We start from the raw sequence: 71687 nt of genomic DNA on the forward strand, positions 1-71687 counted from the left end.
CTGCAAGTCTAACCGTGGTCACAGCGGTAAACCATAATCTCTTCGTGGGAAAATTGTAACATAAAGTTCCCGGATCCGTTCGTCTGTACCGTATGTAATGACCGAAAAGAAACACTCTTCTGAAAACGTCTATTCGAGAATTGTATTTCTGTAAAAATTAGCCCACTGGCTGTCGAAATTGGGGTGCAACGCGTTACACCACTAAACTTGTCATTACAATGCAAATTACTTGGATAAAGACGGAAATTTTGTCCAGCTGGCAAGCACTAAGCAAAACAGTTAAATATGCGACCAACTCTCAAGTAACAATTTTAAGAATGACGAGAATACATTGCAATATTTTAAACGCACGTAGGCAGCTACTGTGACGTAATAATGATAAGCAATGATAAGTTATTCAAGCACCTGTTCAAGTTTGGCTTACACCTGTTCAAGTTTGGCTTACACCTGTTCAAGTAATTAAAGATTTAACGATGATGTAATGTTATGCTGCAGCTGCAATGTTTTACAGGTCTTGCAATCGATAGTGCAATCTGCTCAGTTTTTAGAAATATTCCATTACTTAATACGCTAAGATTCAGTAGACCTCAACGGTTTTACATGACGTTTGATTTGGTGAACAATTGTCTGGAACAAACCGATATAGTGGAAAATCATCGGGGGAATAGAAGTATGAAGAACCTTTTGAGACATGCAGCACCGTTTAATCATCGAATGGCAGTGAACATGAGCACGTCTGCATATAGTCATCATCAACAGGCTCGGATTTAGGGGGGCAGAGGGTGCAGATGCCCCCTGATGTGGAAAAAATGTGTTTTTGTGTTATTATTGTTATTATTTTTTTTAGCCTTTGAAGTGTCTGCAAAATGCTGTGCAGTGCTGGATTAATGCTATTGTAGACGTAGAGGTGACTTTTCGCACGGGGTCTCCCGATCTAAAAGTGCCCCGGGCCCCCATCAGCTAAATCCAGCCCTGATCATCAATATACCCTAAGAGTTGCTTCAACTTGTAATGGTTAAGCATATTAGCAAAAATCCAATTTACTGTTGCTACGATTTTAATCACATTATACATCTTCAGTGACTTCGCAACTATATTTTCTTAATGTAACATACAGTGGTGCCACATCACAGAGTATAAGATTATCCTCTTCACCCCATCTATCAAGGAGTCCATGAATACCTTGATTCTTCTCTAACACGGAAGGAAATTCATCTGATGCAAAGGAACACGCCTTTGACAGGTCCAAATATGCTTCTGGAAGACTTGCATGAAATTCTCGAAATACATAGCTTATCTATCTCTTTTGTTGTGCCGTGAATGGAATGCAAAGTGAAAATTGCATGCAAATGTTAAAGTCTGGCGTAACTCCCATGATAAACACAGCTACTGTATGTCTGCAATGTCATTTGTGCCGTCAAGTGCAGTAGAGCAGTAGGCTACACACAATCTCTCGACATCAAGAAGCTGGTCATGCAAGTCACTAGACTTGCATTCTACTCGTCGATTAACTATTTTCTTTATTTCAAATAACGTTTTTTTGCTGTAGCCTATTGATTAGGGTGCAGAAAGAATGGTTGAGGGCCGCACGCGGCCAAATCACTGATTTAAAATGTCATATTGAAGTTACTTAAGAACGGTAAACCCAGCTAATAATGCTGTGGGCAGGGAATATACATTGTAGGCTACGTAGCCTACGTACGTACTGCGTAAGGCAGAGTTAGCATACTGGTACCGTCTTTATTTCTAAGATTTGTCCTTATTTCTAAGAAATGTCCTTGTTTTGGCTTGAGTCCTTAGTTTGTCTTTATTTTTCAACAATTACAAAACTTCTATCTTTTTTGGAACATATCAATAAGTATATCAATATCAATCAATTTGAGAAGCATCCAACGCACATCAACTTGACCCTGCTAAGAAATCAAAAATTGAGTACGAGGAAGTTAAAGGGTTGGCGAAGCAAATTAATCTGCCAATGGCAATGAAGGATGAGTTGTTAGATGAGGTCTCGGTTGTTAATGCTCTGCTCTGAAGATTCCAGATAATGTGTTCCGCAAGGATGAACGTGAGGACAAGTAGATAAAGATCTTTACTGGAGACGAATCTTTTCTGTTGCTCTACAAGCTGGTTAGCATCATCTTCTCTCTTCCGGTCAGTAATGCGTTTGTGGAGCAAGTGTTCTCTTTTGTTTGAGCTCAGTGGATCAACGAAATGAAAAGACTTAGTGAAATAACAGTCAAATCCCTACTACAAGTAAAGGTAAATTTAGGCTTGAGCTGCCTTGAGATGCAAAAAATATTTTCTACAAATAAACAGTTGGTACAGATTGTTTCTGGCATGTGATATGTCATGGCTCTTTTAAATTCAAAAAATTGTTCAAAAACGTTTGTTTCGTTTCGTATAAAAAATTAATTTTCGGTTGTTCTTATTTTGGGGTCCATTTCGATGGGTAACCCTGCGTATAAGTTAATAGCGGATCTAGGGAGGAGGCGATTGAGGCGACCGTTTCCCTACAACAAAGAAGAGTAACTGTATTCATCGTGTATGTGCAAAGTTGGAATAATGTAGACCTACACATCATTGTGTTTTGTTGAAATCACCCCCTAACCTAAAGCTACTTGCTGGATCCGCCTTGGTATATGGTATCGTATCTGTTAGCAATGAATTATGTTATTTCAATACATTTTTGGGATATTTTTTATCACAGAACTAATATATTGTTTTCAAAGGAAAACAAACAACTTTTCGCGGTAGGTTAAAACAAAACCAGAGTATGGATGAAATAAGACGAGATGAACTTTATGAGGGCAAAAATTTGAGCAAGTCACTGTTCAAGTGTTAATAAAACTATTAAGAAAAATATCTTAGATTACGGTGAGACATATTCGTTCAACAATGAATCATCTAACAAGATATAGTCGATAGTTTGTGAAGTAGGCAAGAGGGAATATTTATCCTAGGACTGAGATAGCCTCTTTGAAAGCGTAATCTTAAAAGTTTTGAATATTTGCAGATGCTTTGAACTACTGATGCATGCCCAGTCACCAAGATTGACAGTGAAGTTTCCACTTTATTACACCATTGGCGCCTGCGATTTATTAATCCACTAAGAGCTAATGAATAAAGACTTGAAAAAATATCCTTAAAACGAGCTGGCAACGACGCACGCGAAGAGTTCAACCATCGTTGATTGCTTGATCTTGCCATTTTTTTGTTTGCAAAGTTTGAGTGTTTTTCCACTGAGCTATCCCAGCAGACAATATACGTTAGGCCTAATTATTATTGACGCAACTACCACATCAGATTAGTGCTATTTCAACTCCAAAGTGTTCTTTAGGCCTACGCCTTTTGCAAGATTTATTAATTCAATTACACTTTTTAACTTTAATCTTTTTAACTTTATTCTCTTTTTTTTTGTTTTTGTCTTGTTAGTCCTTTGTGGAGTACAAAGTGTTGCGCCCGATAAAACTCGAATTTCTATAACATCTTTCGACTCTCAAGTCCATCACCATAAAAACCTTACTGCAAGTTCTTCAAGATTAAATAACGATGCATCCTATTTAGCTGGGTTTATTGACCATAGAATCAAGTAAGCTTCTTCTTTTGAATGGTTGTTTGATTTTGAATGAAAAAACTTTCAAGTCTGTAAAAATGTGATTTCTAGAAAGATGTAGGGGAAGGCGGGGTAAAACAGACCCTTGATGCAAAATGGACCCCATTTTTCTCAAAGACAAAAATGTTAGCACAATTTTTTTTTACTAAGTTGTGACGAACGTCAAAAACATGTTTCTGTGAAAACATGAGGCGGATTTCATTTTGAACAAAGCAATGAGGAAAGATAATGTGTTTTAGAGGATGATGTAAGAAAAGCCTAGTGAAAGTCGTTGTTAGCTGCAAAAGTTGAAGTGAAGATGAAGTTACTTGTTTGCTAATCAAGTGTAGGAAAATACTTCATTACCTCTTCATTAATCACAAGCAGCTGGAGTATTTAGTTAAGCATTTTTTTTCAAAACTGTTTTATGCGAAGCATGGTTTTAGGGCAAAACGTACCCCTCAAGGACCAGACGAAAACAAAACTATAAAGTCGATTGATTTGGTAAACGTTTCCACCTCGTCAAAAGGGTCCAACGAGGATTTCGATAGCAGATATATATACACTGCCTTTTGATTTCACTTCCAGGAAAAGGAAGGCTCGACATTAGAAACTTTTAACAAGCTTTTCAGCAAAAGTCTGTTCTTGAGAGACTAACAAACGGGTCAAAACTCAAGAAATTTGAGAAGAAGGGAAATTTTCCAAGCAGTCTAAAGCAGCTGATGTTGGTAGTTCTCCTACTAAGGGGTGTTGCTTGCTTCGTAGAGATCTCTACCAAAATCACAATAAAAGGTTGGGTTCAGTGCAGCAAACGTAAAAACTAGTTTCATTGGAAAAATGTGCTGACTGCGCTAGGCTTGGAGACTTTGCATACGACTTGTGTGTAATGAGCATGTTTGAACGATATTTTGCAGTTATGATTTATTTTCCTATGTGTTTGCCTTTAGAGCAGGGGTCGGCAAACTTTCTGTACAACTGGGCCAAATCTACAAACTTCCGGTAACGTGCGGGCCGCATAAAATTCAACCTATAAACAATCGCCACATTATCCTTAAAATCATGGCGCACCTGCAACTCCTATTCCTGTGTCTATTGCACAATGAGACGTGTTTGTTGCCGTTTCACTATCAAACACGTATTAAAACGCAATACATTGTTTTTATTTACTTATCATTTATCAATGTGAAGGATGATGTTGTTTCTGTGTAATGGCCAAGGTGTACTGACAACTTTGTTGATGATATTTGCAATACGTAATTCAAATGACGATCTGACAGGCGAGTGCGAAGTTTATTCTTTGCGTAATTCATTTTTGAAAAAAGCTGCTTACAGCAATATGTGCTTCCAAACATGCACATTACACGTTTTGCATTGTCATACAGATGAGGATAGGTAGATTTCTGGACATGTTCTTTATAAAAGTTGGCAATTGGAACTGAATCGTATTTGGCCTTCAATATGTTGGATGATTGAAGTTCAATTATTTCCATTTGCATCTCATGTGGCATAGTATTGACATCTATTGAAAATGGAAGGCAAATAAATCGAATCTGTTTTTTTTTATTTTTCAAATCGCAAAATCGAGATTCAAAGTTAGTTTGAGTGGAAACGATAAGTGATATGTACTTATCAGGGTTGGAATGTTTGCAAAGGCCAAAATTGGGAAAATGAGCAAAGTTGGAATTGTTTAATTGAGTTTCCCAAAGACGTAGCTTGTTTACGAAGGCAGTAATATGATCATTGATCATACATCTGATTAATAAATTGGTCCTTTCCTTGTAGTTGTAAGTTTAGCTTGTTCATATGAGAAGTGAAATCAGTGAGAAAGGCTAAATCTGTTAACCAATCAGGATCACTAAGTTCATCAATGCCGAAACCTGCATTCTTTTGTTTCAAGAAAGTCACTATTTCGGTTCGCAAATCATAAAACCGTTGTAACATAGCACTGCGACTTAGCCATCTAACCTCGCAAAAATACACCAGATCTTGAGGCACAGCATTCATCTCTTCAAGTAAACTTTTGAATTGGCTGTGGTTAAGGCCTCTTGCCAAAACAAAGTTGATTATTTTAAAGGGGTACTAAAGGAAAAACCTGACTTGGCGATTTTCCACGTTCTTTGTGTTTAACATGCTACCATAAAACGATTTTTAATAAAATTTTGCCCCATTGCGGTCTGACCACCATTGTGCGCGTGCTTTTGTCAGAGCTTTCAAAACGAGATTGGGCCTGAGCAACGAAGCGTGCGACTGTACAGTCTACGTAACAAAAGACTAGCAATCAACCGATCACGCAATAATTGTTACTGCGGGCGATTTGACTGTAGGCTATGTATGTATGTACATTACGTATTCTCGAGCAGTGTTTGCACGTTTTGGTCATTTTGAAAAAAATGAAAATAAATGAAACACTGGGCTTTGGGCCTTGCCAGCGCCATTGAAAACAATTTTTTTTCGGTAATTGTTTTTGAAATGTATTCTTGAATGTTCAGTTTACTCATTTTAATGCTTAATTCCGTTTTGAAATTTTCATTTAGTAGCCTATGTCTTTAACAACAGTAGACATTGTTATGATATAAAATGAATTCATGCGTACATAATGATGAAACTTTAGTTTATGCACTAAAAGTAAGATCGTTCAAGGGCCGCAAAAAGTTTGTCCGAGGGCCGCATTTGGCCCGCGGGCCGCAGTTTGCCGACCCCTGCTTTAGAGGAAAGCGAAGCGAAAAGGACCCTCGGGTCAGTTTGCTCCGCTTGTGGTCCGTTTTGCTTTTGCCGTGTACAAAAATTGGTGAAAAATTAACATTTCTTTGAAAAGGTGCTACTTTCAGCTGTACTTTTTAGTACAAGCATAATTTATCAGCAGGCCTTTTAATTGCCAACTACCTACTAATCAAAAAATGTTTTTGCAACAGTCAAGAAAAACGATTTTTTTTCTTAGGTCAGTTTTGTCTTGCCTTCCCTTAACTAATAATAATGTTATGGTTTTATTTATTGTCGCTCTACAACAGCTAAGGTCTTTTAGCGACAGGGCTCATTTTTAATTTGTATCAGGTTTACGTTGTTATCACATTATTACCCGACTTATTCTCACTGCGTTATGCAGGATAGAACACAATCGGTACCGTTTTTAAAGTCTTCGGTTTGACCCGACCTGGAATCGATCTCAGATCTACCAGCACCAGAGCCGAAGGCGAAACCACTCGGCCACTGAGCCGGTACCTTCCCTTAACTAATGTTATGGTTTTTTATTTATTGTCGCTCTACAACAGCTGAGGTCTTTTAGCGACAGGGCTTATTTTGAATTTATATCAGGTTTACGATGTTATCACATTATCACCCGACTCATTCTCACTGCGCTATGCAGGATAGAACACAATTGGTACCGTTTTTAAAGTCTTCGGTTTGACCCGACCTGGAATCGATCTCAGATCTACCAGCACCAGAGCCGAAGGCGAAACCACTCGGCCACTGAGCTGGTCCTTCCCTTAACTAATGATAATAATTGTCGTGAACTAATACATACTTTATTACGCAAGCTTATATTAGCTTTAACAAACTAAATGGAACATCTAAATAAATATAAACAAATGAATTAAGCTTAGTATACTTCAGACAATAAGATTGTCAACCTGAACCGCACCTCAACATAACAAGCAAGTAAACAGAGTGGGAGCGCCAACTGAACAGTTGCGTTGGCCAAAGGCATTATGCGTGGAACGCGGCAGGAGTTTCTACTGTAGCATACAACGTAAATTACACGACATTCACCCCTTCATAAAAATTACAGTACAATAAATACACAAACGCTCAATTGTAGTTCAGCCTTTTTGGCGGGTTTTTTATACGAACAGAACGCCAGTTTTTCTGTGTTTGCAATTCAACATTAGGTTCAATAGGTTGCGTGTTAATAACCGCACCATCGTCTGCAGAGCTCCTCTCACAGGTAATTTCACGTTCGACGTCATCAGAAACATTTCTAATTCTGGAGTTCACTTCATTCGATTTCTCCACTTCAGCAGGGTTGACGGGGTCGGCAAAGTCTCGTCCTGGCGCTGCCAAGTCTCTGGCAGATACAGTTGCTTCCCTTCCATTTGGGAACTTTACCACAGCATAGTTTGGATTTGCATTCACAAGTTGAACCTCGTCCACTAGTGGATCGTACTTGTTACGTACAAAACGTTTTACCAGTACCTTGTCTTCTTCAGTCAACCACGAAGGTACACATAACCCAAAAGTTGAACGTCGTGGAAAATTAAAAAGTCTTTCGTGAGGCGTTTCATTTGTGGATGTGCACAATAACGATCGAAGTGAATGCAATACTTCTGGAACAACTAATTCCCATTGTGAAATTTCTAAATTTTTAGTACGAAGAGCTAACTTAATTGCATTCCAAACAACACCATTATAACGTTCACACTGTGAATTGCCACGTGGATTATACACTGACGAATGTGTTGTGGATATGCCTCTCTCACTTAAGAACTGTTTTATATCTTTGGATATAAAGCATTTTGCATTATCACTATGCACTACGGCTGGCATACCAAACATGTTGAACAAAGATTTCAAACAAATAATTACAGTATGAGAAGTAGTGTTACTACAAGGAAAAACAAAGGGGAAACGCGAAAATTCATCAACAACAGTTAAAAAGAAATGATTTTTAGTATTTGACGGCAATGGTCCTTTAAAGTCAATACTCAAGCGTTCAAATGGTTGCGTTGCTTTAATCAATGTAGCTTTTGGAGGTTTGTAAAACCTTGGCTTCACTTCACAACAAACTTTGCAATTTGTGACCAATCTTTTCACATCATCTATCGAGTATGGCAAATTCATTGTTCTTACAAAATGTTGCATTCTCACAACTCCCGGATGACACAAATTTTCATGAATTTCTTTCAGTGTGTTCCCAGTTGTACTGGCACAATACGCACGAGATAAAGCATCAGATGCCACGTTAAGTTTGCCTTCGCGATACACGATATCATACGAATACTGTGCCAATTCGACTCGCCAACGCATTATCTTGTCGTTTTTTACTTTTCCTCTTCTTCTGTGGTCGAACATAAAAGCAACTGAATTTTGATCAGTGATCAAAGTAAAATGTCTGCCTAAAAGGAAATGTGACCACTTTCGAACCGCTTCTATTATGGCAGTAGCTTCTTTTTCGATACTGGAATATCGCTTTTCGTTCGAATTCAGGGTCCGAGAAAAAAACGCCACAGGCCTTCCCGCCTGATGTAATATTGCGGACAACGCAATATCCGAGGCATCAGTTTCGACTGAAAAGGGCAAGTTTTCATCTATTACCTTCAAAGTGGCTTCTGCCAAGACTTGCCGAAGTTCGTTAAAACACGAGATAGCTTGATCACTCAGGGGAAACCTATTACTATCAACAAGCGGTTTTATTTTGTCCGAATATTGCGGTATCCATCGAGCATAATATGCCATAAGACCAATAATTCGTCGTAGCTCTTTGGCTGAGGTTGGAACCGGCATTTCTAATAACGACTTCACTCTTTCGCGATCAGGGCTTAAACTGCCATTACTTATTTCATACCCCAGTAAGTTGATCTTGTCCGTGGAGTAGGTGCACTTGTCATTATTGAAAGTGAGATTGCACTTGTTTGCAACTGTTAAGAAATGCTGAAGGTTTTCATCATGTTCTTCCTTTGTCTTACCGCAGACGGTAATATTGTCCAAATAAGCAAATGTGCCTTTACAATCATTGCTCTCGATGATATTGTCAACAATTCTTTGAAACCAAGGTACAGCATTTGTTAATCCAAACGATAGTCTTTTGCTTTGATACAATCTACCATTGGCTTCAAAAGCTGTATAAGGCCGATCTTCCACAGGAATTTCAACTTGATGGTATGCACTTTTCAGATCCAATGTGCTAAAAAATGAATAGTGAGCAATCTTGTTGACCAAATTTTGCATGTTAGGCAATGGATATCCGTCTAACAACGTAAACTTATTGATAGTTTGACTGTAATCAATGCACATTCTTTTCCTGTGATTTTCTCCAGATACCACAAGGACTTGAGCTCGCCATGGTGCAGTGCTTGGCTCAATTACACCTTGCTGAAGATCTTTTTGTATAGTTTCAGTTATAAACCTTTCGTTAGCAGCAGACTGCTTTCTGGACTTAGTCACAATAGGCTTACAGTTGGGCGATAAATGTTGAAACAATCTTGGACAAATATCCGTTTTCACGCATTTTAGTGCCCCCAGATACAAAGGAGCTTCGCTACCTCCAAAGTTAATTTTTACGTGCTTATGCTGAGCCAAGAAGTCCTGCCCCAGAATAACGTCCGTTAACAAATTATCAAGCACGATAAGTTTCACTTTATCGTATTCACGTCTTTGAAAGTAAACTTTAACAGTAGAAAATCCATCGCTTTGTGAAGTTTTTTTTTCACGGCCAAACCAATTTCATTAAACTCCGGTTCGATAGGAATTGCATTCTTTAAAGCAAAATGTTTGCTCACATGACTTAGGGTAGAACCCGTGTCCACAAGTGCTCTTGCAGTAACACCGTTAATACACACAGTGTAGTTAACTTTATTTGGAGCAGAATGTAAGGAGAATAAAGAAGCACTAGACGGATTTTGTGAAATTCGTTTTCTACGAGAACGACACTCTCTTGCATAATGACCAAGATAACCACACTTATAGCACTTACTGTTCTTCGCAGGGCATCTTTCTCTTCCATGATTGTCAGGACAGCCACAGTGGGAGCATTTTTTCTTCAAGTCAGCTGCAGCACAACTTTCATTTAACGGAAGTCTTTCACGCAAAGAAATCTCTTGTTCAGCCGATTCTCTCTGAGAACACTGTATCGTGTTGGCAAATGTTGATGTGTTTCCTTGACAGTAGGTTTGCTGTTGATTTGAAACTAGAAAGGCATCAGAATTTTTCTGAGCAATATCTAATGAGCGAGCTTGATTAAAAATAGCATCGAGGGTTATGGTCTCTTCTCTAATATTTTCCAAGAGTCTTTGACGTATTGATGCAGACAATATCCCTGATATAAAAGCGTCACGAATAGCTTCATTGCGGCAAACTTCCGCGGTTACGGCTTTATAATTGCAATCTCGAGATAGCCGCTTCAAGTTTAATACATAATCATCTAATGACTGTTCTGCCTGTTGTTTGCACGTCATTAGAAAATGTCTGGCAAATATGAGATTATTTGGTTTCACGTATAATCTTTCTAAAGTTCTTATTGCAAGCTCATAAGTATTACATTCACTGATGTAATCGTAAACATCCTTATCAACGTGGGCGATCAAACATCGCAGTTTATCGTCATCACTGATCTCTGGTTCAGCTGGAAATGCTGCAAGAAAATTCGCGAATGTTCGATGCCAATGTTTCCACTCTTTACTAGCTTGACTAGAGTTGGGATCAGCGCTGAACAAACTGGGCTTTATATACTTGCTATCCATCTTCAATTAGTTTGTTAAATTGTCGTGAACTAATACATACTTTATTACGCAAGCTTATATTAGCTTTAACAAACTAAATGGAACATCTAAATAAATATAAACAAATGAATTAAGCTTAGTATACTTCAGACAATAAGATTGTCAACCTGAACCGCACCTCAACATAACAAGCAAGTAAACAGAGTGGGAGCGCCAACTGAACAGTTGCGTTGGCCAAAGGCATTATGCGTGGAACGCGGCAGGAGTTTCTACTGTAACATACAACGTAAATTACACGACAATAATAATAATAATGTTATGGTTTTATTTATTGTCGCTCTACAACAGCTAAGGTCTTTTAGCGACAGGGCTCATTTTTAATTTGTATTCAGGTTTTCGATGTTATCACATTATTACCCGACTCATTCTCACTGCGCTAAGCAGGATAGAACACAATCGGTACCGTTTTTAAAGTCTTCGGTTTGACCCGACCTGGAATCGATCTCAGATCTACCAGCACCAGAGCCGAAGGCGAAACCACTCGGCCACTGAGCTGGTGCCTTCCTTCCTTCCCTTAACTCTTAAACCTATTGACAGTTACAGTTTTTATAAGCATTGAGCAAATTTTTGAAAGCACTTTGCTCTTTAGGCCTATGTGTAATGTAAATGCATCTGAGCAGTCTCATGCCATAGGCAGCGACTTTTTTGTCTTTGAGCGAGAGTCTCACTAGTTTCAATTCAAGCTTATCTGGGCAACAATATTGCCAACTATAGCCTACCGTGGATGAGGAAATTATGTTGCTAGGTGCGTTTCTCCTTACTCTGAACACGACTGTGTTCTTCTGTGCAGAAGTAGCAGATCCGAACACATGATTTGCTTACAAGGAAAAACAAATGTTTTTAAATTTATTTTCTACAGAAGTTTTTTTCAGCTCAAGATGTTTTTATTTCGTTTTTAAAACGTAGCATTTTCCTTTTTTTCAGCTACAATTCGTTGACTCACGGGAAAACGTGTATTGCAAAAGCTTTGGATTTTGTACGCGAAACGGCTCTCAACTCTAACGGTGCAAGACGAGGAGAAACTGGAGTTATTCAGGAGGTTCTCTTGCTCACTGACGGGTGAGAATAACTAATAATAAAAGAAATAAAAATACCCTTTCTGAGCACAAGGTCACCTTTGACATTTTTCATTTGATGTCATAACACTGTCGAACAGCTACTGCCATTAAACCACATAAATTAACGTTACTACAACTTACATTCGTCATCAGTTCCTGTGGAAAGTTAATAGTTTCGTTTCTTCACACCTAGAAAGCTGTCAATCTACTTGTTTGCTATCAGATAACAATAAATCAATCTGGTTCCAGATGTCGTATTTATTAAGTTAAACTTAATGCATAGACTACTGTATTTACTAACATTTCTTTTAGAAAAACATTAAACTAAGCACCACCTTTCTCTATCCAAATGGTAAAGAGAAACGGGAGATTGCTCGAGTCCTTGTTTACGTTTTGCAAAGTTATATGAATAAAACAAAACAACAAAAAAACTAAAAAACCCTTAACTAGTAGGCTACCCAAAATACAAGAAGTGCATGGTGGCTAAAATATAAATATTTTTGGTTAATTTTGAACTGTTTATGACGTTAGTTTGTGTTGAAATGTTTTTTGTCATGCAACGTTTTTGTGTTTTAAATCTTCTTCTTCTCTCGTTTGACTTGTAGTAGCTTAGATTGGCAATGCCTCCTCGTGCAGCCAAGATACGGTAGTTGGGTCCAGTTGTCGAATACCAGTGATTCCACTTGGGGGTCGTAAGATGGAACATTCGTGGAGTATGTGTTGCATTGTTTGTTCTACCGCTCCGCAGACACATATCGGCGAATTATGCAACCCCCACATAAACAGATTAGCTCCAGTACAGCCAACGTCACATCTGATCCTGTTCAATGTGACCCATGCCTTTCTTGAGAGGTCTGCTCCAGGAGGGATGGAGAGTGCTGGCATAACTGAAAACTGGGGAGGGATATGTGGCAGCTCGTTCCATTCTTGGGCCCATGTTTCCATGCAGCTGAAGTTCTTATCCACAAGTTGTGTAGCATATCGATGGAATGGGCGCCTTGATGATAGGCGTTGAGGTCTGACTGGTCCATTTGTTTGGGAGTGACTGTGGAGAAGGTGTTGAGGATCGAGTCTCGCATGTAGAGCCAGTTTGTGAGAGGCTTCTTCCCTACGGACATGAGCAGGAGCAATGCCAGCCAAAGTTGGCAGATAAGCAGTAGGTGTGGGGCGGAGACAGCCAGTGATGATGCGCAAGGTGTCGTTAATGCATACATCCATCTTTTTTGTGTGTCTGCTGCGGTTCCACACAGCTGAGGCATATTCGGCTGAGCTGTAGACCAAGGCTAGTGCACTTGTACGCAAGGTTGATGCTCGGGCTCCCCATCCTGTTCCTGCTAGGCTTCTCAAGAGGTTATTTCGCGAGGTAACCTTGGCACGGAGTGACTCGATGTGGGGTCTGTAGGTCAACTGCCGGTCAAGTTTTACTCCAAGGTAAGTTGGGTTTGCAGTGTATGGTAAAGGATTTCCTGTTAGCGAGACAGACAGTTGACGCTGAGATTCCTGATTATTTAGATGGAAAGCAGAGATTGTTGTTTTCGACGCATTCAGTTTGAGCCTCCACTTGTCCAGATAATCAGCCACCAGTTTCAGATCAGTTTCAAGTTTTCTTTCCACCTCATGCCAGTTCCTGTGAGCATATAGAAGTGCTAGATCATCCGCATAGCCATACTGTTGCGATGTAGTGCATGGGAGGTCACTTATATAGATATTAAATAGGAGTGGCGATAGTGTTGTTTTAAATAAAAGTAGCCTATTCTTTGTTCTGTTTTACAATCGAAGCAAAGACAAAACTTGCATTACAAATTTTCCAACTAGATTAGTTAAGTGTTGAATTTTAAAAGTTTTATTCTGTAGGTTGTATTTTATCATCTCATTATTTCATTTTGAAAATGATGATTGTTCAGTCGCGTTTTTGGTGTGATATAATCTGCAATAGTTAAGAATCGCTTCTGTTGCTTAATCGTTGTAACGACTAATTTAAGCTGTGAAGCGTTTAAGTACCAAACAAAGTATGAGAAAAAAAGGTTTAACATTGATTTACAAGTTTTTTTGTTATTTAGATGTGAGAACTGCATCGCAAAAAGCAGCATCGCCGTTGCTGATGCTGCTGAGCGATTGGAGAAAGCGGACATTGACGTTTACGTCATCGGCATCAAGCTACATCGTGTTTGTCAAGAGCAACTTGATGTGAGTTGATTCGACTGAAATATACAACCTTTTCTTCTAACCCAGTGGTTCTTTATGTGAGTGACAGCTCTCCTGAAAGCATTTACGACTATAACAGGAGCGTTGCTTTCTAATTTGGGCGAATGAGGGCGCTTAGAATCAAAACCGGAATTTTACATAAGCAAAACGAAACAGCATATTTTATTACATTATTTAGTTAGTTAAACCCGTTAAAGCTTTGGTTTGTAATGCACAATACATTGAGTTTAGTTTCATTCCTTTTATCTATTTTTCAACGCAAATGAACAATGCGGGTGCATATAAACATTTAGGTACGTAGGCTAGTAGGCCTATCCAAAACAATTCCAGAATATTGTGCAAATGCATGGAAGTTAGATTCCAAGTATACTCTCCGAAATAAGTATAATTTAATAATTGCTGAGTACGTAGACGCTATTTAGATAAATTTAGTGATATTTGCAAATGTAGAACTGCTGAAAAGAAGGGAGTTTTTTAAACTTATCACCATCGTTTGATGGAAGGCTGAGGTTGACTTTTTGGCTTGACCATTTCAAGCGGTTGGCGAGTAAAAATATTTCTATTTGCAGATATTGGCTAGAGGAGGAAAATGTTTTCACTTCTTCAACATTGTTGACTGGAGGACGGATTTAGACGACTTTATTTCGGGAATAGAAAAACCTCCACCTGGATTTTGTTTGACCCAATTGTATAACGACAGAAGGTCTACCTGTGCCAATCCACCATTTGGTTAAATATAATGGAATGCAACCATTTTTGAGCTTTCTATTTCAAAACTGTATTTGCTTTTAAAAACGCAGCTTTCCATGTAAATACAATATTTGTGCTTCAGATCTCTCTATTCTTACATACACGGAAAAATATGCGTGCAAACTTGTATGTAATACTTATGCCTGAACCACATTTAGCTGTTCAATTCATCAGGCGATAGCTTTAAAAACGAAGGACCGCAGGAATATCTCTGTAGAGCAGCTTACTGTTCTTATCCATTAGACAAATCAAATGCCATATCCGAAGGGGCTCAACTCCGCAATTGACGGCATGTATTTAAGTGTCTTGCCAAAAATACTGCCACATGTTCTTAAACAATGTTAAAGCGGCTCCCTGTCGAACACGCATTCTCACCAGCAGAGGAGTACAGGCGCCAGAGTTTTGGAGTATTTAGAAGCAGGAATATCGGGTTTCGGTGGGAATCGGAGTGGAGCAGGAATCTGATATATAATATTTGGCAAAACAAGAACCGGATTGGAGCCGGAATCGGATTTTTTCCCCAGTTGATACTTTTAGCGTCCAAATGTTGTTGCTGCACTTGGCGCAGTTGTTTTTTTGTATATTTCTCTAGTTTTATTTACTGGCAGTAACTTTTTTCATTTAAAAGTATGCTTTTTCTCTTGACGACGGATCGGGAAGGTATAAGTTAAAATGTAAAAAATATGAATTGTAGTTTATGCTCGAAGTTTGAGTGGAGTTTAGAGTGAATATCCTTACAATATTTGGAACAGGGTTAAACTTAGGAGTCACAGATTTTGAAGTCACAGTGGAGAAAGAGTTCAGAAAACGACTCCATACACCTTAGCTCTCACCTCTCGGCTATGCAGCAGAGATATGTATAGTAAAGTTTTTTGGACTTTTGCCTGTAACTCCAAACCCTACTTCTGTTTTAAATATTTTAGAGATAATAATGCTTATGTATAGAGGGCAAACGAGTAGCCTACATTATTACCAGAATCTATTCCATTGCTGAGTGTCAAGCAGAAATACGATTTAGTATCACTTTTAAAAAATCTTTAGCATGTCTCAACAGGGTATCGAACCATGCCTGCCTATTCAGAGACGGACGCATTAACTACTAAGCCAATTTTCACTCAGATTCCAAGCGCAAACCATAAACAACAATTAAAGTTTTTTATACTATAACTTATTTCTTTGTGGTCACGGAAAAAAATGTCTTTTCAATAAAAAAATGACAGCCTAGAGTAGACAATAAAAACACAGAATTGCACAAAAATAACAGCTGCGCCAAGTGGAGCGTAAATATTTGTATGGTAAAAGTATCAACTAGGAAGAAAAAATCACATTCCGGTTCCAATCCCTTCTCCAGTTTTTGTTAAGAATTTCAGACTCTGGCTCCACTTCAAATCCGGAAGAAAACTAATACTCCGGATCCTAGTCCTAAGTACTCTAAAACTCCTGCTTAGGCTGCTTCTGTAGCCTACACCTCTGCTATGCAGCCACATTCAGGTGACAGGTGATAAAACATAAAAAGAAAAAATGACAACCAAACACAACTGTTTACTGAACAGTACGCAAGTTAACTCTAGTAATATTTTTTTGCTAAGTTACATCAGATACAATTATTATTATTATTAACGCTAGGTTATTTTTAAGATACTGTACAATAATTAATTGATGCTGTCAAGAAAATGAACTACCACCACTGAAATCCTTCTCTAATGATATATCCCTTGAAGGTTTGTTTTCTTTAGAAACAATAGTGTCCGACTGTGCGATACAACATGACGTCATTTATGCTTTGACCTTTGAGTGTAAGTTGATAGCCTTTGCGGTGTGCTTTTGTGTTCATGATACAACGCTGAGAATGAGATACAATGCAATATTTGACTCTCAACTGCATGAAGAATAGGGTGAATTGTGAGAAGAGCTTGTTCGCTTAGAAAACACTTTTTAATTACGCAAAGTGTTAATTAAAATTATGTGTGACGGGAGATTTTTTTTTAATTTGCTTACTAGAAATTCTGCTTGGTTGTTCAAATTTTTCATTTTGTTGTTTTAACTTAACTTCGGAACTTTTTGTGTTGGAACTGCTGCTTTCGTTGTAGAATGACGTTTCTGAGCGTCCTTGGTGCGTTCAGATCCGGTTTCAGATGTTCAGACTTCTTTTGTTGTCTTCGGATATAAATTCACTATGAAAATATTTTAGCAATTTGTAGCGCCAGAGAGCTCTGTCGTCTCTGCCGTCACACGTACACGTCACTAGAATCTTCCAGAAGACTCCGCCTTGAGCGCATAACTGCACGTCTCGGGAATTCAATTCAGCAATCGGGAATTCAACTTCTGTAATCAACGTCACTATGCCGGATTCCTACCTTGGTTCATCGTTATGTAGAATTGCAGTCGTGTTGCGTTGTGTGATCATATGTAAAACTCTTACCAGCTCAGTGGCCGAGTGGTTTCGCCTTCGGCTCTGGTGCTGGTAGATCTGAGATCGATTCCAGGTCGGGTCAAACCGAAGACTTTAAAAAAAACGGTACCGATTGTGTTCTATCCTGCATAGCGCAGTGAGAATGAGTCGGGTAATAATGTGATAACATCGTAAACCTGATACAAATTAAAATGAGCCCTGTCGCTAAAAGACCTTAGCTGTTGTAGAGCGACAATAAATAAAACCATAACATTATTATTATTATATGTAAAACTCGCAATCTCACACTAGTACCTTCTTAAAGAAGTTAAGCTCATGATTTTAAAAATCAATCAGTCGTTTGCTATGTGAAATTTAGTTTTTTGTAGAGTTCTACAACATGTGAAAATCAGAGTGTGTTAAGTTTTTGCTATGTGAAAATCATTAGTTTGTTGAGTTTTTGTTCAATATGAAAAGTCGGTTCTTTCAATATGGAAATCAGTTGAATGCAATATCAAAAGTCAGAACTTAAAACCGGTATCAAGAAATCAGTCTTGGTAATTCTAAAGCAATATATCAGTTTCGTTGTTGCTACCGTTTTCTGTTTTTGGCACTGCCAGGATGACGTTTGGATCAGTTTATTGTTGATGTAGCAGCGACGACATTTCGTATCCAGTTGTTGGTGGTGGAGCTTTAATATTCCGGTGTTTTCCCTTACTTTCTGTGTTGCTGGATCGAAGCTTAAAAACTATAAACAATTACGTTGTGAGCAAGCATTGATCTTCTGAGTTGAGTTAGTAAACAATACAGCAGCGTAATCGACCTCGTGTCCTATCATTCCTTGCCGACCTTGCCCAGGAATGTTGCCATCCCGCTGATGGCTGTGTATGGGTGGATATGCTGAAAGCAGCGTCCGCTACATATTTCGTGATGGAATCAAGTTTTGCAGTTGACAAGTTCTCATCATTCTTCAATCAAGGTGGCTAGTTGAAAAAAAAACGTTAGAAAACACCGGATGTTGAATCATACCCAGACTTGCAACCGCTGCATGCAAAGTAGATTCAAAATTGAAATAAAAAGCTTATATTCCTGAAACCGTTACATACAGTAGAAACACGAAAAAGAATGATCAAGTTAAGTGGACAATGGACAATTTGGACATACGGTATTGTTGAACGAACGTGAGCGTACTTTCTTTGTTGTGGGTAGGCTACGGCTTATGTAAACTTTAAACTTAAATCTAAGAATTTTAAAAAGAGCTGTACTTTTAGAAATCCCTCTCTGAATTTTACACAGATTCTCTAATAGTCTAATTAAATGTGGATCAGTCAACCATGCAAGACAATGGGATAGCTAGAGACTGAAAAGTAATCTTTACACAAATTTACTGTTGATAGTAGCCTATCGACTCTTTACAGAATTAAATTTTGTTATCCCATCTAAAAAAAAGTTTGACTTTTCCGGAAAAATCGGCGTTTAAAGTTTAAATAATCCGTTGGTTAACTGAACGATTGTACCCAACCAAATCAAACGACAACTAATTTTTAGTCACGGCCCAGATCAGTTAGAGAAGCATTTAATCAGCGTAAGTTATAGCTCATCAAATCAAGCTGGAACCAGAACCCCATATCAGGCTTACGATTATGAGTTTCATGTGTTACGGCCCTCAAAGTATACGAAAACATGCGAAGGAAAAACTTGAAAACTTCACAACGAAAAAAGTGTCCAATAAAACTCTTTTTGAAAATATAAAAAAAAGCTTCGAAAACCTATTCTTCATGTCCACTGTCAATCATTTCATGAAGCGCTTTGCTTGTCACATTGTCAGACAAGTCAGCTAGCACAATGTTGTACTTCGTTACTTTTGATTTGTTCAGTAGATTCCTGAACCGATCCATGAACAGATGTGACGTTACCATCATATTATATCAGAATTTCCTGGCTAAAATTTCTGATTTGCTAAATGAATTAAGTGGAAGAGTTCAGTTTCTAGTTATTTCTACAAAATATTTCGTAGAAATGCGAAAGGTACTTTTGACTTGTTTCTCAGTAGAAAGTTTCTGAGAAAAACGTATAAAATGTTCTTAGAAAACAGAAATTATCTGCTGCGATTAGAAAAGAATAAGAAGCCTTGGGCAAGCGCAATAAAGTCAAAAACGCTGACAATACGAAATTGCTTTTTTGTAGGAAGTTCAACTAAAGACTCAGATTTGAAGCAGTTTGTAGGGGTACCCGGACATTTTGCCGAAAGGACATTTTGCCGAAAGACATTTTGCCGAAAGGACATTTTGCCGAAAGACATTTTGCTGAATGGACATTTTGCCGAAACTCATTTTTGTGTTATATGTATCGATATTCTCCACAGTGTGTTTTAGTCTATCGTTCACAACCTTAGTCCTTTCGGCAATTTGTCCATCGGCAAAATGTCTTTCGGCAAAATGTCCTTTCGGCAAAATGTCTTTCGGAAAAATGTCCTTTCGGCAAAATGTCCGTGCACGGTTTGTAGGCTAAAATTTTCTTTCAAAAACGACTTAAATAATAATTGGGTAAAAAAAGCATCACAAATTGTTTATTTTATTTTTTTGCTTTTATGGCTTCTTGGGAGAAATCGAGTTTGTTTGGACAATGCCGATTTATCTCTTGGGTTAACGTGTGTAAAGACATCGGTAGCCTGCAATTTTTTGGATTTGCAAATAAAGTTGTAGGCCTACGGAAATTTAACACGACACTTCAATGTCTCCGATTGAGAGTACGCTTATAATTTTTTTTAAGTAAGTGTTCTTCATTGTTTACAATGTGAGGATTTTTTATACTATTAGGTGAAATTTCTTCAGTGTTGATGCTTCAATTGATAAATTTTGTAACTTTGACACTTGCAAACAATAATGGCTTGTCGCAATAATTAACCTTACCGGTGTAATTATTCCAAAACAACTTTTTTGTGACGCAGTTATGATGACTTGTCCATATTTTTTATCGTCACTGGACACAATTGATATGCTCTTTTTGCTATTGTTTTGTAAGTACATTTCATAACTTTGCAAGCACAATACCAGTTATAGAAATTGTAAGTCACTTTACATGTACAGTAGCTCGTTTTAGTTTGTTTTGTAGCCTACTTTGTGTACTGAAAAGTATTTTGTTCACAAAAAGTATGCTTAGCCTACACATTGAAGATTTAAGAAAAAAATGTGGGAGAGAGGCACCATAATTTCTACCATTACCACACTACAAGTTGTGTCTAATAGCTGAGCATGTCCAAATTAAGAATATAAGAGAGGGCCCGGGAAACATTTTCTTCAGAAAAGTTGAGAACGTTTGCTAATAAATTTATCATTTAAAACTTACGTTATATCAAATATAGTTATTACTATCTGAAGCCTTTACAAATTGTTTCACCTAACGGATCATCAGAAGGTCTTATTCAAATAGGATATTTCTATTTAATTAATATTTAATTTTTATTTATTAATAAAATATTTTATTTTTATTCTATTTGAATAAGACCTTCTGATGATCCGTTAGGTGAAACAATTTGTAAAGGCTTCAGATAGTAATAAGTATATTTGATTTAATTTGCTCTGCTTTGCTTTTTTGCTTGGCATTTAGCACTTTTTGTAGTAATAGTTTTCATTGTTTTAAAACTTACGTTATGTATTTGACGTGTAGTTGGAGTAAGAAAGTTTTTAATTGTTTGAAATTAAAGTTACAATAGACCTACGCATAAAATCACTTTTTTGATGACGACAGATGTTTTCAATGATTAATTTTTAAACGTAGATTTGAGTTGTTGTTGTTTAGATAGACAACCCTTTATGTTGTTTAGATAGACACAGTTCGAATGAAGGGATACGCCCGACTCGGGATATACTTTCACAGATTTGCATGCGAAATTTAGTACAAAACTTGGAATTGTTTTTGCTTGCTACTCTTCGCAATGATTCTTTCCAATTCGCTATTACCACAGCGAACAGAATCAGGCTAATACAGGATAATCTACATTGTGAAGTAAGCAACGATCATGCTGCTAAAAGCGAAACTCAATCTATTGCATTTATCCTGTAAGCTAAAGCTCAGTATTTCATGCAAAAGAAGACTTTCAAGACCAGATTGAAAATTTTACAACCGTTTTGGTGTAACACGAGAAAGGTCACGGGACCTAAGTAGCACGTTATCTGTGTAACATTCCACACTAGAAATGTAGACGAAAGTTTTTATATATCATTTTAAATGACATCTGATGGTAATTTAAATTTGAATTGAATTTATTTTTTAACAACACATCATATCGGGCAAGCACATATAAATCAATTGGCAAGATTATGGTGGATGAACTACAGAAACGTAAACGAAACAAATAAACAGCAATCTTTTGCTAATCGGCCAATTGCATTGAAACATAAAGTGTCATAGTTATATGTGGACATGCATATGACAGATTAAACTTCCTTGGCTAAAATTTTTTTTAACATTATTTAATATTACTAGGCTACGTGTTTAATAGAGCTAACATTTCTTCAAAAATAGAGCAAGTGTAATGTTTAGCCACCAATAAGGATCATTTATGAGCAGAAGCATAAAAATTTATCGGGCGTTGTGTTATTTTCCAAAATAAATCTACATTTTTTTAAATAAAATTTTTTGTAAGAAAAGGTAAAGTTGCAGTCATAGAATTATTATTAGGCTACCATGTTCTTGCAAACCACATTTATACTTGCACAGTTAGCTTCAAATCTCGAATAGTCAAAAATGAAAATGACTAAACACTCGGAACATACAAAAAATTATTCTTAATAAATCAAAAGTAACCAAAACTATATTTTCATTTTTTAGTCTAACTACAACTTGCACTGGTCTTGACACCCAGCTTTTAAGCCAAATCATTGTACAATCGTAAATAGGTGAAATCAATCTTGAGCTATATACTGTCTGTAGCCTATGCTACTGATACGGTACAATAAAAAACAAAAAAATGTGAACAACGCAACACTAATGTGATAATTGTACGACGCTCACTACTACCAAGTCAAGTAGAAAAATTACATCTTGTCAAAAAAAAAAAATCAGATCAAACAAAAACAGAAGGTTCAATTTTGTATTTTTGCTTCACTGTTTCCGCAAGCTGCTAATATAGGCCTATTATTTCGGCAACAGCTTTTTGTAATGTTCTCTGGCCACTGCAATCGAATTTAAAAAAAAACGTTTGGCTGTTGTTGATAGTTTTACATATATTTTGCAAGACATTATCTCGCTGAGTTTATCACTGTTTTTGTTCCGTAAGCATTTTTCAACATACTTCACAATAGTGATAGCCCAGCAAGAGATGTGGAGTCAGGGCCTTTAAGAGGATAATTTGGGCCCGGTACTAATGATATCTTCAGGCCTCAAATCAAACCATTTAAAAAAATTGACTATATCTAGGGAATGCGCTATAGTTTCTCTAAGTTCTCTGGCCCCTTGAAAAGGTTCTGGGCTTCTAAAATTATCCCGGCCCGTACCAAAGTACCACCTGCCCCCCCGCCCCTGTCAACGCTACTGTGTGGAGTGAAAGCATAACTGCTTTTTTTTACACATATGATTCCTTGTGGGTTACAAACATAACTAATAACGCCCCTGAAGGTGGCCACAAATCGGTTTCTTTGTCTTTCCATTTACTTACTTCATATTTTAAACCCCCAGGCACACATTAGACTACAAGCCTAAACACGAGGCAAAAAAGAAAGGATGCTTTTCATTCATTTAACACTTGTTTGGCTGTTTTCTGCAACCGATTTAAGTGCTGAGCGCAAGTTTTTAAATAACTTTTTTTTATTGCTATTGAGTGTAACTAAAACAATATCACATTAAAACCGCATGTGTAAAGAACATCTGGTCTACGCACTGGATCTACAAAGCTTAAATTTTTATAAGTTCTTTCATCAAATTAAAGCCAGCTATTAGAATAAATTGAGAAAACTTTAGTTATTAAAAAGACGGTTTGGTGGTCATTATTTTGTTGCTGAAAATAACATTCTGTTCAGGAACGTTCAAAGTGTACGGAAAATCTCCGCGGAATCTGTTATACTGCGTAGGTGGTGAAGGAATTACTCCCATAGTGTGCAGTTGTGAAGATTCTGAAGCACTATTGGCGTCCGCAACACTTAGTCTGCGATTTTTCTTCACATCAAAGTCTTTATTTTCACTTGCAGTGATGGTTTCATTCCCAGACTCAACTTCAGCTTCACATTGCAATCCATTTTTACTCCTCCTGTTGAATGATGATGCGGATGCAATGGAATTCAGCTTTGATATCTCTGCTGGATCTTTCAAACTTAAGAAATAATTCATTTCTTGTTCCTCAGCAAGAGAAGTGACAGGAACGCTTCTGACAGAGCATTTTTTCAATCTTAACTTGTGAGGAAGCTGGAACTCAGATTTTCTTTTTCTGTTCCTGTCTACTTTTTCGATAGTAGAAACGTTACTCACGCTCTGCGATCGGTTAGTCTTCAAATTAATTTGTTCCTCTGTTTCATCAGTATCTTGACCACTGTTTTTAAAAATCGTCTGGTCGACTTTTTGTTTTGACAGACCTTTCAATTCTACTGCAGATGTGTCCGAGATTTCGTTTATTTCTGGGCTGGGAGGCGGCGAAAGTGGAACAGTATTTTTAATGATCTCGGTTTCGTCATTTCCTTCAAATCCAGAGTCTGTGGATTTGTGTCGAGAGGAGAACGAATCCATATTGAATTGTTCAAATAAGTTATTCCTTTCAGCGAAGGGTTTCCCCACCTAAAAATAAAATAGGATTTTCAGTGAACTGATAGGTTAAGATCAGATACTTGCAAATGCTTCAGCAAGCTAGAATCGCTACAAATAGTACGGTAGTTTTAGTATTGTTTAGGTGGCGTATAGCCTACATTCAACCATAATATTGCTTGATCTGTATATTTTGTTTTGCAATACAGTACTAATATAGCAATAAATAACACAGCACACAAAAGAATCATACTTTACAGCGAAGCAAAAATAAAGATATACTGCATCCTAAAACTAATTGACAATGGGAAATTACGAAGCAACCGGGACGGCCTTCAAGTCAAGCAGACGTTCTTAGCCGATTGATGAAAAACAGTTGGCTTGCCTAATACAATATACCTTTATAATATTATAGTATATTATATATACAATATACCTTATAATATTATAGTATATTATACATACAGTATACCTTATAATAATATTGTATATTACTGTATATATACAGTATACCTTATACTAATACCTTATATTACCTGATATTCAAATTAACACCAAACTTACTTTTATAAATTACCAAAGAGCAATGAACATAGCCTACACACGTCTAATGTAAGTGCTCATACAGACGCATAAATTAAAGAGCAATTACTGATATTTTGGTTGTGAAGAAAAAAAATCACCTTAACTGACTGGAGACAAGAATTTAGCTACTTCATATATACCTGTTTTCTGCTTGATCTAAGTAAAGTTTTTGGTTCAGTCATTCCATTCAATGATTTGTGGTGCAACTTGGCAACTTGTGCATGGATTTGCTGAAGCATATCTTCTACTGGAAATAGAGTTTGTGGAGCAGAGACGTAATTAGGAAGCCGAGATTCTAAATTACTATGATAATCCTGAAAGAGTTCTATCATCGCTGGAGGAAAGATCGATAGCGCACCTGGCCACAAAGGAATTTTAGGATCCACATTCAAATCCTTTGTTTTTAGAAGTGGACTTAGTGCTCTTCTCTGATACGCACCGGTTGTATAATTTTCATTGATATGAGTGGATTTTGCTTCAATTGATTTATTATCAAGAGAATTATTTCCGTCTGGTTGTGAATTACATCCTGGAAAAGAATCCCGAGAACGGTTTATCCACTGGTCTAGCGAGTTGTTTCTCGTGTGAACAACTTTTGAGTCGTCATCGTCATTTGTAGCCACGGATTTTGACATGATTCTGGTCATATTTTCATCAAAGCGTAGAGAAGGAAGTCGTTCTTTGGATTGCTGTAAGTCTAAAGATAGAAATAGAGATTAAATAAAATTATTCACCTGAACATCATTGATTGCATCAGCTCATACTACATTCTGTGGTTAGGATTGGAAAGAAAAAGCATAAGCTGACTACTTTGAAAAGATAGTTGAAGCAAGCCTTTTTGTTACATACAATGCAACGTCACTCGACTGATACTGCCCAAATGAAAGACAAAACCAGTGGTCAAGGATAAGAAAGAGCGGAAAAAAGCAATGCAGCAGTTAAATTCTTTAGTTTATAGGTAATTAAAAATGACTTTGATTATTCGTTAAAATAGTGGAGCATTATACATTCGATTCATTTTAATTGTAGGAATTTTTATTCTCGGATTGATAAAGCTTCTATCAAAACTTAATTCTGGTAGTTTTGCATAACTAGTAGAGGTTTTAAGCCATTGGTTGACGAAGTGAAGGTACGCTTGTACAAGTTTTATTGTCTGTAATTTTTTTTTTGCATTATTAGCACATGTGAAAAAAAACGAAAAACAATACAAGATTACAATGTGAGTTAGGTTGTTTGCTGTTGATGATAGGAGTGGCAGAAGGACCGAACTGGCCTTCAAGTCTGCCACACCCGTGTGGTGTCATAGCTCATTTGACATGGAACGGTGTCGGAGTTGAACGCAAATATATATTATATACAACATAAAAAACAATATACAATAAAAAACAATGTAAGTTATTCCATCTACTGGGTTCCGCTGAATAGAGAGCTGTTCTTAAAAATGGGTAACTCAGGCGCACACCCCGAGAGTCGTTGCTTCATGTTGCAGTTTCTTCGTGCACGAAGCGAGGCTCTTCACCAACTGAGTTATCAGGGGGTGGAGACAAATAAATCAAATTCATTAAACTATATCAAATTACTGTCAAAGAAATTACCTGCGCTGTTTACAAGCACAGTAGCGCTAGTGTCCCCATTGGCATTTGTGATGACACGAGCCGTAAAACGTTTACTGTTGGTACTCAGACTGCCGTCAGATGCTTCACTATTATCTGCGAAAGGGAAAAGCGTTATTCATGGTTGCTTGAGTTGTGATGAAAGCAATATAAAAGTTTGTTTTATGCCATTATTGAAACAATCAAAACAGTTATAACAACAAAGTTATAAGTTGTTTCTGCATGTGTTAACGTTATTTCATTCAACATGTAGCCTACATTTGTAGCTTATTTTTTTCCAATGATGTTTATTAATGAAATGATAACGTTAAGCAGCATATATGTCTGGTAGGCCGTATAAGCTACTGTGATGGTTCTCTGTCGATAGACATGTTTTTCACCTTTACGAGTCGATAAATCTAAACTTTCCGAGGCATTGACGCCATCTTGATTGAAATTGATGGTTGGAAATAAAGATTCCGAAAGAGTTGAATAAGAATTGTTGAGGTCAGGGGCTGCCGAGAAAACAAATCATAATTTAGTCAGTTACTTTGCAATACCTTTTTTTTTTCTTTCATGCAATAACTTTTTCATTGAAAGTTAAGCGATTTTATGCAATCAGCTCCTGTATCTGTATCTGTTTCTCTACAAACACTTGGGAACGTCAAAATGAGCATTACAGTTACTGTTGTACCCTACCATGAGCGGTCTGTTTATCTTTTGGTTTGTTATAGTACCAATATCTTTCCTGAAGTTTTAAAAAAGGCGCTATTTGCCCAGATTTTGTACATATACACGACACAAAATTGCAAGCTTGGTAGATGGATGGAAAGTCATTTATTTTGTGTGAATGCAAAACAAAACGTACCGGTACATAAAAACTCCAAAAAAAAAAAAAACATAACGTACAGTGTAATTTCAAAAATGTTATTGCACCAAAATATAAACTTCATTGCAACCAACCAAATTTATGCATTTTTTACCTGTTGATGTAGGATATTTTGTCCCATCAAGTTCTCCATATTTGATCTTAATGGAAAGAAGTTGAGCTCTCAGATGCTTGTTTTCATCGGTAAGCTGCATTACTCTCCTTTCTAAAAGTAAATCGTTCATTCTCCTTTTCTCGCGAGAGCGTCGAGCGGCTTCATTATTCTTACGCCGTTTCAACCAATATTCTTTGTTCTGTGATTGCGATAAAAACTGATTAAAAACACTACTTAAAGTTTGTTAAAGAGTAACAATTGACATCTTTGTTCTAGAAGGACTCTTTAAGTGTTTTGTTGAAGGGTTGTGATCTCGCCTCGTCCAGCAGACATTTTGCAACATTGGGGTGTTTGAAACCAAAACTAAGTTTAAATTTTATTTAGTTTTGTTGGGTTTCACTGCGACATCGCTTCACTTTAATTTCACATTACGTTTAGAACACTCGGAAGCGTAAAGTTTTGGTTAATTGGTCTAGAAACAGCATAAACTTTTACCTTATTAGACTCAATCAGTGTGGACATCTTGAGCAAACAGGATATATTAGTCTTAACAACTGCAAGTATTTAATTCTGCAACAATGATACAGTAAATAGTTAAATGGTAAAAAAATATTTTTAATACACTGCATAGGTCTATGCATATAAATATAATGTGTAAGTTCTAAATTTAAAACTGTACTTTACAACTGCTGAATAAGACAAGTAAAACAACTCAGTTAAAAGGTAGTGTATTATAGAATTAAGGACTATGGGTTGAATTTAATCGGAATATTTGTTACTACGAAAATGGTACCGCTGGTGATAGAGGAGGGAATTTAAAATACCATGTGCATGTGCCTTCATTGTCGCATTTTCTTTTTTTTTTCGGTCTAAAGCTATGTTGTCTTTATATGTTGTAGTCTTCTGTTTTGTCGCTTTAATCTTTATATTTTTTTTCTTCACATAATCCTTTTCTCCTAGACACTTGATTATAAACCACCCCATCCTCACAAACGCATCTTTAACTGACCACGATTCACTTGGACTTTGATCCTCTCGCTTTTGTAATTGTCCACCCTCTGTATCCTTTCCAACTATCGCAATCTCAGTGTTTCCATCTTCGCTCCTTGCGTTTTGTCATTTTGCACGTTCGCGAATTTATTGCTTCATTTTGTATAAGCCTAACGTTGCCTTTGCCAGTCTGCGGCTTTTTGGTATCTTTCCACTACACATTTCCGTCACCTTTTCTCTAAGAATTCTTTGCAGGCAGCACCAACATTAATTGCATTTAATACTTTTTGTGAACGGTTGCAAAAACAACTAAACAAAAAAATGAAAACTTATCTTGCAAAAAAAGCTCAGTAGCCTATAGTGCTTTTATTTATGCTGCTTGTTTATTTTATCTTTTGTTTACAGCGAAGGCTACATTTTCTTTTAAAAGACACATTTCATTATACATAACGAAGACACATTTCATTACAATTGGGTTACACATCCAACTAGCTAACGATACTATTAGGTTGCTACAAAACTTGATTTCCATAAAAAAGCAATTTTCTTCTAAAATCGTAAAATAACTCAGTGTTTGCGATAAAATTTAAAAACACTCCTTAACAACTCACAGTAGGCTGCAAACTTTTCTTCTAATTTTTTTTGTTTTTGTTTCCATCTAATTATGGTAAAATAAAAAGGCACACTTTGCAATAAAATGCTGAATACTGAAAGATCAAATGTTAGCACTGTATCTTCGTTGCACGTTACCGAAGCTGTGGTAGCAATTGCTTCAACACACAGTGATAACAGTTAGTAGGCCTACTGTTAACATAAGCAATTTACAAATAAGATTTGATCTTTGAAAACAGCAAAAAAAGTTTGCAACGTTTGTCCACTATGCACAATTTACTATACCTAACACTGCAGATGGTGTTAAATTTTTGTTTGAATCAGTGCGTCACAAATCAAAGTCGTAACTTAAGCAGACACTGCTTAGAAAACGCATTTCAAAAAACTACTCCTTTTTTTTGAAAGTTCTTTGAATGAATGCTTCAATTTCTTTGTAAAAATCTCGTTTTTAAATCTTTTTTTAAGATTGAGCTAAGGCTGGCGACAAATGGCGAACTAGATGGTTGGAGCCTCTCTCATCCGTCAACAATTACACTTTCTAGGAACTAACATTTCGCCATAACAACAGTGTTTCACAGAATCTGAAGTACGAGTTTATTCTGCATCGTTTTAACGTTGCTTGACGTCCGTGAACCTTACTGAATGATGTCAATTGAGATCTAGCACGGCCAAGAAACGTCGAGCAGGCAAAATATGCGGATAGAGGAGTTTTACGATTTTCTTGGAGATTCAGTTGTTTAAGTTTCCAAGAAAAATGACGATGACATAACCTGTTCCGTGCAATTACCATGAGCTTGGCAGTGTAATTTTCTTGGTGATGGCCGCTGCTGTGAATGAATTTGCTTTCAATAATTACTCTAAAAGCATGCTGTCATGCGTCGGCTTGAAGTACGAGAAAAGAAAATATTCCAAAATTACCTTTTCTAACCAGTTGGTTAAGCAGTTACAATTTCATTCTGCTGCAGTTAAGTTCGCTCGTGCATGCATTGAAGTCATCCTTGTTTTGTTGATTGTTCTTAAAACATTTATGCTAATGTAAAGTCATTTTTTATTAAAAATTGTTAATAATTAGACAACAAAACACTACGTCTAACAAGACTGAATCGTTTTCGTCTAAAGCAGCTGATGTTTTCTTCAATTTGTTAATGTTTCAAATGAAGCCGAGTGAAGAACTAAAAAGTACTGAGCAATTGAGTGTTGCGTGGTGCCACGCGGCTTTGTTGACCCGAAATCGGAAGTTTATTCAAGCTTCTTTAAACCGACAAAATAAAAAGACAAATAATTCTAATTTAATTACACTCGTGTGCATTTCATAACTTTCAATAAAGAATTGATTTGTTAGTATTAATTTTGCAACAATGAAATTTAATTTGTCTTGCAATACATATCATCATTCTCCTTCACATAACAGCCAAAGCAGAGATTATGATATCAGCTTTTTACTTTATCATCAATTTGCATCACAAAGATAATAAAATTAATTTTTCAAAATGTTTTGTTTTTGCGTGTTTTGAATATGGGTTTATTGATCTGGTGCATATAACTAATAATAATAGTAATTACAGAGCTGGTAGGCTCTCGGCTACATCGTCAACAGTTAAACTGCCACATACTAGATCTTCACTAGACAGTACAGCAAGTTAATGAACTTTGCATGTCAATAAGCGTTTAGTTAAATTATTGAGATTATAAAATGTTTGTTTGAATGCAAACTAAAAATCTTTTGATCAATATGCCTTAAACGCAAAAATCACTGTCCACGTTGTTCATTGATCACAGTAAATTTCTCTTAATTTGTGAATTAAAACTTAAAATTTTTGTTTTAAAAACTTGATATTATGACCAGCATGACTAACATATTATCACCAACTTTTAAACAAATTGTGGAATTTCGAGAAACCTGAAATGTTTCTATGCAAGCAAAAAAAAATTAAATTCAAACAATCTTTGAGAAATAAGATATTAAAAATAACCAATACTGAAAATCAGAAAACGCCTGTAAAAAGTTAGCAAAAACGACCCATTCGGAAGCAAACTGGTGTTTTATTTCGGTTATTCGATGTTTAAAAACCTGCATAAGATGATAAATGAAAAAGTTCAAATTCAAATTATTCACGTTTAAACAGCGCCGCTTGTTCGTTTTGCGTATAGCCTAAGGGGAGACTAGGTTTCTCAGAAATGAAAGATTGTAATTTCAGAAGAAATGACATTGTCACGTACACAATCGAAGCCTGTCATGTTCTATTGTTGCAACAATATCCATTCTTGCTTCTACTATCGTCAGCACGTCCATTAACAGATGACACAATAGATGTACGCGTTAACTGTTTTTGTTTACAAAGCCTATTTGGCATCATCAAACTGTCCATACTTCTTATAACTCAATCTCGCCTGAATGACTTTTTCAATGTCACCTTACAAAAGAGATTTTTTTTTCAAAAGTAGCTATTTGTGTTTGTTAATTGAATTGTCATAAAGACTTCGAAACTTAACTTGCTTTAGCAAAAGTTTCAAAAAAAGCAATTAGGCTACTCGGGTGCATCAAAATCCTGTCCACAAAAAATGTTATGGAAATCGCTCAGAGATGTTACACCGTTTATTTAAAACTCGTTGTGTGAATATGACCAAATTTGGATAAAGTCTACCGGGTGGGTGATTTTGTAGATTGTAGGTGGATAGATACAAAATGAAGACAATTTACTTCAAAAATTTCTTTCAGGAGTAAATTTTTCTTCTGTAGTAAATAAAAGTAGCCTATCTAGTTTTACTTTCACGTCAGTTCGCGTTGCAACTATTATGTCATATCACTGCAACGTCTTGCGATATTACAACGATTTAAAAATGAAAAGTTTACCAACTTTTTCCTCCGTCATGCGCAATAGATTTGTCAGGCGCACTCGTGACGTATTTGATTACATCTTGTGCTCGTGGAAGATCAATTTTTATAGTGTAAGGCAGAGATCCACAAATACTTGTTGACGCGATTAGAAAACAAAATTTTACAGTAGATCTTGGCGACTCAAAACGTTTCGGAAGCAAATAAGTTGCGGAAAATACTTCGTAACTTAATATCAACTTCAACACTACTTTTGACAGTATATACTTGCTTGCATAAATGTATGAAACTTATTAGTAGGCTACACCAAAAAGTAAATGTTTGTTTTTTTTTCGTATGAGATTGATGAGCTCTGGGTTTTGAACACAACTAATCAATTCTAGATTTACTGCAATTTGAGAGAAAGTAATCCAAAGATTTACTCCTATTTGGTTGGTTGGTTTTTCATTCTGTATCGTCGGACTGACAAAGCCCTGATAGGTTAGCTATTCCTGGTAGTTTTGCATACTTGTAGACTGTAGATTAGAGGCCTTGGCACAGGGCCGGTTACTGAGATTGACAGAGTAAAGTTTTCCCGATTGTTGAAGTCTTGCTGCCGGGGAATTATTCCATCCATTAGATGCTGCTGAATGAAGAGCAGTCCCTAGAATGCGTTGCTTAAGCTCACACACCAAAAGTCGAACCAGCACCGACCGATCTTGAAGCTTCCTCGTTTCCGATTCACGCGCTAACCAACTGAGCTATCGGGGCGGACGAGTTGTGATTTGTAGTCTTGATCTGAATTTGAAAATCTCCTTCTTCCAGTTAGGCTACGTATTTTCCATGCACGCAAGGCATGCACTGCAGACCTTACAATTTTGAAGAAGTCAGAAATCTTTGAGGAATAGCAAATTTATGCGTAGAAATTGAAAATGTTAATAGCAAAACCTCCTCGCTCTCTTAATTTCAACATTCGAAACCACTTTTTCAAAATTTGACAACCCTGCTGAGGCTTGCAGAGAAGAACTCAGCATGTGTTGATAATAATAAAGCAAAAAGGTGAGTCCCATACTTGATCCAAGCATCGGGGGATGAAAAGATAAGGTTGTCATTATACTAAGCCTTCGGCACTAATCAGAGTAGGGTGGCCAGTACCTTTCTCTCGCCGCCTTTACTTCAGCAACTACGCCCACCCAATTTATTACTCCCTGGGTAGAGGTAAGCAATGTTTGACAACAACCAGCTTAAGCCGGGAGTCGAATCAGGATTGCATGATTGGAAAGCGAGCGCGCCATCCCACCGCTGCGGCATCCGTTGATAATACAATTTGCCCATTCGCCGCTCTTTTACCACACTGTGGCGTAAATGGGACCAAGGCATGCAGATTTAAAGTTGCATGCAAAACAAAAATGCATGTAGCCTACCGTACCCAGTGACGTAGCCTAGGGGGTTTCAACCCCTTAGGCTACGTCACTGGGTACGGTAGGCTACATGTATTTTACGACTTGCATTATTTAATTTTTTGAATTATTTAATGCATTTATTTGAATGCATTATTTGAATTATTTAATGCATTTTAGGACGACGCTTAAGTGCGTTCTCCGCGGATGCGACGGGCTAGCTGGATGTCCTTGCTGGGCATGATGGTAACCCGCTTGGCGTGGATTGCGCAGAGGTTGGTGTTTTCGAACAGGCCGACAAGGTACGCCTCGCTGGCTTCTTGCAGAGCCATGACGGCGCTGCTCTGGAAACGAAAGTCGGTCTTGAAGTCTTGGGCGATCTCGCGAACCAGTCGCTGGAAGGAAAGTTTGCAAATGAGCAGTTCAGTTGACTTCTGGTAACGTCTGATTTCACGCAAGGCGATGGTTCCCGGTCGATAACGATGAGGCTTCTTGACGTCCACGGTGGCTGGCTGAGGCGCTCTTGCGAGTGGCCTTTGTTGCCAGCTGCTTTCGGGGCGCTTTGCCACCAGTTGACTTGCAAGCGGTCTGCTTAGTTCGAGCCATTTCAAGATAACGTGATTTTTATTCTCTTAAAACTAGGTTCAATCTAGTTAAAACTAGGTTCAATAGAGTTTAGGGGTGGCTGCTTGAAGGCCTTGAATGGTCATTTTGCAGCCTCCCACTGCTGTGATGTTATTATCATTTTCTTTTTTTAATTGTAATTTTTAACAGTTTTACTGTACATTGTGTTTTGATTTATCGTAGATTACATCTTTTTCGCAGCAGCCAAAACACATCTATCTATCTTATACTACACTTTGTTGTTTGCAAAAAAAGGGTGTCCAAGATTTCTTGTTGTCTTCTAAAGTAATGGCCTGCTGGCTTTAAAATATTTTGCTTCGTTTAGAAATTAGGAAATATTTTGTTTGTTTTCGACCTAAAATTAATTGTCTTGATTTCGTTTCGGAGCAAAAATCTTTAAGAAGGATTTCGTTTCGTTTCAACTTGAAAATGTTTGTTTCGAACAGCCCTAGTTATTAATAGGGTAACTGGTAGTCAGTAAACGCAATGTAATGGAACAAAGTCTCTGATTGTTTCAAGTTTCACTTCACTCCCCAGCACATGTATTTGATCTCCATGAATTCATCTAGACCGTAGCAAGATCCTTCTCGTCCTAAGCCAGATTCTTTGATCCCTCCAAATGGTCCTTCAGTAAGGCTGAGAAAGCCATCGTTTATTCCAACCATTCCAACTTCAAGCTTCTCTGCCACCCTCCAGCATTGTTGGACATCGTTAGAAAAAATGTAGCCTGGAAATTCAAAGGCTAAAGATAACTTTCAGTTAGTCAGGTATAGAGATGGTTAAAAATGTTTTTTGTTTTGTTTTAGTTGTCGTCTTTTAATCATTTTTTTTATGGTTTTTATCTGCTTTTTCGTTTTTATTACTATTTTCAATCGTTTCATACATTTTTTAACGTAACAACTGTTTTCATTTATCATATCAAAAAACTGCAATGGGGAGTGTTGAATTATAGCTCATGAATAACTTGTTATAAATTAGTTTGCTGACCAAGTTCTTTTAAGTCAGAAATGTTTTCGCATGCTCAGCAAAAAGTGGTACCAATAAACCGCACAACTTCAAGTGCTACCAATGATGAAAAGTCATAGGTGTGGGCAGGTTGTTGCTGCAAACCACGCCCAGGGCTCTCATGGAAGCAGCGTTACGATTACTGAATGAGTTGCAATATAGGCCTACTTGCATGCACCAAAGATATACGTTTCATTGAAGGTCGGTCCGCAAAATAATATCTGCATTAAACCAGTATGTAGTCCAAAAAGGGTTGCCGACCCCTGCTGCTGTAAATTACTTGAAAATTGGACAATTGCAAAGAATAATATTGCAACGCAATACTGAAGATTCGACCGTTCATTAAATGTTAGTACAATTTGTGGATGGTGGTGTTTCCCAGGAAAACGCAAGCCAGAATATAAAATTTGTCGTTCAAAAAAAATCTTGTTTAGTCTGTCAAATTAAATTCTTACCTGCCAACCCAAATCGACAATCGTTCGCCAAACTTGTAACATCTGCTTCAGTGTTAAATCTACAACAGGTAAAATATTTCACTGTGGCTGTAACTTCTGTACCGTAAGAAACGAGTACGCCTACCAACCGAATAATTTACTGTACCTATGTGCCTTGAAATAACGACACAGCAAATATTTATGACAAAGAGTCTAAGAAAACTAGAATGAGTTGTAAGGTCACAATTGTAATACAAATGTCATATTTTTAACGCCAAATTAATAAAAGAGCGCTGCAGTTTTCACTTTTAGGTTGCCAGCAAGAAATTTGGCCCCTGACATTTTATTAGTCCCATCTACGACCGTGTGCTATTGTAGTATGTAAATTGTTCTTGCAAGAGAAGCAAGCAGTGCAGTCATTAGCGGTTTTCAGGCTTTAGCTATGTACTGTATGTAGGTTTCCTTCGTAGATCATGTATATAAGATAGAGCTTCGGTAGAGAGTTTGTCTTGTTGAACCAGTTGAAGTAGCGTTTTGAATGTTTGTTTTGTTTTGTTTTTGAATATTTGTTTTACAAGAATGAAGGGAGTGATATTATGCAATGGATTGAAACCAAAATCAATAGAGTTGTGCAAATCTAAAAATTTCTTTGCAAAATAATTGATTTTTTTTGTCATATCTTGGCTTACGCCGGGTGATTGAAGGTTTGTATTAAGTGGACGTGAAGGCAAAGAAGCCAATCTTTGTGTCCACCTTCAGGCTTGCCTTTATGTGTCTTGCCAAAAACAGAACTGCATGCTCATGAGCGGTGTCGAACCTGCATCCTCTCGAGTACCAATGCCGTACCAGTGCTCTCACCACTCGGCTATGCACTGCAGGCCACGTTTAAGATTTACAATTTTTATGCTTTAAAACAGATTAAGACTGTACACTACAGTTATCTACAGTAAAATGCAATTAACCACATTATTCAGCAACTTTTCAGCCGCGTTTTCTACCTTGTAATGGGAGCTAAAGGCCCAAACGTTTCATTTCTAAAGCAATCCATCTCGGGAGTAACGTTGGTAATAATCGTAGGTTCGAAGAAAGTTCCATTCAGTTGACTTTTTTTTCCTCCCGCTGCTACCTTTCCTCCACGCTTCACTGCGTCCGCTATCTGACCTTCGACCTTATACAATTCATCAGAAAATTGTGATACAGGTCACTTGTAGACAATCAGAGTGCTGATAGATTTGGTTCAAAGATTATAACGAAAGATTAGAACCGTAAATTTATAGCCGATCCATTTCTTGTGATTTATTGGAGAGATTTTTATTTTCGGTTTGGAGAAATCTTCTTTAGATGCTTGATTAATCCGACCAGTTTAGCACACTTGCAAAAACTTTGAACCACTGACCCAGACCCAGTCATCATTAGTGAAAGAATATAGATTCTACTTGTTGTTGAAGTTTTATTTCTTGTAAATTATTCCATCGACTGCATGCCGCTAAATGGAGAACTCACACTTCGAAAGTTGAGTCATCGTTTTTGGGTTTTTTAATCTTAATAAAAAAAAAAGCTAAAGAACATTATTTAAAATTTAAAATAATTTAAAAAATCATCACTTAATTTGCATAGAAATTTAACAATATCATACAGTTAGCCTAGCAGCCTACAAAACTCAGATTTTTACTTTTTCTACTGCATCTTTATTGATTAATGGCCCAAAGGATGTTTCTGGAATACTTGGATTTCCTAGAATAAGTTCCTTCTTCACGGCTGCGGAAAGTTTATCAACAACTTCATCATAAACCTTCGATTGCACAAAAATTCGATTCGAAGCAACACAAGCCTGGTAAAAAAAACAATAAGCAGGTTAATAAAATGCTATGAACAAGATAACAATAAAAAATCCTTCATTTCGTCTCGAAAGCTACTTTACTTTCACTCGTTATTTCGCACATACAGCCCAGATTATATAGATTTACCTATATAGATTTACCCAACTTACCTTGGAGTAAAACTTGACCGGCAGTTGACCTACAGACCCCACATCGAGTCACTCCGTGCCAAGGTTACCTCGCGAAATAACCTCTTGAGAAGCCTAGCAGGAACAGGATGGGGAGCCCGAGCATCAACCTTGCGTACAAGTGCACTAGCCTTGGTCTACAGCTCAGCCGAATATGCCTCAGCTGTATGGAACCGCAGCAGACACACAAAAAAGATGGATGTGTGCATTAACGACACCTTGCGCATCATCACTGGCTGTCTCCGCCCCACACCTACTGCTTATCTGCCAACTTTGGCTGGCATTGCTCCTGCTCATGTCCGTAGGGAAGAAGCCTCTCACAAACTGGCTCTACATGCGAGACTCGATCCTCAACACCTTCTCTACAGTCACTCCCAAACAAATGGACCAGTCAGACCTCAACGCCTATCATCAAGGCGCCCATTCCATCGATATGCTACACAACTTGTGGATAAGAACTTCAGCTGCATGGAAACATGGACCCAAGAATGGAACGAGCTGCCACATATCCCTCCCCAGTTTTCAGTTATGCCAGCACTCTCCATCCCTTCTGGAGCAGACCTCTCAAGAAAGGCATGGGTCACATTGAACAGGATCAGATGTGACGTTGGCTGTACTGGAGCTAATTTGTTTAGGTGGGGGTTGCATAATTCGCCGATATGTGTCTGCGGAGCGGTAGAACAAACAATGCAACACATACTCCACGAATGTCCCATCTTACGACCCCCAAGTGGAATCACTGGTATTCGACAACTGGACCCAACTACCGTATCTTGGCTGCACGAGGAGGCATTGCCAATCTAAGCTACTGCAAGTCAAACGAGAGAAGAAGCCCAGATTATGATGATGATGAGCCCACAAAAACCTTGCAACTTTGCATTTTGCCGACAAATAAGCATACAAGTTATAACTCAGGAATTTCTGGAAGTGCCGGATTTCAAACTAATTCCAAACATTTTAAATTTGCAATTTTTGTATTAAGTTTGTGTAGTGAGTAAATTTAAAAATATTTTGTGAGATGCCAAAGCAAAACGTAACCACTTGCTTTGTTGTTGAACATCAAGCGCAAGATCATAAAATTGCTTTGCATGATCTCTCAAGAGAATTCAAGCAGAGGAGCACAGGCTTGACAAATATTGAATGTAGCTTCAGAACTTTAAAAGGTTTGGCAACTAATACTGTATGCAAATAGATCTCACATTACCTGGCCCATGTTACGAAACTTGCTCAGCATTAGATGTTGGATGACATTATCCAAATCTGCACTGTCGAATACAATGAACGGTGCTGAGCCACCTAACTCCAGCGATACTTTCTTAACAGTATCCGCTGACTGGCGCAAAAGAATCTAAAAGTCAATTTGTTGAAATTGATGTTTGCAATACAAATAAAATAAGTAACAAGCAAAACACTGGTTTTGTCAACAGCATGATTATTAAAATAGCCTAAGGTGTTGCGACCGTGCCATATTTTAACCTAAAAATATAAAAAAAACGTCAAATTTCTAAAAGTTTGCATAAAAACCGCCAATATGGCAATCCTGTGCTCAGCCAAGATGAGGCCTAGCGTTTGGCTTTCAGTTCAAATGCTACAATAGATAGCGAAGTCTACCAATTTTGCAACAATACTTAAGTCACTGCTAAAAGCACTTTTTCCAACGCTCACTCCACTTTAGCAAAAAGGCACTTTTAAAACTACACTCTTCTTTTTGCTTTTGCAACTGAACTTTTGAACTAAATATATTAGATAGGGTACCCAGGGGCGCCGGAACGGTTTTTGACTGGGGGGGCAAGATTATGAAATAGGGCACTTTTGTTGCTGAAAAGCCAATTTTTTTTTCAGTTTTAAGATAAGATATAGCAATAATGCTCAATGCTCATCCATCAGCTCATCATCGAGTAATGATACAAGTGTCCGGTATACAAAGAACAATGGTAATGGCAGGAGGGCAGCATGCTATGTTATGATGATGTAGGCTGATTACCTACTGTGATACAGAATTTTGTGTCGTGAATATTACTTTGAGGCAGAAATGAAAGATTATAATTAGGCTAACAACTGAAATTGTTTGATCAAAGCATTATATTATATGGGATGCTTAATATCATATACCTAATTTCCACAAACTTGTGTAGTGATATTTTGCTCAAGTTTTGTGTAAATAGATTGATCAATGGTATTGGCACTAACCTTTCCTGTCGCTGTTGAACCAGTAAACGAAATAGCACCAACGTGTGGATGGGTACAAAGAACGTTTCCAACCTCAGGGGTGCGCTGTCGCGATGAAGGCAGAACATTAAATACCCCATCAGGTATCCCCGCTTCTTTTGCAAGCTAAAGACATAGATTAGATGCATTGAAAAGTTAGAGCAAAAAGAAAAGTAAAGTTCACGTTGCTTTTTTATGTTGCTTGGGCTTTTTAATACCGTAGTTGTAGAGTGCTGGAAAAGTTTGCAGAGCACAACCACCTTTAGACATGAATATCACTGCGCCTGAGAATTACATAGCCTATTAATACTGTGTTTTTGTTGCGTCCAAGTTGATATCCTGGGATTGAAGATTAAGTAAACGGCAGGGTAAGAGGTAGGGGTAAGGATAAGATGATTTTGAAGTGAATGAGAGGTGTAGGCCTAGTCGTCAGTTGTTCCAGTTGCGTTCATTTTTCTTGGAAGGTAATGAGAAAAAATTCCAATGATTAATTTGTAATCTGTATCATTCTTAGAATATGTACAAAGCGTATCGCCAAATTAAACAGATAGAAGTTCATATAAACATAAAACAATAATCTACTTATGGAGGATAGATAAAGCAGCGATGGCATCACTCGATGGTGCTAACCGGAGGTAGATCTCATTAGCTATAATTGCACTTTTTGATTGGATTTTCGTTCACTCACACTTGTTTGCGTTATAGCATTTCACGTTAATTTGTATCTAGCAACCAAAACCTTGGTGTTTCAATAACAATAATTTTAATTGTGAAGCAGTGTGCTTACCTTTGCAAGAGCGAGAGCAGAAAATGGAGTTTCCTCGGAGGGTTTCAAAACTACACTACATCCTGCAGCTATTGCAGCGCAGGCTTTTCTTGTAATCATCGCACATGGAAAGTTCCACTGAAAAGAAGCGTTTCAAAAGTTTGAAAACCTATACTTTTGGTTGAATCGGTGTGAATTATGACAAAGTGTTACCAGCTCAGTGGCCGGGTGGTTTCGTCTTCGCCTATAATGCTGGTAGATCTGAGATCGATTCTAGGTCGGGTCAAACCGAAGACTTCAAAAACGGTACCGATTGTGTTCTTTCTTGCGTAACTGCATAAGTTTGATATAAAATCAAAAATGACTCCTGTCGCTAAAAGACTTTAGCTGTTGTAGAGCGACAAAAATAAAATTATAACGTTATTATTATTATTATTATGGAATAGTGTTGTTTGTGAAAGAAAACAAAAAAAAGTCAATGAAATAAAGTTTTGTGCATGAGGACTACGATTCCTTTAGTAAAACTTAGCCAGCAGCATTCTTACAAGCTCATTTACAAAAATATCTTAGGCCTACCATTAGCCTACACGGCCTACTTTATGAACTAATCAGAGAATAGAACAACATTGTCTCGAATAGAGAAATTCGATCTTATAATAACTTTCAAAAAAAATCTGCTTAACTTACAATACATGTTTATGATACTTCGGCACAATGAAAGGTATAGGGCCTATAGGCTATTCAGAAAACAAAATTATTATTTTGCAACACTCCAACGTTTGGTGAGTTGTTGATAGTGGAAACTTTGTTTGGGGTCACAGCATACAGTAGTTCCTTCTAAAGATTTGGGTTATTTTTGTCAACCTTACAGGTGTTATCAAGCCCGCTACGCCAATTGGTTGTTTGATAGACATGAGCCGTTTCTGGGGGTGTGGCGCGGGTATGGTCATTCCATATGTTCGCTTCGCCTCTTCCGCACTCCACTCCACAAATGTAGTTGCGTATGTGATTTCCCCTAATGATTGTTTGATTGGCTTCCCCTGAAATAAATTCGTGTTAACGCTTAACGCCGAGCAAGATTTTTCTAAAAGTTTCGAATAGTTAGAGTGGAAAAAATATAACAACATTTCGACTAATGTTATCAACTAACATAAAGGCTCTCTTTTTTTGTATGAATCCTTGGACTTTTTTTGCCGTTTAATGCAAAGCTTTTTCCCTATGCTTGAGGCTGGGGTGACTATACACCGGCCAGGTATCAATACAAAAAACATGAGCAGCCAAGATCAATTTTTCCAACGACAGCATTATCTGGATCTGCTTACAAACGAAACCCTGACGAGCAACCTATCGTCCACAGACTTGGTGGCCACTAGACATTGACGTTATTTTCATAATGCTGAATGTAGGCCTATAGCGTACGGTTACAATACAGGCTACTTCAGACGATGTAGCCTAATTATTAGGTATTAGGCTATCACTGTTTTGTAAAACTCAAACTTACATTTTCTGCCGTTATAATTTCAGCCAGTGCGGTTTTGTTTTCCAAAATGAGATCCATCCATTTCATTAAAACCTTGGATCGTTCCTTCAAAATATGCATTAAATTGATAATTACCAAACACACACTCGCCGTAAATGCCATTGTTAATTTATAAAGATAAAAAAATGTTCTAGACTAGAAAATCTCTTAATTTTTCTACTCTACGTCTGTGTCCACAAATCAAAGTCGAGGCCATATGCCTAACCACAAATGTTATACAATTATCGAAGTTATCCGATATCGACTTTAACCAATAATATAAAAAATAATTATAATCAATAGTGCGCCTGTGTGATGCAGCAAAATAATCAGGATCAGGACCGTAAAGTCGGAGTGGTGGAGTCGGTGGGATTTTGGCATGTCCAGAGTCGGAGTCAAAAAAGGCTGACTCCCACCTGGCTTGATACAAAACGATGAACAATAAACTTTTTGTTTGGAATCTTTTTTATTATACATGTATTTCGGACATATAGCAAGAAGCAACTCCTTGGAAAAGTTAATGTTGACTTGGATGGCACAAGACAAACGAACAAAAGGACGACAAAAATGAAATAGTTTGACAATATCCAGCAAATTACGGAATAAAAAGTATGCCAGAAATAGGCTACTAGTAAAAACAAACAACAGAGCAAAAGGGAGGAAGTTCATGTGGGAGGCCACAGCTGATCAAACATGATTAATCTGTTGAAGAAGAAGCATACAAATCTAAAACCAAGTGAATGCAATCAGTTGATCAATGATGTTCAACAACAAAATTTTTGCAGCAGTACATCGTATAGAGAGATAATTACTTCGGATTTACTTGGCAAAACCACAGATATAGGAAAAGACATTCAATTTATCATTCCTTTGAAAGTAAGTTTCAGCAAGTTAATGCAAGCATAATTCTTGCTGCAGTAATATTACTTTCATTCTGCGTTTATCGTTCGCTGCAGCCGATCAATCCCCGGCCATGCATCAATCTCATTTCTCCATTTTCAAGCTAGTCTGTACAAAGCAGAGGTTGAGTGACTCGCTTTAGCGTTCATCACTTTCTGAAGTAGCAAAATCTGTTCCTTGTACATTAATTCAACGTCTGCAAACTTTGAATCAATGTGTTTTCAAAACGGAGTTTGCTGACAGCGCAACAATATGAGATTAAAGCTTATCTTATCGACAAAAGCTGATGCAAGCAAAATGAATGTCATTTTAAATTAAAAGGACCCACCTTGGGAACAGTTTCCCTCCATTTCAGAAAGGCAGTCTGAGCTATTTCTACAGCTCTTTTTGCATCCTCTGCTCCACAATCTGCAGCTTCCGCCACAACTGTTCCATTGTATGGGTTATAAACCGGAAAAGACCCGTTTACTTTTACCCATTTTCCATTTATAAAAGCATTTTCCGCTATAGAATTTCCTATTTTTGATAGCAATGAAGACATTCGGTTCATTCCCGGTGTAGCTTATTTGTCTAGTACTTCACAATTACTGAAATTATATTTTTTCTTTTAAAAGAAACTTTTTGCTTCTGATAACACAGCAAAGCTTGATCGCAAAAGTAAAAGTTAATGAAACTATTAATTTGCTTAGGCCCACATAGACCAGTTTTAGGCTACAAGCTAAACTTATATTTAAATAAACTAAAAATAACATCTAGCCTATTTTACACACATGACTTGACACTGTGTGCGCTAAGTAGTCTACGCTCAAACCAGAGATCAGTGCTATGAACAACTCTGTCCTTGCAGGAATTCAACCTACTGAACTGTTTCTATCCTACGCAATAGCTCATGCACCATCACTAGACACCAGCTTTACTCCAAGCACTACGAGCCTGTGAGCAATTCCCTGCAACTGAACTGTTGGGAGGGAGCATCAATGGAGCGTGAACTGGACGAAGAAACCTCAAAAGTTTAAACTCTCATTTCCAATATTAGCCTCAACCCAGCAGGAATGCATTTGCAGATGGAGGCAAGAGTAGACTACTACTAAATCACCTATGCACTGGCGTCGAGTTTCTTTGTTCAAACCTCAAACATGCACAAACGGTAAAAATACATTTTTGTGATCTGTGAGTTGCCTACAGCGTGGATGAACAGACCACATCATTGACTGTACAATGCATCATACCTTCAACTTCCTGTTGTGCTGATAACTGATAGACACTCAAATTTTATGTACTTCTTGTTTGTTTGTCGCCAACAAAACAATAAACTGAACTGGGCCTGGGGTTGGCGTGAGGAGAATGATAAAACAACACAATCGCTGCTTGACATATGCAATGAATTGTTTTCCGGGCCACGCTACTGTCTTGACTCTTGAAGATTAAAGGCAGAGTCTATTTGGACTGATGCCGTGACTGCGAACTATAATGCCAATTACGATTGTTGTTTTATTAAGAATTTTATTTTTTTAAGTTTTTGTCTTCCAATAACCAAATAATGTGGCTTTTCTGTTTTAAAGTAAGTAGACTATAATTTCAGACCTAATGGCAGTTGAATTTGAGAAGAAAAAATTAAGCCTTTTACAAGAAATAACAAAATATGATCAACCATGGCTGGATCAGGCTATACCGGTTGGTGTCTGACGTTTTTTCGTAAACAATTGTTCGTAAAACAATTGTTCGTAAAATTAATTCTTCGTAAAACAATTCTTCATAAAGCATTTCTTCGTGCATGCACAAGAAATGCTTTACGAAGAATTGTTTTAGGGATTTAATTGTACGAACAACTGCTTACGAACAATGGTTTTACGAACAACTGTTTACGAACAATTGTTTTACGAACAATTGTTTACGAACAATTTACCTATAACCATTCCGGTTAATGTGTAACGTCACACGCAAACACTTAGCAAGATAAAGTATCCCAATCAGCAAATCGGCTGTTTTTTACATTGATTCAACGTTTGCAGAAGCTGAATCAATGTAAAAACTGGCTGATTTGCTGGCTGGAATGAAGGAAGGTATTTCTAACAAAGTAACAAAACAAAAGGGAAACTGGAAAAATAACAAAACGTAATTTGCCGATTTTTGACATTTCTCATTAAGAACAGGGAAGCAGCTGACTCGATGACTGATATGGTCTTTCGCTGCTTTCGGTCTGTTGAGATTGCTGCGGTGCTATTTTATTCATATTGTGTATTACCGTGCTATTCTCGCAACAAACGAAATAAAAGTTCTCTCCTTTTATATTAATTCTTCTTCAATGCACGAATGCTGTTGCTCTGGCATTTGCACGCTTGATTAAGTAACCAACGAACCATGCCATTATTTGCTATCCATGTCGCTCTGGAACGCCAACTTGGTCAAAGCAACTGCTGGAACAGCTAAATCGACTCAACCTGAACCCGAGCTGTTGTAATCTGCGGTAGTTCCTAATTTCGAGAGCAACTTGTCTTCGCTCCCAAATAAGAAGCTTGCACTATCTTTTATCGTGTTTTACATAAAGAGTTTACTACTGTCCTCCGTAGTAAATAATGGCAAAATTCTTTTAGAAATTTAGCTAAAATTTAAAGTTTTTTCACTCGTTTGCATATTGCGTTGTATTATAGTTGTATACCAACTACTTTCCTTCGCTAACCTTTTCCTTCTTCTAACTAACCTTCAACTGAATTTACTTAAATTAAGTTTAAACAAAGCTAACGATAAATTAAAGTAGACTGCGCAAGAAAAGTCTCAACATACCGTACAAACTTTCTGGAGACACTGCAACACTCGCAAAGAAGCAAATAACATCGCCTACAAGAAAATTATTTTACTGTTGAAACATGCACGTTTCCAGTCCACACTGGTTGGAACAAGTCTTTCATTATCTATTTTGCTAAAGCGGTTCTGCTTGTGATTGGCGCAGCACTTTGTCCAAATATTGACACAACAAACACACAACTGGATTGTTTCCAGAGTCTAAAAGGAAGATAAATCAAAATCGTGGAACATCTTATCAACTTTGTAGGGTGCTAAATTGTTAGCATATTGTTGATTGAGTGAAAAGCTTTTAACTAAATGATGAAAAATTTAGTCTATTGCGTAATACAACACTGTGCGATGCAAAAGTGAAATAAATTACCTACCTCACTGAGTCACTGTAAATTCGTAGAAACAGGCCGGTCGAAAAGTCGATGTTGGCCCTGTAGCCAACCAATGACATTTTTGGAGTCCTAAAACAATAAGACGCATCAGCACTACCCCAAATTAGACAAAATACTAATCAAATCGTCAAGAAAAAAGGACAGTAGTTTCATTATGTTTCATTTTGACAAAAGCAAGTTTTCTCCAAAGCAAAATAGACTTGTATTTTTGACTGCGGGGGGGGGGGGGGGCAGGATTATGAAAAAATGGCACTTTCCTTGCTGAAAGGCCATTATTTTTAAAGTTTTAACATAAGATATAGCGATAATGCTCATCTATCATCTCATTGTCGAGGAATGATACAAGTGTCCGGTATAAAAAGAACAATGGCACGGAAGGGCATCATGCTATGATTTCTTGAGGTAAATATTATTTTGAGACAAAAATGAAAGATTATAATTAGGCTAAAAGCGAATAACAGAAATTGTTATAAATCAAATTTTGCACTAGCTTACATGACTTTAAAAGGGCACCATTGCCCTCTCTTCCCCCCTCCCCCGCTTACGGTGGCCCTAAAGGACCTAGTGGGTAATAGCCTACTGTTGGACCTGGGCACGATATGATTTTAGGGGCCAGCCAGCCTTTCCAAGGGTCCCAAAACTTAAAGAAACCGCAGCGTATTCTTTGGATAAAGAGCGGTTGTCTTAGTTTTAAATCAGGGGTCCGAAAATCTCATTGGTACCGGGCCTAAATTGTCCTCTCAACGGCCCCACCAACGATGCCCTCTTGACCTCCCCTGTCAACCTCAAAGTATTTCCTACAGATTCGCCAGTTTAACATGTTAAGTTTAAATATTACACTACTTCCAGCGACCAGGGCCTCTGAGAGAAGTTTTCATCAAGGGTACGAAGAGTCATTCCGGGCCCCCTCTCACTCCGGGCCCCCTTTGTCTTGGGCAAAGCGCGTGATGATTGCTTAGGCGTACCGCGTATTGCACACCATACAACATTTTACTGCAGAATTAGACATCTGTGCGATATAATAGTATCAGGCTGCAATAAAACTATTACTTAATTTTAATAGGCTATGCACAATAATATTGAATATGAAAGATAAATATGTCACTTACCTCATATGATATAGGCCTACCCTGCCCTGCTGCCAGATAAGAAAAAACTGAGCATCATAAAATACAAGTTTATAGGAACAGAGAATGGCATTGGCCTATTCTAAATTAAATTCTATTCCTATGCATCTGAATAATGACAGTTCAGTTTATTTTTGTTTTGTTGGCGAAAAAGAAAAGAACAAAACTATACAAAAACACAATAAACACAAATAATTCGCACAACAAGGATGGCAGCGAAAGACCAAAAGGTCACCAAAGTCAGCTGCCACCCAAACATTTAAACAAAAGACCCAAAATTAAGAATATTAACACATATAGCACAGTACCAGCACTTTACATAATACATTAACAGTGGAGTAACACAGGGCAACATAAAAATAAAAAAAAAAAACTGTGCAGAGAAATAAGCAGATGATATGTTTCAGGAGTGATCATTGTACAAATTCTTTAATAAACATTTATATTTAAATTTAAAAGCATTATAAGACTTTTCCTGTATATATTTCTTTTGGTATTTGATTCCATAGTTTTACTCCATTAAAACATAGCATCTTCTTACCAGAGTTTGACGTTGCAGAACATAAATGACCGGGCGCCACAATGCTCTGCACCTAAATATCCTGACACCGGGTCGGCTACTATTCGGTGAGTCCGATTCGGTGAGTCCGATTCGGTGAGTCTGATTCGGTGAGTTCCTAACTTCTAACCCCTAACCTTAACTCCTAACCCCTAACCCTAAAACGGCAATGATAATTAGGCTACGGTACCCGATAATTTAAAAAAAAAATTGAAAAAATCCCCCGTTAAGGGATCGGACTCACCGAATCAGACTAACCGAATCGGACTCACCGAATCGGACTCACCGAAACGGGCCATTCCGCTGACACCACAGTGTGCGCGCCTATTTGACCGGCGCCTAATTGTCTGCACCTAAAAGACGTGGACCACATACAGCCAGTAGGCTACTATTGTACAAAGAGGATAATTTGTACAGTTTAACAACTACATAACAGTATAATGTGCTATTACTGTAGAACTCTGGTGTAATGGACCAACACTCTGGTCAGTTTTTTTTCTCCAAGGCATTTGGATGTAACAGATGTCAGATTTCTGATACAGGAAAGGACAAAAAATGCTGCCCATGAATAGTCCATTATATCCAAATTCTGCTGAACATAAAAAATTCACTATTTATATATAGTTATTAAACAATCAGTCCGTCATTTAAGTTGAACATGCACAAAATTTTGCTGAGATTGAGAATGACCGTCCAAAAGCAAAAAAGCTCAAGTACTTTCAAAAGTTCACGCTTCAACAGGCTCAAGAGCATCAAATTAGTAGCTGTAGTATGGTATGATTGCAAGTTAGCCCACAATCAAAACTAAATATACTGTAATACTTGTACTACAATAACTTCATGATCGGTATTTAGTTACTAGTTAGCATAACAGCTTGTCTGGACTTTTCTTTCAAAAACTTTTATAACTTGGCCAAAATAAACTTTGTCAGGGTCTTCTTTAACTCTTAGCCAATGCTTGCATGTCAACTATATACCAAAAGCAGTATTTTGTACATCGCTGAGTTCATTTATTCAGCAAAACAGATTTTTCTTGCCTTTTTTTCTGCAAAAACTTTAACAACTTTATCAAAGTTAACTTGTCTGGCTAACTTTGATTCTATGCTGAGCCTTGCCAGATTGACTAAACGCTCTTCACCTGTTGTTGATCTTAAATAATTTTTGATCAGCTTTAGTTTACACAAACTTACCATCTTGCTTTGCGTTTTTAATTAGTGTTTTGTGTTGTGCATATCATGTGAATTGTCACTCGCCAATTTGTGTATCCTGCATTAAATTCATGTGTCAGTTGTTGATGGTGCTGTTGAAAGGTGTCGCTTGTACAGCTTTAATGTAAAATTTTCAAACTTAGTTATTTATCTTAGATGTAGCCTATAATTATTCCAAATGAGGACACTATGTGGTGTCGAAAACGTTGGATTTAGTAGTTTTTTATTGTTTTTTTTTTGTGTTTAATAAATAATGTTAAATCCGTTAACGTTATTGAGTGTCATATGTATCTCGTACAACAAGTCAAGCTCTCTACCAAGGCTCAAACACAACATCAGGTCAAAACATAATCAAATTAATCATCTGACCAATAACCTTTCTTCATTAACTTTTGCATTCACCACATGCTTAGCAGAGGTGAATGAAGCCACTTTTTTTTACTTCGGCTCCGCTCCAGCTCCGAAAGTATTGACTCTGGCTCCTGCTACAACTCTTAAATTCATTTTAAAGTAAAATAAGCGTGAAACTTCCTTTTTCAAATAGTTTTTAAAAAACACAAAAAAAACCAAAAACACCCGGGCTTTTAAAAAAAATCTGGCGGGTTAGGCAATCTCAACCTTGCTTTTGCTACGCTATGACCCCCCCGGACAGGAGAATAACTAACTTTTATAATTTAATTTAGGGTGCTTTTAACAGAACATTTTTAACGTAAAACATTAAATCACCACTTTGGGCCCTTAATTTGTGCACAATGCACTTAGTTACCTTTCCGGGCCCTCTTGCTACATTACGGGCCCCCCCCCAGGACTAAAAAATAACAACTTTTATGCTTGAATTTAGTCGTTTAGGATGGTTTTAACCAAACATTTTTGCGCGTAAACTATAAAATCACAATTCCGGGCCCCCCAACAATCACAGGTCTGGGCTCTCAAGGGTACGCCGTACCCTCCGTACCCCCCTCTCATAGGCCCTGCCAGCGACAGGTAGCCTGCACGCCCACCTGATGCTACGTAGCTGACTAATAGCCTATTCTATACTGTTTTTCAAGTTTGTTTCAACCAGAGTTGCGATCTCAGACTTCAGTAAAGTCGAATTGAAATCGATTTAATTCGAAAAAAAGTAATTTACAATTTTGGAAACAATACAAAATACTTTTGATTTACTGCAACAGAAATACCCCAATAAAAGTTAAACTTGCACGGTACGGTACCTTCCCAGACTGAAAATCAACCTTTTTTTACATTGATTCAGCGTCTGTAGACGTTGAATCCATATAGAAAACGGTTGATTTGCTGTCTGGGTTAGGCGAATGACCAAATACAAATAGGCTGCTTATGAAAGTTTAATGTAAAAAAATTGCGTGATGTTTCCACATAGGCCTATCATTTTTTGAATTACAATTATGTAGAACACAAAGTTGGAATCAATAGAAACTAACCTGATTTAAACATGTTCTGATTGGTTAAGGGTGTCATTGCATTCATTGTTGGCTGCATAGCCGAATGATGAGAGCCCTCGCTCGACTCTCGAAAGAGGGCTGGTTTGACACCGCCCAAGAGAATGTGGCTGTGTTCTTGCTTCTTGACAGGACATTTAAAGGTATGCCTGAAGGTAGATACGAAGATTGGCTTCCTTGCAGTCCACTTAATCTAAATCTTCAACGACCGGCATAAGCTTGGATACAACAGAAAACATTGCATTCATTGGGATCATATTGGGAATTGACCTATTTTAGTGGCTACCTTTTTACACCAGTGGCTCTGGCTCTAGCTTTGGAACTGTCATGTTTTTCATCAGTAGGCCTAACTCCGGCTCGCTAGCTTCGAAGCTCTTGGGTTTCATATTAGGCCTAGTGGTTTCGGCTCCAGCTCCGAACGAAAATAGACGTACTGTAGGTTATAGCCTAATTTTGGGTATAGCCTATACCCAAATTAGTAGCGTACATTTTTTAGAATTCAATATAATGGAGTTTTCTAAGACACTCCCCATCAAAATTAGGACAAATATTAGAAATTTTGGCGGGTTGGTAACTCTGCTTATAACCTAACTAATTTGTTGGACGTAGCAAATCAGCTTCCAAACTTACATAGGCTATAGCCTACTGTAGTTTCAATAAATTGCATCATGCCTTCATGCGCTATGCCTCTTTTAAAATTATCGCATAAAAACTTTGTAGATATTGGATGACTTCCAGGCGCGGATTTATGGGGGGGCCCAAGGGGCACGGGCCCCCCCGAAATTTTGTGAGAAATTGTTGAATGCTTTGATATGCTTCTAAACAGCTGATATTAGTCCCACAGCGGACTTACAACCCCCCTTTGGCACGCGTGTGACGTCACGATATTGAGAATGATGCTTTCAGTCTCCATGTCTCTAAAACAAAGCTTGCTTAATTTTAAGCGAAACTGCATTTTTGAGGACCGCTGGGACACATGTGTCCCATGCACTTAACCGATCACCCTGCAGTTAACTTTAAAAAAATTGCGACTGCTGATACCCTAACATAGTATTAGATGTTTATCCTTCAAAATAAATATAAAAATTGGAAACTCTGAATCATTTTTCTTGGTGTTATTTTAGTTTGAAAACAGTGAAAAGTTGAGGTTACAAGTGCATTATTTTAGTGACTTAATTGAGAAATTTTCATGTCATTTAAAAAAAAATTTTTGGTTGCAATGTGGTCTGTAAGACCTCTTTGTTGTTGTATGCCAGTTAGAATTAGGATAGGAGCGAATATTATGGTATGAAAGGAGATTTTGTTTGCATGGGACATATGTGTCCCATCGGTCCTCAAGGGTAATTTTTTATGTTTCTTTAGAGACTGTGTATTCGCTATATTCCAGGATAGAAACACAATTGTTAGGCTAACTGAAAGTTCTGCAGACTGTTGAAGATGATAATTTTTTGAATAAAAAACATTAACAGCTAAATTAGGCCTATTCACTATTTTAAGCTGCTAATCTGCAAATAACTAGCAAGCATTATCAATGCAAAAAAGTATCTCATACATCCACAAGTTCAATTCTCTGCACACCTTTAATCAGTGCATTTGCCCAAATAACCCACTAAAGTTTGTACAGTTACATGCTAAAAGTTCTGCCCTTGCACAGTTGCACACACTATGTTTTGTCAAGAATAGGCTATCTGTATATTCCAGGGTAGTCTTATGCAGTTTACAAAGCTGTTCTTATGCTGTTGGCCAATAATGTGCCTATCTTTCATATGATTTAGCCAATTTCAAGTATATATATTTCAGCTTCATTCAGTACCGTATCTATATTTTGCAATTTATTTCAGAAATTTATTATACATAATTGCATACACAACAGCTAACTGCTAAAATGCTATCTATTGCTCGTACAAAAATGTTTCATTTGGATGAAGAATCGATTAGTCAACTTCAGTATTGCGATGATAGCGATGATGAAGATGTTTTGGTGCTTGATGAAGAAGATATTGCCTTCTTGGAAGATGATTTTAAAAATGTTGTCAACAATGGTGGTGATTGTCCAATTGAGGTTGTTATTGAACCTCTAAAACAAGTTCAGCTGGTCACACATCTCAAGCTGAACCACATGTGGTAGACCATTCTTCAATGATGTCAATGAAAGCCAGTCACTGACAAGAGAATGTTCAAGATCCCATTTTGTTCACATGGAAGAAGTCTAGGCCTACTGGTACACCTGTAGGCCTGGACTGTCAATTGTCTAGTCTAGGCCTACTGTGCACAACTAAAAAGTTGGAAAACCGGACAAACAATAAATGTAAAGAGTGCAATATTTTCTTTTGCAATATGAATGGCAAGGACTGTTTCATAATGTACCATCAAGTGTAAGTGCATGTTACAATAGCTTTCGATGATACACTGTTAGACCCTAAATGTTCTTCATTGTGTATTACAATGTTCTGTTTTGTTGTTTTGTGAAATTACAAAAATTTGCATACTTAGTAGTACGGTACGCATCCTAAAAGTTACTTCTTTTGCAGTAAATGCTGTAGGTGGTAGGCTACTTCAGGTTGGTAGTGGTAGACATCCACTGCAATACCATATAATACAAAGCCTGCATATGAAACAGAAGAATTTGTTTTGTAAAACTTCTGTCTATTGTGTTTTTAGCCATGTTTTTTAGTCACTGTAAGAGCAAAAATTAAAAAACCAATGTTTAAGTATTGCGGATAAAAAATTACTGTTGAGGACCGATGGGACATATATGTCCCATGCGATATCTCCGGCATATGAAATATTTTTTTAATTTTTTTTTGATAGATGTTTTTTATATGACATATGAAGTGTAAACAAACAAATTCTACCTAAAAAATTTGTCGGGAAAATTAATGGTCCTCAAAGGGTTAAAAGCAGTGGCGTACGGTGACCACATTTTTGGGTGTGCACATTTTTTCAGCAGGCTTTAAACACACTATAAGTTTGCAGTTTGTTCAATAGCTGTTTAGATCATATCAAAGTGACGTGAAGTGATATGATATAAAGAGTCACTATGCAATTCAAGCATGTGTAATAGAGCTTTTTAAAAATGTGCACACCCAAAAATGTGGTCACCGTACGCCACTGGTTAAAAGAGCGAGTTTTGCCAATACCAAACCACATTGAAACATCTCAGCCAGGAAATAGCAACAAGAAAACATAGAGACTTAGCTTATTTCCGAAAAAATGCCGAAGAAAACATGATCTTATCCTTTTGCTATGCCACCGGACAGCACTATTTCACAGGAATATTTATACCTAGGCTTACCATACGTCCCGTTTTAGGCGGGACAGTCCCGCTTTTTAACGTCTTGTCCCGACCGGTAAGCTAAACGTCCCGCTTGGGCGTTCAGCCAGTCAGGATTACACGAACATTACCAATTAACATGTTCTCGTTACTGTTGTTGCTGTGTAGCGTACCGGTAGCCTACTTGCTAAAGGTGAATGCGTGATTTTGTTTCTTTCGTTGTGCCGACAACTGCAACACTAATTTTGGAGGTGTGAAAAGAAGAGGGCAAAATAAGGTTTTCCTCAAAGTGAAAGAAAGAATTGAAAGAAATCTGACAGGGATCGGATGTGCAGCTCATATTGTTCACAACTGCCTCCAACATGCTGTGGATAGCCTACTCTCCCTGTATGTGTCGAAAGTCTTGGTGTGAAAATCTATAAATTTTTTCACATTTACACCGTTCGAGTTACTGAGCTGAAAATTTTTTGCGACTTTGTAGATATTGAGTATCAGCGTATCTTGCAACATGGCAATACAAGATTTCTCTCTTTGCTACTAGCTTTGCAAAAAATACTTGAAATGTTTGAGGGATTGAAAAGTTACTTCAACTCCCAAGAAGGTTGTCCAACTCTCGTCAAAAGATGCTTCGAAGAACTAACACAAGAGCTCTATTTGAAATCTGTTCATGTGCAGTTGAAATACTTCAACGAGACTATTCTAAAGTTAGAAAAGGAAAACGCTAGTGCCGTAGATGTGGCACATGTTCTGTCAGAGCTAAAGCTAAACTTACTTGAAATGAAAGAAAACAACTTCATCCCATCTGCAGCATTGGCTCTCTTAGGCAAGCTAGAAGAAGCAGGCGAAGTAAACGTAAACTTGTTTTACAAAGAAGCAAGATATTTTTACGATAAATGCTTATCGTATCTAGATCTTTATGATGGTTCTTATAAAGATGTGCTTCCTCATCTTTAGATCGACCTAAACAAAGAAATATTCTGGGTGCGAGTGCGTGAGTCTGCGAAAAAGATCATCATGATGTTTGGGAAGCAGGTGATCAACAGCGACTTTCTTTTCGACGCACCAGTACTAGTGAAACGGCACATGTCTGAACGTTGTAAGGAAGAGAGCTGGCAAAATGCGTATTTGGAACAAAAGTGGGTGGAGATATTCAAAGAATTTGAAAAAAATGCATACGCGTTTCAAACTTTCAAAAGCTGGTAAAGTTCATAGGCTATTTTGTTTACCCGGAACATCCGCACCCGTTGAAAGAATTTTTTCCATCATGAAGAGCATGTGGTCTGAGAGCAGAAGCAGGATGCTAGAGCAGAACGTGAAAGCCGTTATCAAAAATACTGATTGGTCCTGCTCTGACTTTTACGAAAATGTAAAATTGAACAATGTCTTTTTGAAGAAGGTGTTATCTACAGAAAGTAGGCTATGATTGGGCGAATAAGCGAATTTGCAAGTGCTTGTACGCAGTGTTGGGTAAATTCAGTGCAATTGGGAGTTACTTATCGACTTGAAAACCGCAGGCTATTTTATTATTCTTTCTTCCTTTTACTTTACAGAAAAGATGTAATTCGAATTAATTTGTATCGTTAACATCAATTTCTTTTTATTTTTCGAATTGAAACCAATATTTCGACAGAGAATATGCGCAGGAACTCTCGATGACAATACGGTCAATGAAGACAGCCGGGATGGCTTTAAATGTAGGCCTATGTACTAATAATATGGAAAAATGTAGCCTAAAGTTAAAAAATTACAGCTAAGTGGTCTTGGTCTTTGGAGGCGTCCCGTTTTGAAGTCACAAAAATATGGTAAGCCTATTTATACCTATATTTTTGTTGAAAATGCTCTCAGAATGCACCAAATTCAAAGTAATTTTTCAAAATTTTCTGGGGGAGGCCCCCAGACCCCCGCCGCTGGGTGTCGCCTTTGGCGAACACGCCGTCGGGCTTCGCCCGCCGGCCGTCAAACCCCCCAAATTCCTGGCTACGCCACTGGTTGTTCATATCTGTTTTTTCTTTTTCTTACTTTTTAATTCATTTTCAAATTTTCTGCCCCCCCCCCAAAAAAAACTCCTAGGTCCGCGTCTGATGACTTCATTACTCTCCTTTCACACCGTCAGCTACTCTATAGTTCCCCACAATCAGTGTGCCGTGAGATGATGCTAGGTGTGTTGCGAGGTACCAAATAATAGAATTTGAATATTTATTTGAACTGGCGATTGGAAGCAGTGGCGTATCCAGGGAGCGATTGGGGTGATCTCACCCAAGCACATTAAAGTAACTGTAGTCTATTTGCAGTGTTTTTGCAAGGTCGGATTTACGTAGGCCTAAACAACATTGTGTCTTGTCGAAATCGCCCCCCCCCCCCCCCACCCTCTTACAACTACTTGCACACAAGAGAGCTGCCTAAAGTGTTATCAGAAGTCAGCATGAATTCTCAACCAGAAATGCCAAGCTACAAGGTTGATTATATTCTTTGTTTTTCAAATTGAAATAGACACAGCTGGTTTGAAGAGCATGTTTAAGCGGACATTCCAAACGTTTTTTATAACATTTTTTAAGATTTGTTGCGTGGTAGGCTATGGTTACTGCCGTTGACGTGAGTGATATAGGCTACTTTAGGGCGGAGTCTGGGAAAAAAATGCAAATGGAAGTGTTACATTTTTTGTGGCTCTAGCAAGTGGAGTTCAAAAAACTCATGGCTCCGCAGCCCTGGTTGAGCAACTGGTACAAATGGATGTACGGTAGTAATTTTATAAGACTGCTGGTGTGCTTATTTGAAGGAATATAGAGCATTGGAGAACGTGGTTCAGAAAATAAAATACAGAGAACCGTGGAGAACGTATAGTTTGGCTTTATAGCTCGGCCAACGAGGCAGACTGGCTTCTTTGCAACTAAGCTCAGCTAGTGGAATGCTTCGAGAATTTTATATACTAACCAACTGTACCGATCTGATTTTCAACATAGGCTAATCTATAAATTTGCACGTTAAAGAATGTGACAATAGCAGGGTATACCATAGCAATAGTATACCATAGTGACAAGATGGTGTGGTGGTAGTCCAAGTTGGTAGAGATGCTATTGTTAACGATTGGCAGCGGAAGGTGATTGAACTTGATGCTGTCTTCTGCTTTTCTCACTACCGGTACTGGGAATGATGAAAGTCGGGAACCGTCCTAGTTGACTAATTACAACGACGACATATGCTCTTATAGCGAATTTCAGATGAGTTTATTTATTGTGCATTCAACACACAAGGCGATCTACTCAGATATTAACGACGGCGGCGTTCTGCTGAGCAGACTGAAAGCATCTATGCTGAAAGCCTGTAATTGTTTTATAGCAAAACGAGAATGTGACGTCATGTCCGGATGAAAGTAATTGAACAAGGATAAATTATTATCATTTGAAATAAACGGATCTGAACTGCAAATTTTTTAATTTTTTTGCCATGGATGTGGTGTGTGATTGATGGATTTGATCTTTATCCTTGTGAAAAGTTCAAAGTGAAAAGTTTTGGAAACTTGTCGGATTATTATTATGTTTTTGCGGGTAACTTAGAGTGTAAATCGTTTTTGTTGCAAGTGTTCATTGTACAGTGATGTGTTTTTTAATATCAGTGGCTATAAACCCTTTTTTTTACAGAAATAGTTTGCCTCCCTCTGCACACCTGTGTGTATGAAAGTCTTAAATAAAGTTTGTCAAAATCACAAAATGTTACGTAAAAAGTTCCTTTTTAACATTTTGTGACAGCGTAATGTAGCGAACGTGGCGTATTGCATTATCGTCTTCGTCGTCGCGTGAGCCTCTGGGGCCAAAGGGTCTATCCTTTTACCACTCCAGATTCACGATGTTCCTGGACTACACTAGAAGGCTATTATAAGAGAACAGCTAGTCTTTATGGTTTCATCATCCATGACGCACAGACCTTCAACTTTGTTAGGTGGTACAGTCATTGATGATGTAGCCTGTGGTATGTTCCTCTGCACCACATTCACAAGAGAAGGAAGAGGCTATTTATACCCATTGGTTAAGCGGAAAAGCCCTACGCCCGTACGAAGACGGTTGAGGCGCACCGGCTATAGGCAAATTGTTCGTAAACAGTTGTTCGTAAAACAATTCTTCGTAAACAGTTGTTCGTAAAACGAAGAAATGCTTTGGGAGAAATGCTTTGGGAAGAATTGTTTTACAAAGAATTAATTTTACGAAGAATTATTCACGTAGAATTGTTTACGAAGAATTGTTTACAAAGAAAACGTCGGACACCAGGCGCACCCATGCCTGTCTTTGTAGTGTCAGGCCGATGGACGCCCGCTCATACACAGCCGTCGTTAGTACGACAACACCTCTGGGCACGATGGTGGCGAGAGGTGATCAGGACACGATAGTCTTCAGTGTTGTATTTGTTCTAAACCAAGATATGGGAACGAAGGTGTAACACAGCCAGCATAACGGAATCCAAAAAATAGAAAATTGAACAAAAAACAGCAGAACTAAAGGCTAACAGCCCCGAAACCAGAAACTAATAATAACAACGCTATGCTGCCCTACATTACTGAAATCTGAGGTCTGAAGTGACTGTAGTTAGTTAGTGACATTAGTTAGTTAGTCAAATACCATTGTTGCATCCAGTTAAAAAGGAATCCCAGTTTGGATTGGAAATGTAGGCCTATGTAGGCCAGTGGTTCCCAACCTTTTTGTTGTCACGAACCCCTTTAGACAAATTATTAATTCTGCGGACCCCTACCTAAATTTTGCCTGAAACTCAATTAACATACTATTGACTATTGTAATAATTATGCCACTCAACTACTGTTCTGTGTCATATTGCATTGCCGCTATGACTCCTGCGGCAAATATCAGGCTAAACAGTTGCTCAAATAAGAAAATGAATGAATTGTTCTAGAAATGTCAGCAGTATTTGAATATTAAGGTGACCCAAAGTGCCGTGCCGCAACTTTTTCAACGTAAGCAAATTTAATGAGAGGTCTGTTGTTGCCTTTCCTGAACTAAACGATTGAATTGTGCTTGAGTTTTTGACAATGCAACACGCATGTCATCTTCAACGTCCAGGCGATTTCGATGTTTAGTTTTAATTGTAACAAGAGCTGAGAATCCTGCCTTGCAAGGTAAGTGGTTATGAATGGTAACAAAACAATAATCTCTTGCTTTGCCAAGCAGGTTTCCAAGTGTGCGCAAATTTTTTCTCTCATAGAGATCAAAAGAGTACATTCTCTTTAAGTTTTATCCATCAAGATAAGATCTTCTAACATTGAAAAGTTAACTTAATTACCTGCTTCCAATTTGCGTTTCCAAACCGGCAACTTGGCTAAAACGCTTTCAGTTTTTCAGGTGCATCAATTATTGTCACACCTGGTCCTTGAATGCCACGATTAACATTGTTAATATGACCAAAAATATCGGCTAAGTAGGCCATGCGCATAGAAAACTTTTACTCTCAAACAATTTTGAGAGGGGACTTCGTTTTGCTTTCAAAAGAGTTGATACCTCATTTCTTAGCTGCTGCAGTCGTTTTAAAACTTCTCCTCTAGATAACCAACGTACCTCAGAATGATACAAAAGTACTTCGTAATCTGACCCTACTTCTTGACAGAGCGCTTTAAAAGTACGGTGGTTTACAGCTCTGCTTTTGATGAAATTAGCAACTTTTACGCAATTCGTCAGAATTTCTTTGAGACTTGCTGGTAAAGTTTTTCCTGCTAAGGCGTACCTGTGCAAGAAGCATTGGGTAACAACCACGCGAGGAGCTTCGTTTTTTACTAAAGCAGCAAATCCGGATTTGTTTCCGAGCATAGCTGGTGCTCTATCCGTGCATATAGAACTTTTTTTTTTCCAAAAATTCGTCAAGGTAATCACGGACCCCTAAATGCTTTCTCACGGACCCCCAAGGGTTCCGCGAACTCCAGGTTGGGTTCGCGGAACCTGATGTAGGCCTACTGCTGGGAGCAATGCAATCACTATTTACGAATACACAATGCAAAGAGACCGCGAAACTACGTAGGCTATAGCCTACTTATGTGACGCAATTGCCTGAGTGCAATAAAGGATTTTTCAAAAACCAGTGCTTTGAATACCAGAGAGAGAGAGAGAGAAACCTTTTATTTTGTCTGTGGCAAAAAATAGTATAGGCCTACAGTACAAATATAAACCGGTACAAATATAAGCTACCAGCTACCTGTATTCAACAACAGACAGTTACCATTTCTAGATGCAAGAGTGCATCTTGCATCTACGGTGTTGCACAGATTACATAAATTCCAGAATTCTAAAGCAAAACAAGAGTGGGTGATGTCAGAGAAATTTGCGGGAGCTACACTTAACTTAAAATCACTGAACTATTTAAAAATACCCCGTTTTGTTTATCAATAGTACTCTTTGATTTTCCGCATGACGGTGTTGTTTCGCAAGTTAGCAGATAGCAGTTCTGAACTTCTGGGTCTGAGGGAATGAAGAGATTTATCTACGATGGAATCGAAAAGTAAGTTTATGTGTTGCGAAATCAGATCAATTTTACAAGGGGGCAAGACTTTTTCCAAAAGACATTTTCAGTGACGTCATAAAAGAAGACGATATGGATTGCTTTGAAATTCAGGTTAAGTTAAATTTTAATTGACCATGAAAAGTAGCCAGCCCAAAATTCGGTGATTATCAAACAAGTAGCCGCAAAGGGGTTTGAAAGTTTTCCCCCAGAAATTTTTGAAAAAAATGTGTATGAGTAATTTCTGGGTTTGTAGGTTTTAAGCCGCCCATGAGTTTATGAGAAATGCAGGAAAGACGTTGCCGACTATGGGGCGCAGACGGCTTAAAACCTACAAGTGTTTTAATTTTAGCTATATCAAAAGCCTAGTTAAACTTTGTCAAATAAATGCTTTAACAGAAGGTGAAAAGTTTATTTAAGTTGCATAAAACCCATGTCGCTGTAAGAATAAATAGATCTTTGGTTCAATGGTAGGCTTCTCCACGCTCATACTCCTTCCAGTATTTAAAAATTCGTTTTTGACGGTTGACGTAAAGCATGCGCTGATTTGTCTTAATTTTATAGGATAAGGTTGCACCCGGCTTCGATAGGCCTATATAAATAACGAAGTTGCCTCTGTCGCAGAATTCCTTATTTGGCCCTTTCGCACAAGATACATTATCACAGCCTATGGTAGTATTGATTTAATATTCATATTATAAATGAGGTAGGCTATGCGTTATAGTAAAAACAAGCATTCAACATTGCAGTTGCCCATTGATAAGTAAAACATTAAGGCAGTGGCTATTTGACCAGCTCGGGTCTTTTAATCTAAAACACTATTTCGCCTTGACCATGACCGGTCATGATGAATTTTTTCTTTTATTTTCTCTTTCAGAGCAAAAGACGAGAGGAGAAAAAAATTGTTTATATATCTTCTAAATTTGACAATTTCATTCTACTGGATCGGTGGCGCGTACGATATTTCTCGCGCTGGTGTTCCCGAGGGAATGAGTTCGATACCATACTACCCGGAAGCGCTTTTTTTAACTAAATTTTGATCCGAAGTGACTCAATTGTTGGGCTGCTGTATTTTTGTGGTCAATTTTTAATTTGAGTAGCCTACAGCCCAATTGTTTATGTCTTTTCAAATATGTGTAATAAAGTTAGAGTTTTTTTAATTTGTTGTAAAAAGTTACAATACTTGATTGAATTGAAAATTGAATTAAAAAAAAATGATTTCATCAATGTCAAGTTTACTTTTAGGCAGTGTTTATTGGCAGGCAATTTAGTTTGAAAAAAAAAACGCTTCCACGCAGTATCGAACTCATTCCCTTGCGGATACCAGCCCGAGAAACATCTCACGCGCCGCTGATTCAGTTGAAGAAAACTACTGAATTTTGAACTTATGTAGGCACTTTTTTTTCTCCCATCTTTTGCTTTGAAAGAGAAAAAGAAAAAAATACGTCATGACTGGTCAAATATTGTTTTAGATTAAAAGACAGGAGCCGGTCAAATAGCCAGCTGCCAAACATTAAACAACAAAATTGCATATCACTGCATCTGATTACTGTTAGCAACAAAAGTGTCACATAACTAAATGCCACATAAATTTTATCAAAAATGTAGTTCATGTGCGTATTTGTGACCATTTTGTCAAGGATCTCTGAAAATCATATTTGTTAACTTAAAACAGTTGAAACCCTTTTTTAGTTAGAAAGATATAATTTTATACTCTTAAGCGTGTAATAATTTGGGGATGCAACTTAATTTGTGCCCTGAACAATTCGTACCGTCAGTTCGTAGCTTGAAAAAATCAAGAGAAAAAAATTTAAAAAAGCTGAAGTCGCTAATCGCAGTTTCCGAGAACTTATAAAATTTTCCACAAAAAAAAACAAAAAACTTTTAGAATCTTTACCTGAAATTTTAAAATGTTTGCCGAAGCTTCGATCAACCCTAACCCTTTTAAAATGTTTGCGGAACTGCGATCAGCAACTTCGGCAAACTCTTGGGATCATTACCGGAAATTTTAAAATGTTTGCGGAAACTGCGGAAAAAACGGAAACTGTGATCAGCGACTTCGGCTTTGTTCGAGATTTTCTCTCGATCTTTTCAGTTTGTTTGTTTGCGGAAACACCCTAACTCTTTTAAAATGATTACGGAAACTCCGATCAACCCTAACCCTTCTAAAATGTTTGCGGAAACTGCGATCAGCGACTTCGGCAAACTCTTAGGATCATTACCGGAAATTTTAAAATGTTTGCGGAAACTGCAATCAGCGACTTCGGCTTTTTTTAATTTTTTCTCTCGATCTTTTCAAGGTACGAACAGACGGTACAAATTGTTCATGGTACAAATTAGGTTGCACCAATAATTTGGTAGTATTGTTGAGTGTATTAAAATTATAATAGCACATTTTGTGATGCTTTAATTCCAAAATGCATCCAAAAATCACTGTCATTCGGGTTTAATAATTCTGTGCGATTTGTCTAATAAAACAAAATTGTCTTTGGTGTTACAATTCAAAACTGGGGGAGACACAGAACTTGTAATCAATGTTAAAGTGCAACTACACAATCGAATTAACATTGGCTAGAATCCATTGCCAAGACATCTGGTGCCGGTTGAAGAACTCACTTCCTTACAATTGAGGACCACAGCCAAGAAACCGACCTTTTTCCCACGCTTTGATAATTTGTATTGAGATAAACGTAGCCTTAAAATGTATCGGCGAGGTTGGCAATTATAGATTGAAACATGCTCTTTCAGATAAAGTGCAGTAAAAGTCAACGTGCAGTTGCACTTTAAAGGGAGGCGTTGCAAAGAAAAGGTTAAGATCCGCTGTACTACACTATGTGAGTTCTGATCAAAAAATGTTTTCCCTGATTAAAGTCTTATTAACTGCATTTTTACAGAGGAGCAATTGCCCCCCTTAGCTACGCCACTGGTTATTAAAACAAAACAATTCTTACTTCATCATGGGGCTTGAGGGAAAGTATGTACTCAGTTGCGCCTGTATACGGCTGCATTGACAGATGCAACCTATTTCGTCCCCTGAACACTTCGAACCCCCATTTCATCTCCCAAAATCGGGGGACAAAGTGTTCTGAGGACGAAATAGGTTGCATCCCCAAGCCTCAAAGCAGCCGGCGGCCATGGCCGCTAAGTAGAGCTTGAATGACTGCTGGTACTACCTCCTCAGTCGACCAAGTTTGGCCGGTCTCTTCAGATTGTAGCAGTTCCTTGTATTTTTTTTCTAGGGCTTGGTTTTCACACAATCTTCAAGCTTTAAACTTGCTACTTTGATCTGTAATGGATTGATTGAATAGTAAACTGTCTGCAGTTACTGAAGCCAGTGGTCATACTGTTCTCAACTTTTCTGTTGACCTATAGCTATTCTTTTTTATGTCAATTTAGGTCTGCAAAGGTTTCCCATCTAAGGTTGTTTTTTTTTGGTTATTTGTCAGTCTTTGCCTGAATATTGAGCAAAATGTCGTAAACAAATTCAGTCAAGATGTCAGAAAAAAATCTGGTTTTGCAATGTTCAAATAAAAGGCTACTTTTATAGAAAAAAATGCGCTCTGGTTACAGTTTTGTGGATCGATTAGTTGCTTTGAAGCTGCTGTGGCTGGTTTTTTTTTCGTTCATTTATCGTTCATTGACCGATTTAGCAAAATGTCCGAAACAAATATAGCCAATTCGGTCAAAATGTCCGAAAAAATATATATATAGTCAATTCAATCAAAATGTCCGAAAAAAAACATTTCTCAGTGAAACTTAATGTTGTAGCTAGTCACTAGTCAAGAAGTGCAAATTTTGGTTTGTATCAGCTACTTGAAAGACAATATTTTCCTCAGAAAAAATGACCAAAATAAATAAAAAATGACCGAATTTTTTCAAGTCATTTCGGACAAATGACCGAAAAGTCTCAGCGAAAAAAAAAACCAGAGCTGTGGTCAAGCAATATTACAGCATGGTGTATAAGTTTATCAAGTAGGCTACTGAGTTCTTGGTGATGCTGAATTTTCCGAATTACTCTTTGAAGTGATGTACGATTTAAGTGACAGTTTTATTTAAAATTTAGGTCGGATTCGGTTTGGGATTTCCTTTATTGTGTAATTTGATCGGTTTAAGCCTTATGTACTTAGCCAATTTCATCTGTATTTTGAAAAGGTTTAGGTTTGAATTACTATTTGAAATGTTTTGTGATGATGATGAAGACAGACAAAGTTCAGCAGATGGTCGTGCTGCGTTTGATTTAGGAGGATCCGAAGATGAATATAGGCCTGATGTACAAGATTTTGCTTGGCCAAATACTATAGAACCTGGTTTATTTACAAGGTAAACCCTGAACAGAAAAAAAAATTGTTTACTGTTTCTTCATCTTTTGTATGCTTTACATTTGCAATATTTTTATTAACCGCTTAACACTGTTTGTGACAAATTTGTCACACAGAGTTGCTTTTGAAACTTTGTCGCCATGTGCCAGCAAACTTGCTTAACCTTGCTTTGGTCTATTTTTTGTGCATCATATGATGCTCAATTCCATCATGTAGCGGCAAACGGGGAGCAAGTCTTTTAGGCGCAGACAGTTAGGCGCCGGTCAAATAGGCGCGCACACTGTGGCGTCTGGATATTTAGGTGCTATTTCTAGTAAAGTCTGCAGATTGTATCAGCTTGGCAGGTAGAGCAATGCTTTTCACACAAAATGTTATATTGAACAGAAAAATATATTGTAGGCTATTTTAATGCGCGTGTTCGGTATTTATTTGTTGTTAGTCCAGGTTTGCGTCGGCGAAAACTTTATCAATAAATTATTCAAGTTTAAGAACATGACTGAGTTCACTTTTAGTGAGTCAAATAAGAACTACACTAAACATCAGTAAAAAATATACCGTAGCCTATATTCAAGCGGGTGGTAGGCTTGAGTGAAAAGTAACTTAGTTTTCCGTCAAAACCCCGACTAGGATTAATAACGAGCAAAGTCGCGCCATTATGCTTGCAACTTCTAGCCAGGGTACATACGCCCTATAGAAGTGTATTCATATAGCAGAGCGTTGTCTCATACGTACTCGCCACACGACCCATCCATCCCCAGTAGAAGTAATTGCAAAAGATAACGGATTAAGTAAGGTTCCATCTGGCTGCAACCTGTGTTCAGGATGCATAGCAAATGTCCTGTGGAGATGTGCTAATATCAAGAGTAGTAGCGCGTTGTCTCGCACCTCATCTCCACACGCGCATTAACAAATCATGTTTTTCTGTTCAATATAACATTTTGTGTGAAAAGCATTGCTCTACCTGCCAAGCTGATACAGTCTGCAGACTTTACTAGAAATGGCACCTAAATGAACGGGCGCCACAGTGCTCCGCACCTAAATATCCAGACGCCACAGTGTGCGCGCCTATTTGACCGGCGCCTAACTGTCTGCGCCTAAAAGACGTGGACCCCGGCAAACGTGTGCTTGTCAGTCTTTTTGAAAAATGACTGTCTTTTGATATTCATGTGTTGGAGTTAGCTGTATGTTGAGTGAGAGTTTTTCTTGCTATAATCATTTAATATTTTCTAAATAAAATGTAAATGTAATCAAATATCATCTTACACATATATACAATATACAATTATACATGTCATGATTTAAGCTAGTTTCTTGTACAAGAGGCATTTTACTTGGTTGACGAATTCATTACACTCGTAATTGACGGAACACGTTTGACTTACCTGCTACCCTAGCTTTTTTATATGTTTCTATGTTCAAATCTTGAGAGTTGAATCATCATTGCTTGATTTTACAGTTTCTTTGTTCACAAAATTGCATTTTTTTCAACATAAACACAAGCTTGCCTTTCTTTCCAATAGGTTGCCCCGAAGTAAGATAAACAATTCTATGGTTGACGACTGTGACAACGAAAAATTAATTTCTACATAGGAATAGATAAAGAAAATTGTAACTGCGGTTATTTCTGTATATTATATTATATATATTGTGTATTATATTGTAGTACAAACTTAGATTTAAGCATTTTAATGCATATCAAACTTCATTGTTATCTTTATACCTAATTTCTCACTCTTGTAGAGTTGATTCTTCGGAAATCATCTTCACTTCATCAAAGCAGCCAAAGATCTATGGAAAGTATTTATTTGGTGGAATTCTAGGAGAAGGTTCTTATGGGAAAGTGAAAGAAGTCCTCGACACACAAACACTATGCAGAAGAGCAGTCAAGATTATGAAGAAACGAAAACTGAAGCGAATTCCTTTTGGTGAAGCCAATGTCAAAAAGTAACAGAATAAGATAATTGAATAATCTAATCGTGATAACCACATATATCGGTTAAACCCTTAAAAAAATTTGGTAAATTAACCATGCGATAATCTGGTTTACATATCTGGAATCATAAGTTAAACTAAGTCGTAGACCAAAAATGGATTGATGCTCTGCAGCTTGAATTAAATTGAACTCTTTGGTTGCTATCACTATTCATTTCTTATAATGAGTTTAGAAATTCTGTGTTTAGAGTCTCAAAAACGAAATTAATTGTTTTTTTATCCTTTGTGATTAGTCCTTGTCAGTCTACACGGTGGAAGTCATCAATCCCTTCCTTGCATAATATTGCACATCGGCTTGCAACAACTATTGAACCAATTCGTTTTTTTTTTTGATGATTTCCCTAATAAGCCAATTATTATCATCTAAATCCTAAAACGGCTACATGTGCAAAACTTTACAAGAAAATAATTGCTTCTCCAGGCCTCGAAAATCACGGCGGACATGTCCGCCGACACAGCATGTGATTTCCGCGGACGTACCCTCCAGATCGGTCATATTTGTCCGCCGAGAAATAACACAGGAACTAGCGATACAAATCATCATGCATAGTACGAACAATTGTTGCGAGAGTATAATTTCCCGCGCATCTAGACAATGTGAATGCTGTATCCCTTAGCTTCCATTGAAGCAGAAAAACTATCGATTTTTACGTTGCTTCAACGATTGATGACATTAAATTAGCTTAACAAAGGTGAATTATTCGCTAAGAATCGATTGGAGTACCGGTACTTCTACACTAATCACGCACAACTTAGTTCAAGTCTTATGTCATAATGTCTGGCTTTGATCTCCGAGTAATATTGATAAGGCCAGGCTGGTTACAAAATTAGATTCTACTAGATAAGGCTATTACAGCAGGATGCAGCAATATTTGTTAACTTTTGGTATTACTGTAAGAAAGAAAAGGCCCAGGGAAAATTCACTTTCACTCACATGATACGCAAAATAAACCTAATGAAAAAAGCCTAGTGAAACTTTGCATAGCAGAAAATTGTAGCGTTAGTGTAGAGGTTTTCCGAGTCGTGCCCAGAGCATTGTGATGCAAAAAACCGTTGGAAGTTAATCAGTTATGCGGTGTATTAAGCAGCTACGGGCGCTTTGACTCTTCAAGCGTACGTCGTTGGTCTGATGAAAGCCTATGAGATTGACTTCTCTGAAATTTTTAACAGCCTTTTAAACCGTAGCTATAGTTCTCAAATGCCGAAGAATTATTGATAAAGTGATTAAGCGTGACGATCGACGCTAAAACTGATGGTGTGTCTGCCGTGAGACTTAATTTGTCCGCCGAGATAGCTGCTCAGGCCTGCTTCTCTTTATGTCAGCTTCACCATAGTAACCTTTGCTACATGTTGGCGTTTCAGAATTCAGACCATAATGATATTTTATAAGTTAAATCTGCAAAAATGTTATATATATAGCGAGCAAACAACACATATTGACAGACCTTTGTCCAACGCTTCAACCATATAAATTCTAACACTGAGCCTTCAATGAGCCATAAAGTTTTGCAAACACTGGCCATGTTTTTGAGTTTCGTTATTCTGCTAACTCGATTGCGAACCATGTTATAGTACTGGTTCTCAGCACTGCTTATTCAAATAAAACTATATTTTATTATTTGTGACCAATGCAAGCGAGGGAAAGATTTAATGGTCTTGAACTCTATTGATCAACTTATTGTGATGTTTGATACACTGTTGGTCAACAACTTGCTGTTTAGAGAAATCGAGCTGCTGGGAAAGCTGCGTCACAAGAACGTCATTGAAATGGTGGAAGTTATGTACAACAAGGAAAAACAGAAGCTATATCCTTTACAAAAAAACCTAGCTAACAAATTGCTCTTGTCGCGGTAATTCCAGGCCCGGATTTAGGGGGGGGGGGGCAGAGGAGGCAGTTGCCCCGGGCCCCCCGACTTTTGAAGGGCCCCCCTATGTGGTTAAAATGTGATTTTGTGTTATTTTTTTCCTTTTGGCCTTTAAAGTTTCTGCAAAATGCTGTGCAGTACTGGACTGATGCTACTGTAGACGTAGAGATGGTTTTTGCATGGGGGCCCCCGATCTAAAAGTGCCCCGGGCCCCCCATCAGCTAAATTCGGCCCTGAGTAATTCAACGTGTTTTGATGTTAAAGTGGATGAGTAGATTAAGTTTTTTGGTTGCAGAAAATATTTTCATGCTGCCATTCGTTTCAACATTTTCTTCATGTCACTGGTTTATTTATAGACAACATTTTAGTTGAAAACATGAATTTATGGTTTGCTATATCTAACTACACACAATTTTCAATGCCATTTCTAGATGTCTCCAGCTTGTGTTCTGGCATTTTTTTCTTTTGCCAATCAAGTTTGCGATGGAAACGATTGGTAACCGACTTATGAAAAATGTGTTGTTCTGTGCATTACGAAATACTAAGTGTGCATATTATCAAGAATGTACCGCGCATGAGAATCTATCTTATATTCTTTAACCATCATTGTATACATACATGATCATGGAGTTTTGTGTGGCGAATCTGCAAGAGTTGTTAGATAGCCATCCTTCAAAAAAGTTTCCGTCAAAGCAAGCTCACGGGTAAGGTTTTTATGGAAGATATTTTTCATATAGGGCAACCACACATGTTCGTCTACGGTACAGTTTGTGTAAAGTAAAATATTGCTAAGTCAATATTTGAATGTAACAATACAGCGAGCGTAGAGACTGCTACTTGCAGCCTGTATTATGCAAACATTTGCTAGACTAGATAAAATTTAAGTCAACTCCTTTACCGTTCGGTATCCAAAATCATTTCAACTCGAAAACGCTGGAATATGTTGTGGTCTGCAATGCCAAGAAATGAATAGATTGATTGTATCGTAGCTCTGCTATTTAAAAATTTAGAACTTTTCATCGGGTAAAAAATACTTTTGCTCGTGTTTCAGTATAATTTGTTTTTGAATAAAATTGATCTCTCCCAAGCGAAGTTTGTAGAATGTTTTGCGCTGCTAAGTTTGACGAACCAACGTAGGTGTTTTTTCTACCGAGTTTACGATTTCAAAACTCCCATGCGTATTTCAAAATCGAGAGCAGATGCAAGTAGTGCATAATATTGGACCGTCGCTTCAAGTTGGACTTACACACACCAGCGGTCCAGCATGTTAAATTTGACAGTTGATTGTTTTCAGTTCGTTTTACTTTCAAACGTGAAGATGTATTTTTAAAGTATGATCATATTTTTAAATGCACGAATTTTTAACGATTTTTTTTTATATATTTTGGCAGCAAAGCGCGATAATTTAGCCCTGGTAGGCCATGCTTGGTCGCCGTAAAAATAAAGAAGTTTACAGGCCTGTAACATGTACAACATATCAACATCCCTGCTTCTGTTGCATTTTTTTGGTTATGGTTGCTGTTGCTTGCATATTTTGACATGCTTAACTTGTGCAATTCCAATCAAGTGTGACAGAAAATCGTCAGTTTGGTGGCAATGCCGAATGCCTCACTGCAGTGCCAGTGTAATAAAATGGGAGTCTAGATCTCACAGTACAAAATCAGCACTGACAGGTTTCCATGCACACACTTGTTCAAATATAACTCACGCATCATTCGGAGCAAGTTTCAAACATTAGAATTTTTTGTGCGGGGATTAACCTGTTGTGCTACTCTTAATTGCTTAATTTTTTGTAAATCATAAGGTTTTCGATTTGTTTTTTTCTTTCAGATACTTTGTTCAACTTATTGACGGCCTGGAATACTTACACAGCCAGCATGTTATTCATAAAGACATCAAGCCCAGCAATCTTTTGCTAGCGAATGACGGGGTATTGAAAATTACCGACTTGGGCGTCGCTGAGGTAAATTAAATTTTCACTTCGACTCTCTCTTGAGGTTTTCGATGCTCAGTGTTGTTGGTAACTTCAGAGTATGACAAATGCAGCGAATTTCCTGTATATTTCACTATTTTATGAGCAGCACTATAAACACAGCCAGTTTGAAATAATAATTTTTTTTACTAGGCTGTTTATTCGTAGCTTGAAACAGTTCAACTGCAAAACATTTTCTTTCAAGTGAAAAATCACATTATTAGCAGAAAATAAATGACTCGTGTGAAAATAAATTCTTTTGCATAGCAGAAAAGAGTCACCAATTGCCTCTTTGGTAGAGTAGTGTGTTTAGTGATGCACATATATTTTTTTCTAGCTGTTTTTACGAGGTTTTAAAATGTAGGAAAAGCAATTGATGTTGGCTTGTTTAATATCTTGTTTAAACATATTGTATTCGCTTGGAATAAACTTGACAGAACTCGTGCACTGCATGATATTCTTCGTAAATGTCAGCACAAGGCTGAGAGGTCGCTGCTCACCATGCCAGCAAACATTGCGCCTTACTATACCAAGGCGCGCTTTAACGCTAGCCATGAAAACAATATTCCTAAACACACTTTGCACATCAGCAGCCGACTGTGGAAAAAACGGAGCAGTGGACCTCATCAGTTCTAAAATAATTAACATTCGCTTAAAGCAGAGCAGCAGATCTTACCAAGCTTGAAAGTTGAAATGCATTCTTTTTTTTTCTGTTATGGCAGCAATAACAACACAAACGCAAAGAGCTAACAATATACACATGATACTCCACACTTTACCCTACCCAACTAAGTGCGTCAACTTCATGGACACTTGTTTTTTATTTTTTGCCTGTAGGCTCTAGACATGTTCTCACAAAGTGATGTGTGCACTACTTCACAAGGATCTCCGGCCTTTCAACCTCCAGAGATTGCCAACGGAGACGATTCGTTTTCTGGTTTTAAAGTCGACATATGGTCATCCGGGGTCACACTGTAAGCTTGAGATGAAGCCAGCAGCAGTTAATGTGTAGATTTTTAGCACGCGACTTTTTGTATGGTTGGAAAATATTACTTTTTCTCCTTCACAAAACATATTGTTTGAACAAGAATCCTCAAGTTGTGTCAGTTTTCGTTGTTTTTGCTTTGCTATACAAACAAAACCACTCCTTTTACGGTAATTCAACATCCGCGAACGTTGGATCAATTTAAAAAGCACAGACTTTGCTGTCCTGCCATCTTTAATCTTTTGTATCGCTTGTCAATAACGTGTATACAAGAATTGGATTCCCGAATCGAAACGGCATTGGACCTTTGTGCTCGCCGAAACTACCGTCACACAACCACAGCTTTCACTGCTTGATAAAAACTTACCGACCGGAAAACTCTTTAGATTGTACATCCCAATTATTGATAGGCTATTTGAAGAAGACGTTACCACTGTTGACATCTTACGCTATTGTAATAATTTGCTTAAATTCAGGTTTAATTTCACAACTGGGAAGTATCCGTATGAAGGCGACAACATTTACAAATTGTTTGAGAAGATCAGTGAAGGAAAGTTGGAAATTCCCGACGAGTGCGACGAGC

General features: G+C 37.6%; 4 protein-coding genes and 1 pseudogene across 5 annotated transcripts in view; 2 read left to right on the forward strand and 3 right to left on the reverse strand.

Moving 5' to 3' along the window:
* The first annotated feature begins 2044 nt into the window (after positions 1–2044).
* LOC145771049 (transmembrane matrix receptor MUP-4-like) lies at positions 2045–15151 on the forward strand. Its single transcript, XM_082582792.1, has 5 exons — positions 2045–2075; positions 3433–3589; positions 12010–12144; positions 14204–14330; positions 14918–15151. Exons 1-5 carry the CDS (start codon positions 2045–2047, stop codon positions 15080–15082), a joined length of 615 nt encoding a protein of 204 aa, XP_082438918.1. The 3' UTR covers positions 15083–15151.
* Positions 15152–21737: 6586 nt separating this feature from the next.
* Positions 21738–29917, reverse strand: LOC145770362 (uncharacterized). The gene is made up of 6 exons (XM_082581986.1): positions 27881–29917; positions 27386–27584; positions 26804–26917; positions 26406–26519; positions 24951–25507; positions 21738–24258 (listed from the first exon to the last, which is right to left on the reverse strand). The coding sequence occupies exons 1-6, from the start codon at positions 27905–27907 to the stop codon at positions 23455–23457; spliced, it is 1815 nt and encodes a 604-aa protein (XP_082438112.1). The 5' UTR covers positions 27908–29917; the 3' UTR covers positions 21738–23454.
* A 3473-nt stretch (positions 29918–33390) lies between these two features.
* Positions 33391–33824, reverse strand: LOC145771050 (histone H3-like; annotated as a pseudogene).
* A 26-nt stretch (positions 33825–33850) lies between these two features.
* On the reverse strand, positions 33851–47091 carry LOC145770366 (succinate-semialdehyde dehydrogenase, mitochondrial-like). Of its 2 annotated transcripts, XM_082581992.1 has the most exons (11): positions 46964–47091; positions 45837–45923; positions 41749–41832; positions 41117–41287; positions 40269–40385; positions 39464–39607; positions 38478–38621; positions 36938–37096; positions 36264–36433; positions 35287–35345; positions 33854–34553 (listed from the first exon to the last, which is right to left on the reverse strand). In XM_082581992.1, the coding sequence occupies exons 3-11, from the start codon at positions 41812–41814 to the stop codon at positions 34348–34350; spliced, it is 1236 nt and encodes a 411-aa protein (XP_082438118.1). In that variant the 5' UTR covers positions 41815–41832; positions 45837–45923; positions 46964–47091; the 3' UTR covers positions 33854–34347. The 2 variants fall into 2 exon arrangements, with proteins under 2 accessions (XP_082438117.1, XP_082438118.1); XM_082581991.1 differs by lacking the exons at positions 45837–45923; positions 46964–47091 and adding an exon at positions 42995–43338 and having other exon boundaries at positions 33851–34553.
* Positions 47092–64126: 17035 nt separating this feature from the next.
* The window catches only part of LOC145770012 (serine/threonine-protein kinase STK11-like), a 12316-nt gene continuing 4755 nt past the window's right edge, over positions 64127–71687 (forward strand). The window contains exons 1-7 of the mRNA XM_082581591.1: positions 64127–64291; positions 66031–66234; positions 68004–68087; positions 68762–68851; positions 69978–70110; positions 70957–71093; positions 71581–71687. The exon at positions 71581–71687 is cut by the window's right edge and continues 79 nt beyond it. Coding sequence (XP_082437717.1) covers positions 64149–64291; positions 66031–66234; positions 68004–68087; positions 68762–68851; positions 69978–70110; positions 70957–71093; positions 71581–71687 — 898 coding nt within the window. The 5' untranslated portion in view covers positions 64127–64148. The remainder of the gene's footprint in view (positions 64292–66030; positions 66235–68003; positions 68088–68761; positions 68852–69977; positions 70111–70956; positions 71094–71580) is intronic.

The sequence above is a fragment of the Aplidium turbinatum genome, chromosome 5 (assembly GCF_918807975.1).
Source record: "Aplidium turbinatum chromosome 5, kaAplTurb1.1, whole genome shotgun sequence".
In the NCBI taxonomy this organism is placed as follows: Eukaryota; Metazoa; Chordata; class Ascidiacea; order Aplousobranchia; family Polyclinidae; genus Aplidium; species Aplidium turbinatum.

Excerpts from the sequence above, each read along its gene's own strand:
- LOC145770366 (XM_082581991.1), bottom strand. The coding sequence starts at position 43,216 with ATGAACCGAATGTCTTCATTGCTATCAAAAATAGGAAATTCTATAGCG. Across the intron at positions 41,288-41,748 it reads AAATTATAACGGCAGAAAAT|GGGAAGCCAATCAAACAATC; the intron begins GTAAGTTTGAGT and ends AATTTATTTCAG. Across the intron at positions 37,097-38,477 it reads AGTTTCGTAACATGGGCCAG|GCTTGTGTTGCTTCGAATCG; the intron begins GTAATGTGAGAT and ends TTTTTTTACCAG.
- LOC145770362 (XM_082581986.1), bottom strand. The coding sequence starts at position 27,907 with ATGTCCACACTGATTGAGTCTAATAAG. Across the intron at positions 26,918-27,385 it reads AAAATATCCTACATCAACAG|CCCCTGACCTCAACAATTCT; the intron begins GTAAAAAATGCA and ends TTTTCTCGGCAG. Across the intron at positions 25,508-26,405 it reads TGTGCTTGTAAACAGCGCAG|ACTTACAGCAATCCAAAGAA; the intron begins GTAATTTCTTTG and ends TTCTATCTTTAG.
- LOC145771049 (XM_082582792.1), top strand. The coding sequence starts at position 2,045 with ATGTGTTCCGCAAGGATGAACGTGAGGACAA. Across the intron at positions 2,076-3,432 it reads AAGGATGAACGTGAGGACAA|TCCTTTGTGGAGTACAAAGT; the intron begins GTAGATAAAGAT and ends TTGTCTTGTTAG. Across the intron at positions 12,145-14,203 it reads GTTCTCTTGCTCACTGACGG|ATGTGAGAACTGCATCGCAA; the intron begins GTGAGAATAACT and ends TTTGTTATTTAG.